The sequence below is a fragment of the Pinus tabuliformis genome, chromosome 9 (assembly GCF_031772625.1).
Source record: "Pinus tabuliformis cultivar Carrire ecotype Pingquan chromosome 9, CPIR1, whole genome shotgun sequence".
NCBI lineage: Eukaryota > Viridiplantae > Streptophyta > Pinopsida > Pinales > Pinaceae > Pinus > Pinus tabuliformis.
In genome coordinates this window covers 1,416,438,565-1,416,510,653 of record NC_142307.1, presented here as the reverse complement: position 1 = coordinate 1,416,510,653, position 72,089 = coordinate 1,416,438,565, and positions in this window count along the sequence as shown.

The following is a 72,089-nucleotide window of genomic DNA, read 5'->3' as shown; positions in this document are numbered from 1 at the left end:
ATTGCCATCATCATCATCCTGCACCAGAACCATGCCGATGGTGGTGTCAGCGGTAGCTAGATAGAGAGAATAATCACGGTGATAGTTCGGAGGTCTTAAGAGTGGAGCCAAGACAAGGAGGTCCTTGAGTCGCTCGAAAGACTCCTGGGCGATGGCATCCCAACGAAAGGGTGTGTCTCGCTTTAATAACCATGTGAAACCCTTAGCCACCTCAGCATAATTCGGAATGAATCGTCTAAGGAAATTCGCTTTGCCCTGCAGGCTCTGCAATTGCTGCAAAGAGGCAGGGGGAGGAAGATTCAGGATGGCCTCAACTTTGAGGGGATCCAGACGGATGCCTTCTTGGGAGATGATGAACCCGAGCAGTCGGCCAGATTCTACGCAGAAGACACACTTATGAGGATTAAGCCTAATGCGGTAGTGTCGACAGCGGAGAAAAATCTCGCGAAGATGAGATGGATGGTCCTGACGCTTAGCTGAATGAGCCGGAAGGTCATCCAGGTAAGGTTGTACAATGTAACGAATATCATGAAAGGCATAAGACATTGCACGTTGAAATGTAGCGCCGACATTTTTTAGGTCGAAAGGAAGCTTCTTATAGGCGAAGGTGCCCCAAGGACAAATAAAAGCCGTCTTATGCTGGTCTGTGGGTGCAATGTTCATCTGATTATAGCCAGAGAAGCCGTCCATAAATGAGTAAATTTCACTTCCGACGCACTCATCAATAAGCTGATCGATGAAGGGTGTAGGGAAGTTATCCTTCGGACAGGCACGATTGATATCACGATAGTCAACACAGACTCGGATAGTACCCTGCTTTTTGTTCACAGGGACTATATTAGACACCCAATCCATAAGGGGAATGGGGTAAATGAAACCAGCTTTAAGAAGCTTTTCGACTTCGGCCTTGATGGTTGCAGCCTTTCGGGGGTGCACAGGGCGTAAGCGCTGACGAACAGGCTTAGCACCTGGGTATGTAGGTATTTCGTGCACCACTATACTAGGATCGATGCCAGGCATTTCCTCATAGGACCATGCGAAGACATCACGAAATTCGCGAAATAAAGCAGTGTAGAGTTGAACTTCCTCTGGAGTGCAAGTGACTCCAATATGAATGTGCTCGACAATCCCTGGTTTGACAGAGATGTCGATCGGTTGGGTTTGCGTGATATTTCCCATATTTCCCTCTGAAGACACTTGATAAAGCTGAATGGGTGTTTGGAGGGGCAGGGATGGGACACATGAAGCAAACTGCTCGAGACATGCGGTCATTTCCGGATGGGGAGGGAGAAACGAAGAGCGATGGTGGTGATCTGACCAAGGGAGCTCTTCGAGAGACATGGTCTCTATGATGGCTTCGTTGGAAGGAAATATTTCCTTCAATGGATCCGAAGTAGCCTCATCTCCTAGCCAAGGGAAATGATCATATGAATCGGGAACACGGCTCGGGAGAGCAGGTTCATCAGGGGGAGCCGATGCAGCGACAATCTCGATGTAGTTGAGTTCGGCAGGACTCAATGGCATCATATCACCCCAAGAGTCTTCCTGATTAGCAGGAGGAAGAATCCACAGATCAGAGCGTACAGAGATCATGTCAATAGGAGCGAGATTCGGAGGTGGGAGGGGGAAGACTCCCATTAAAGTGGGATCTTTGAAAAGTCCGTCACCCACGCTCTCGAGTGACTTTGAGGTATGCTCCACGAATGGCACATTACCTTCAGAAGAAGAGGCGAAGAAGGAGAGCTGGTCCACCGTGACAATCTTCCCCTGGTGAGGGAAACGAATGACATGGAACAGGGAAGAAGCCACGGCTTGCATGGCGTATGTCCAGCTCCGTCCGAGGAGGAGGTTGTAAGTAAGATTGGCGTCAACAACTTCGACCTCCACTTCTACGGTATTTCCTTCCAAAGAGATGGGTAAGCGTTGGAGGATACCGTAAGGACGGGACTCTCTTCCATCGAAAACTTCTAACATCGTAGGGGACTGACTCAAAGCAGGGGAACCAATCGCCTTCCAGCAAGCAACGGACATGATGCAGGTTGAGGCACCTTCATCAATAACCGTACGGTGAATCGTTCTGCTATTGATGATGACCTGTATAAGGAAAGCGACTTGGTGAGGCAGTCTCTGTGTAAAACCCTCGAGATCGAAAGAAATCAAATCTGAATCTGCCGGGTCGATGCCACCAATCGCTGATAGCAAGGACTTCCTCTGAGAGGGGCAACTCTGGAGGACTTCTAAAGCGGACATAGCAGACGGAGCCTGAGCTAAGTCCTCAACAATGCTATAGTGCTGGGCAGCACGAGCATTAGGGTTGTAAGATGACTTCCTGAGTACACCTTTTGGAGGGAGTCGGGGGATTGTCTCAGCGCTGGGCCTTTCGATGTGGAGAGGACCAGAACTAGACGGAGGAGCGCTGGAGGGAACCTCCGGCTCTTCCCCGGCACGAGATGGATAATCTTTCACTCGAGTTGAAACATGGATGGGAATCGTTCCAGCCATGAACACTTGAGAACCGAACGAGGAAGAGGGTTGAGACGGGTCTGCCACCATTTGGGTCTACTGGGAAGGGAAAGGCTCTTTAAGCACGACAGGAGTCCCAGGAGCACCTTTCAATAACCGACTAACTTCGGACCGCCTTGGGCAGTCCTTAGTGTAGTGATCCTCATCACAGATGAGACAAGGATACTTAGGTTTTCGTTTAGTTCCTATCTCGGGTGGAGGCTTAGGGGCATCCTGTTTGGGCTGTCCAGATTTATCTTTAGCTTTCCCTTTCTTTTTCCCTTTTGAGGATTTATTCGCCACGGTGGACTGAACAGCGTTTACCTCGGAGGTACTTCCAGGATTAGATTGGCCCTGGGGAGCATTTCCATTAGAAGCGTTTTGTTTTTGCTTCCCAGGGTTCGCGACCGATTTCTTTGATGACGAATTAACAGAGCCAATGACTCCATCAACAGATGGTTTGGGCAGAGCCTTGGTCTGTCCAGGCCTCGGGGCGTCTGGCAAATAATCATATAGAGTACCCGACGAAGAGTATACTAAGTCTAGGTACTGAGCTCGCGCGATCGCTTGCTCTTCAGTTACACAAGCTCCCATGGCTATGTCTCGCGCAATCGCAGGGACAAAGGAAGTTGTGAACCAATCGGTCAGGAGTTGATCAGGAATCCAAAATTTGATCAAGCGACGACGCCTTCTCCACTCATGTATATGATCAGATATGTGGGTCGTCGTGTCCTGTTTGAGAGACGTGAGGAGATGTGTCCCCGTCTCGTACCGAATGGGTAACTGAAAATGAGTTAAGAATGCCATAGCCAGCGAGTTGAAATCTTGAAACGTGCCGCGATTCAGCTCAATGTACCACTTAGCGGCTAAGCCGGTGAGAGTTCTTTGGAAGAGGCGAAGTCAGATAGAGTCATCAAGCCATGAGTTCGATGAACACCAGAGGTGATAGGTCATGACATGTGCTTGAGGATCTTCACCAGCTTTGCCATCAAATTTTGGACAATCACCAGGTATTTTAGTTGGAACTGGTGGCCAATATGGATTATGCAAAATGGGATCATTCGTTAACTTGGACACATCCGGAAGTTCCAACGTCGCTAAGAATGGCAACTGAGGGTTAAAGGACATTTGTGGCTGTGGATTCGAGGCAGTATTAGGGTTCCAACCAGGTGGTGGTTGCCCCCATGGACTCTGTCCAGATGGACCTGGCCCAAAAGGGCCTGGCGCATAGGGACCTTGTCCGTAGGGGTTCTGCCCATATGGATTCTGTCCATATGCAGGCATTTGTCCCTGGGTCTGCCCCCCAGCACCCCATGTGTTAGCAACTTAACCCGCAGGTGCAGCATACTGATAATTTTGGTAAGGAGTGACCTGCATCTGTTGATAATTTTGATAAGGGGTAAATTGAGTTTTCCCCTGGGGTTGCTGGTAGCCATACATTTGCTGGGCTCTATACTGAGCCTGATAAGCAGGCTGCGTTGGGTAGGAAGGTTGGGGCTGTGGCCCGTCTTGCATTTGATAACCCATTTGAGTTTGAGGCCCAGAATAATGTCCTTGAACTGGCTGGGCTTGGATCATCTGGCCGGAAGTTTGGCCTGGTTGAATTTGGGATGGACCTGTTTGCCCAGAAGGACGTACTTGCTGGGTGCCAGGTTGTCCTTAAGCAACCAAGGGTTGTCCTTGCGGAACAGATGGCTGAGCTGGCTGGATGGCTGGTTGACCTTGCGGTTGGCTAGCCTGTCCAGATGGATGAGTAGGACGGACATTGGGTTGGCCTTGCTGTATAGAAGGCTGGCCTGCTTGTCCGGAGGGTTGTACCGGCTGAGTAGTGGGTTGGCCCTGCTGTACGTAGGACTCCCCCCTTGCCCAGAAGGTTGCATGGACTGAGCAGTGGGTTGGCCCTGCTGTACGTAGGGTTGCCCCCCTTGCCCAGGAGGATGCACGGGCTGAGCGGTGGATTGGCCCTGATGTACGTAGGGTTGCCCCCCTTGCCCAGAAAGAAGACTAGACTGAGCAGTGGGTTGGCCCTGCTGCACGTAGGGTTGCCCCCCCTACCCAGAAGGATACCCCTGCTGGACTACTGGTTGACCTTGAGGGTTATAATTTTGCCCAACTTGTCCAGCGGGATAACCTTGCTGGAAACCAGGTTGGCCTTGTTGGATGTAAGGCTGTCCTGGTTGCCCAGACATGTTACACTAAAAAATGTCACCATGACTACTTACAGTTAGTATGGCTCAAATCAACAGTCATGCTACCCTCTTAGGCAAGTCTTATGCCTCTGCTATCCATCTCAAACTCAAAGAAGAGAGAAAGTCTTGTAAAAAATGTGTTTATCTCTGGGGTCGCAGGTTCTCTCTAGCCTTACCTGCGGGGACGCTCACAATGTTCACAAAGACTGCGTCCTTGGACGCTCTGTATGTTAAGGGACAGGTGCGTCCTTCTGTAAAAGGCAAAATGCGCAAGTTTCATCTTAAAAAAGTTACTTGTGGTTACTTCTAGAACTTTCTAGAGGTCGGTTTGATGAAATGGATGCGCCTCCAGTTGGTTCATGTATCCCTATTAAGGAGGAACTTATCCCATCAATAAGGGAGCTATCCCACCCAAAAAGGGGGATTATCCCATTGATGGTGGACCTGAATAACCTCTTTACAGCACTATAAATAAAGGCATTGAGCCAGAGGGAGAGGAGGTTGAAGCTATACATTTTCTTTGGGTAAATGCTGCAGGAATTAGGACTCCCATTTAGAACCTTGTGAGGAGAGATTGTCTTTGCTTGATTCTACTTGGAAGTGGGTGAGCTTTGTCAAAGTAGAGGAAAAACCTTGATGGACCCTGGGAGGAACTTGCACAACACCAAGGCCAGGTTGTAAGAGTTTCTTTGTTTCGTTATTAATACAAACTGGTTTATTTTTCTCAATAGCTTGTGTTAATGAGTTATTTCATGTGTTCCTTGGTCTGCATGTTGAATATATGTTTTATTATATGAAATGCAAGTGCTTGGTAATTGTTTGATTGTTTGTGGTTGCAGGAATTGATGTGAAGGAGGAGCTCATCCGGATCGGCAAGGACGGACTACAACAACAGCGTTTTGGAATAAGGTAAGCCTAAACACTTGTAGTTTTCATGTTTTAAAAGGTATATTTAGAGAAAGATCACTCCATTTTGTCTTGTTTGTCGCTAGAGAGTTTAGACTCCTAGGGAGGTCAGTTGTGTCCGCACAAACGACTTTTTCCGCCACGACAAGATGGGTAGCCTTGCTGGGTACCCGGTTGCCCCGGATAACCAGAAGGTTGACTCTGATAGGAAAAAGATGGACCACCCATGGCCGAAGGTTGTCCCGGGTAGGGTTGTCCTTGTGGGCCCCCAGATTGTCCTGGGTAAGACTGGCCATAAAGTGGTTTCCCTTGGGGGGCTTGCACATAAGGTGGCTGGCCTAGATTAGGTGGTCCTTGAGGCTGTCCAGGAATTGCCTGGCCCCCGTGAAAAGAATGAGTACCGGGATCATAAGTAATGGATAATGGTACAGAGACTTCAACGAAAGGTTGAAGAGGCGCGGATTGAGCGAACTGGAGGTACTGACCGGTAGAATCATAATAAAAGAGTGGACCTTGGTAATTCGGGTCCACAATGGGTTGCCCATGGGCATCATACGGCCCCCCTCCTAGAACAGGACCAGAAGAGGGTTGAGCACTTTATGCAGGGTCGATGACTCCAGACGAAAGTCCTGGATGGCCATTACTCACTTGACCGTGAGAGGGACCAGCCCCAGGATTCGTAGATGAGGATGCTGTCACAGCACTGATGACTGGAGTTGAGTACGCTACACAAACAGTTGGAATCGTGGGAACTGAGGTAACAGGTGTATTAGGGGGTTACGAGAGAAAAGGGTCCGTGGTGGCAATGACACTAGGATCCCATATAGTTGTAGAAGGCATTCTAGCAGCTATTCTATCCCTCATCGACTGATATCGCGGGGGGAGAGGAGAAGTAGTCGGAATGGGAGATCCAATACTTGACACCACGGGTGTCTGACCTGCGCTGGGAGATGTCTCGTCCATGTGGGAAGTGGACATCGGAGACGACATACCGGGAGGAGTAACAGGAGTATCGTCCTCGTCAGGCTCCCAGATAGGGTTCCAATCTTCTTCGTAATCCGCGTCGCCTAGGGCACGTACGTTGATAGGTTGGATACTCAGGATAACCGGAAAAGTATCACTTACAACTGGTACCTCAGGAGCAACAGAAGATGGAGAACCTTGATCACTTGGACCGGGAGTTGACGGGTCAGCCAGGATGACAAACCCCACACAAAACCCTAAAGGAAACTAATGATAAAGACCCTACTCAAACTAACGCACACAAGATCTAACTAGGTAATGTTATCGTGGCCGAATAAATTTTTAAGACACAGGAACTGAACTTGACCTTTTCATGTTTCAAGAGTCGAGAAAAGGACGAAAAGATGACTCTAGTCTCCTTCGAATGTTTAATGAGCACGAAGTGACAAGAATCTCACTGGCACCTTTTCATTTAGGGAGTCCGAAAAAGGATCAAAAGTGACTGCTCTGGAGATTCTAGGCAAAGGGTTTACCAAGCAATCCATAAAACTACTTATACACCTTGGCAATCGTATGAGAACCAAGGACTTTCCGTACTGCAGTCAATCTTCCCGAATGCTGTGTTCGGTGCGTTACGACTCGCAGGGCGGCAGACTCGGCTTCCTATGGATCAAGGATAAAAGCCTAGTGGGGTCTCCCTATATACGCGACGGTACGTGGGAGCACAGTCCGTGTTAGACCACTATCGAGTCACAGAAGGAGGAATCACCTAACTGTAATGTGAAACAACAGTGACTATGTTTAAAGACGCCGGAACACGTCTCTAACCTAGACCTCTAGATGTTTGCGTTAAGTTCCAATGCATTTTTAGGTTTATTCAGTTTATTTTATGGTTGATCTTGAATTAAGTTTCGATTTCAGGCCTTATCGTGTGATCTCTCACAATTACCTAGATGCAAACTACATGCCAAAGAATACCATTTCGTTCGATGAATTCTAACTATGAGAAGGTTAAGAGTTTTCAATCAAACAAAATGAACTCAAACAATCAAACAATCTAATGCAGCTAATGACAAAGAAATGAAAATTTTCTTTTGAGAACACAAATCAATGAAATGCTCTTCTTTTCATTAACTATTGAATGCAAAAGACATTAGTTTGATTTCTTTTTCCATGGCACTGTGCACTTTAAAATGAACTTTGAGAGACAGCAACACCGAGCAAAAAGAAGTAAAATCACTCAATGACGAACACAACAAGCGTGAAAAGAGCTGATTGAACCCTAGCAACTGTGATCTGTGTCTTGGGTAGTGAAACAATCCGAGGATCGGTTCAATGACAATCACCTCAAACAAACAAGCAAAGAAAGCAAAAAGAGGAAGGTTTCCGCAATAGCAAAGGCAAGTAGCAACGAACTCTTTGTGAACGAGTGATGAAACAAGGTCAATCCAATGACAACGGGATGATGGCACTAGGTCACGGGACACAAAAACGAAATTCGTCCGACAAGACTTCGCAAGCAAGTGTTTCACAATTCAAACAACAAATACCAAGTCATAAACCAAGTAGAAAGAGCTGGAGATAGTCAAACCAACAGGCCCAGGAGGCAAAATTGAAACAAATTCAATTTTACAGGATCAGCGCGGGTAGCGCTCAGCAACAATGCGCTGACAAGAGGTCACGCGTAGCAACAATGCGCTGTCAGCGCGGAAGGACACGACTTAAGCGCGCTGGTTCGATTTCAGAACCGTCGCGACTGTTTTACGTACAAGCGCGATGACAATGGGGTCAAAGAGACAGCTATGCGCTGTCAGCGCGACTGTTTTGATATAAACCGCGCTGAGGCTAAAAAAGAGGCAAATTCAAGCCAAAAACTCCCAAACCAAGGCCAGAACTCTTTGAACAATTTATACACCTCCCAGACTGGACCAGGACGTCTAAAAGCAGAGAACTAATCCCCAATTTTGAAAAGAGAGTAACAATCAAACTCAAACACAAAAATGAAAAAAAAGAGACAAAGGCCAGCTCCCCAGCGGAGTCGCCAAATTGTTGGAGAGGTAAATCCCCTCTACGGATAGAGGCGATCCCTACTAGCCCAGAATGGGTCTAGCAACAATCAATCAATGCTACTGTGCAAGTTCCTAATTGCAAATAAAAGAGAGGCAATGAACACCTACTTGGATTCCAACGCTATTGTTTGATGAAGAGATGCTGCTCTCGCTCCTTCGCTCTGGCCGATCACGATCCTCCACGATCTCCGTGAATAGATACCTGCACACACGAAGAGAAAGACAAACACAAGCGTGAAATCTAATAAAAGCAATTATACATCAGTCAGAAAGGATGTAATTCACATTAACCATTATAAAGACAAATGAGAATGGAACCATAACAATAGTCATCTATTATTAATCAATAACAGAGAAAGGTACAACCAAAGTTCTGACGCTGAGTCCTTCTCTAGAGGGTCCAGCCAGCAAGTCTCTTAAGCATTCACCCTTGGAGGTAGATTCTCCCAAAACAAAGCTCTCTCTCACACAAGCAATACTCACAACCTTCCTTAAGCTTCCTCTAGCAAAACCACACTTGTCACACCAACTACCTACTAGCAGCAGCAGTCTAAGCACTATGAATTCCACACTATCCAAATTAGCTGCTCATGGCAATGGTGGAGGTTTAAATAGGAGAAGGAGTCTCCATGGATGGTGGGAGGATGAGCTTATCTTCAAGGAAGGTGGTTTCAAATGACGAACATACATGCCATAGAAGGGAGGGCGATACTCACAAGGCCAACAACCAAGCCTGGAACCATCTGGAAGACTGGTTGTTGGAACAAATTCGCCCAAACTGGATCAGCGCGGGTGTAACACTGAACTGGAGCGCTGACAGCGCATCATAATAACGGAGCAGGCTGTGTTAGCGCGGCTCAATACTTTCATAGGATGCGCTGGCTCATGAAATTTGACCAGCGCGGAAAACCCGTGTGCTTCCGCGCTGGCAGCGCACTAGTTACATTACCAGCCGCCAGTCAGCGCGGTTATTTTAATAACAGTCGCGCTGATGCAATAAACTTTGGCAAAGTGGGTCATTTGGCCAGTTTAGAGAGCATGAGCATGGTGCATTTGATTTCATGACACAGTAGGGAGACTGACAAGGAGACAGTGACTATTTACTGCGTAACACACACATATTCATTGTCCTTACTCTTCTCTGCTGCAGATGCTACTCGTGCTAAAATATGCAGGTTAAATTCATTTTGATAGGTTTCCTTGACCCTTATAATTTCCTCCTGGTAGTCCTGAATTTGAGCTTTCAAAAATTGAATTTCTTCCTGCAGAGCCGATATGGTGGGCTGAACTTGTGGAGTAGCAGGTTCCAGTGGAGGCAGAGGTTGTGCTTCATCATTGGTCTGATCCCTTATACCCTCAACAGGTGGTTCTTGTGTGTCACCTGGGGTAGTGGCTGTTCCTTGTGTTGCAGCGTCTTGGCCGATATTACCTTGGGTGTCGGTAGCTGGTTCTTGTGTGTCAGCTGCCTCAAAATATGATGTCACGAAACTGTGAACACTTTGCATCTCAGCCTCTGAGGGTGAGGGAGAGGAGTTTCGAGGACTGGTGGGAATGCGAGTTTTCAGGGTGATGGGCGGTGAACTGGGAGGGGTATGGCTAGGAGATGCAAATATTGCAGACGACCGAGTACTTTGCTTTGGTAGAGAGGCAGGGAATTCAGTCATTCTTCTTTTCCGGCTGGCTTTCTTAGGGATAGTGGCAGAAATAGCAACTGCTTTAGCCGAAGCCCTAGTTCTTGTTCTTTTTGGTGGGGTTTCTATTTTCCTCTGCATTTTTCGTTTGAGCAAGGTAATAGGGATGTTATCCTCCGAGTCATCGGTAGAAATACCAAGTATGGGAATGGATGGATTAGTTCTATCAGGGGATGGGGTTGTTTCTGCGGGTATTTCTACTGCTGATTGTTCATTTTCAGCAACTTGCGGGGGTGTTTGCTGGGGGACTTCTTTGGGAATTTGCTCTGGGATGTCGTCTGCGTGCTGAGGGGTTTCTTCAGGTGTTTTCTCGGGAATATTCTCTGTTTGCTGAGAGATTTCTTCGGGTACTTGCTCAGGAATGTCCTCTGTTTGGTGAGGGATTTCTTCATCTTGCTGAGGAATTTCATGTTCTGGCTGGGGAATTTCTGCCTCTTGATGGGGATTAATGGGAGGTGGAGGGTTATTTAAAGCAAGGCCTCTATTTATCAGCAATTGAGCTAGGCGGTGGTGTTTCAGGGAAAGAAGCGGACGCTTTGCATTAACAGTATAACGTGACATATTTTTAAGACATCCCAATAAATAATATGGCATGTTTATCAACTGACGATTTCTCAAATGATTCAACAAGACGAAATCGTGCTGGTAAATTACCTGGTACCGGCCTTCGCACGTCAGATATTGCTTTACAAATTCAGCGACTTTCGGCCATGGTTGAGGCAATGACTGAAGTGCTACACCTCTGCCCTTCGGTTCCACCTGCTCGCCAGGTTGAAGAAAATCCTGCTGCACATTAAGGATCAAGTGCTTTCTACTGAACCACCGTATGCCATTAGCTGGTAGCCCGGTAACTTGGGCTATGACTTCCTCCGTGACTGGGATTTGGACTCCTTGAACAACAGAGAATCCTTCTGTTAAATTGCATGCAAATTCGAGGACTTGCTGCTCGTCGAAGTCTGGAAGTCTCCGGAAGTAATCTATCCATCCCGCTTGCAGAAAGATCTGATAAACCTCGGGATAGAGCTCAAGAAGTGCTGTTGTGCCAGGTTCATGTGTAATGAGGTTTCCTCCCATAGCTGTTATCTCAGTGAATTTCACAGTTCAGAGCCGAGCTTCCGAATTCAGTTCAGAGTAAACCGTTGCAAATGGTAACATGCCGTGATAAGGTGACTTTTACATATTGCCGGGAGAGTTAAGGACGGCGGCAGTTGGCGTAGTATGTAATTATGAGAGCGCTTTGGTAATCCCCCCCCCCTACGCGTAAGTGATATGATTGGAAGTACAATTATTTGGTAGTCCTATCAGCTTCTCCGCATTAACTATTATTTAATGTCCATACATAATCATGCGTACCTTTATGTTTTACCTTTTTGGGTCGCTGTGTCAAAAAGTCTTGTCTTATCTTTTGTTGGATCATAATGATTACCACGGGTCTAGGAGCATGGGAATACCGACGATTTCTAATAATAATGACGGGAAGTGATAGTGAAGGATTGTAATCATCACAAAAAGTGGTGTATTTCATAAAAACTCATTTCTTGGGGGCTGAGGTGATAAGACTGGTGTTTTTGTAAATGAGAGGATTGCTAAAAAAAGGTATTACGGGATCGGGAAGTGGTGTTGCAGCAACGGGAATCGATGTTGCAGCCACTGGGAATCATGTTACGTCATCGTGAAAAGATGTTGTAGTAACGGGGATCGGTGTTGCAGCAACGGGGATTGGTGTTGCAGCAACAAGAAATGGTGTTGCAGCAACAGGAATTGGTGTTGCAGCAACGGGAATTCCAAATCCGCAAAGTTATTCCTTTAAAGCTTTCGTACTCAGCTATTTCCCACAGCTTCAAATCTGCAAAATACTAAAACATAATATGGTAACCCTTGGCAGGGATTATTAGTAATTAAATAAAAAGAATATCTAATCTAAAAAAAATGCATAATTAAACAAAGATTTAAGTGCTTTGAGGGACAACAAGTTCCCCCGGAAAAGAATACTGTTTAATTGCCATGCAAGTGGCTTTAAAATCTTCTTTAGAAACAGGCCTCTGATATAACCGAAGTCGATAGCCATTCACTAGTAGCGGTGTTCTGCTTCCATCAATTGTTAAAAGTCTAACTGTCCCATTTGGAAAAACAACATCCACTTCATAAGGCCCTAACCACCTTGTTCTTAACTTACCTTGGAAATTCTCAAAACGGGAATCATAGAGTAGAGCCCAGTCACCTTTCTGAAACTGCTTTTGCTTGATGGTTCTGTCATGCCACCTGCTCCTCTGTTGTTGTATCATGGTTGTCTGATGGATGGCATCCAATATTTTCTTGTCCAATTCCTGAAGTTGCTGGAACCTGGCTGTCTGTGCATCAGTCAAATCAAGGTTAACAGCTAAAGCAGTTCTTAAAGTTTTGATCTCAAACTCTAGAGGGAAAATAACATTCTTTCCAAAAACTAATTCATAGGGTGAAAAACCTGTGGTATTCCTCCAAGTAGTTCTATAGGCCCACAATGCCTCGGGCAACCTTTGAAACCAGTCCCTTCTATTTACCTTTATTGTTTTTGTTAAGATGGCTTCTATGACTTTATTGGTGCTTTCTACCTGCCCATTTTCTTGGGGGTGGTAAGGTGTAGTCATTTTGTGCTTAATATGATATTTCTGAAGCATATTTTTGAAGCCATGAGAGTTGAAAGGAGGTCCTCCATCTGTGACTAATTCTCTAGGCAGTCCAAATCTAACAAAGATTTCTTCAAATAAAAATGTTAGTACTGCTTCTTCATTAGCTTTAATGAGTGCCTTAGCTTCTACCCATTTAGTCATGTAATCTGTGCATACTAATATGTACACTCTTTGGTTGGATGGAGGATTAATGGGACCTATGAAGTCTAATGCCCATTTCTCAAAAGGTTCAAGAATTACCTGGGGATTGAGAGGTATTTCATCCCTGTGATTAGGCTGGCCCATTCTTTGACAGCTATCACAGGCCTTGACATATTCTCTAGCATCTTTAAAGAGTGATGGCCAATAATAACCCATTCTGAGTACCTTGTGTGCTGTTCTTTTGTCTGCAAAATGTCCTCCACAAGGGCCATCATGACAAGCTTTTAGTACATCATAAATTTCATCTTCAACAATGCACCTTCGGATTTCCTGATCAATTCCTGTATGGAAAAGACACCCGCTTATCCAGCTGTACCTAGCACTTTGTTGAATAATCTTTCTTCTTTCCCTGTGTGATAGGTGTGATGGTAATTTTCCTGCAACTAGATAATTGGCAATGTCTGCATACCAAGGTGAGTGAGCAGATACTGCAAATAAATATTCATCAGGAAAAGAATCATCTACTGGAGCATTTTCATCAGTTTTTAATCGAGAAAGGAAATCAGCAACTACATTTTCTTTTCCTGGCCTATCCACAATTGTGATGTCAAATTCTTGCAATAATAACAACCATCTGGTGACTCGGGCATTTGTAACTAATTTATTCATCAAATATTTAATGGCCGAGTGATCAGTATGCACAAAAGTAGTGTAGCCAGTAATATAGTGTCGAAATTTATTTATTGCATAAATAACTGCTAAGAATTCCTTCTCGGTGACTGTATAATTTAATTCAGCTGGTGTCATGTTCTTACTAATAAAATAAATGGCATAGGGAAGATTATTTTCTTCCTGACCCAAGATAGCTCCAATTGCAGTGTCTGAGGCATCAGAGGATATATGAAAGGGTAGTGCCCAATCAGGTCCTCTCAAAATGGGAGCTGCAGACAGTTGATGTTTAAGTTCATTAAACGCTTTTTCACAATCATCAGTCCACTTAAATTCAACATTCTTTATTAATAACACAAATAAAGGAGAAGCTATTTTGGAAAAATTCTTAATAAATCTTCTATAGTATCCAGCATGTCCTAAAAAGCTTCTTACATCAGTTTGTGTTTTGGGGATAGGGAGAGTCTGAATTACCTGTATTTTAGCTGGATCGACATGAATTCCAAGGAATGAGACAAAGTGACCCAATACAATACCTTGATTCATCATCATATGGCACTTTTCAGTGCTTAAAGCAAGGTGTGCTTCTATACACCGCTTAAGTACTTTTTCAAGATTCTGCAGTGCATCCTCAAAAGTCACTCCATAAGGAGTAAAGTCATCCATAAATATTTCTAATGAATCATTTAACATATCAGAAAAAATCCCTATCACTGCTCTTTGAAATGTTGTTGGAGCATTACATAGCCCAAATGGAAGTACCCTGTAAGCAAAGGTCCCCCAAGGGCTAGTAAACATGGTCTTGTCCTGGTCCTGGGGTGCAATCTTAATCTGATTATATCCACTAAACCCGTCCAAGAATGAAAAGAACTTCTTACCTGCCAGATTATCCAATACCTGATCGATGAATGGTAAAGGGAAATGGTCTTTCTGAGTGGCTTTATTCAGTGCTCTGTAATCCACACATACTCTCCATTTACCATTTTTCTTGGGTACAATTACAAGTGGGGGAACCCACTCACTGTCAGATATAGGGTATATAAATCCTACATTCAAGAGTTTCTGAAGTTCCTCCTTCACAATTTCCCTTAGATTGGGATTCATTCGCCACTGGGGTTGACAGACTGGCCGGGATCCTTCTTTAATATAAATCCGGTGAGTGCATAGCTAAGGAGAGATCCCTTTCATGTCTGTATAGTCCCATGCAAATGCTTCTTTATTTTCCTGGAGTAACTTTCTTAATTGTTGTTTTTCATTGTCACTTAAATTAGGATTTATATTTAATGTTTTACCAGGCTCAATTTCTATTGTTGTACTTTTGGAGGGGCTGCCTACTGTTGTCTGAAATAAATTCTTATTTTCCAAATTTTGCTGAGTTTCAGATTCCAGGATTGCAGAAAAATGACTGTACATTTCTGGGTTGACTGAAGAGGGTTCAGAAATGAAGCTGCTGATTAATTCATCCTCGGTAGAATCTTTGAAAGTTAAAGCTTGTCCGATAGTCAGTATAGGTTGGGTTTCTTCATCCTCATAATCCACCCATACAGATCTGTCATTATTAATCATGGGTGTAGCATGAGGATAAAGGGTAAGCTGTTTTGTTTCATGTCCGTTAAAGATGGTCATTGATCCTGATCTACAGCTAATGAAAGCATCTGCTGTAGCCAGCCAAGGTCTTCCTAGAATCAGCGGATGACCCCCCAATTTTGTTTTAGTCTGTAACACCACAAAGTCGGCTGGATAATTCCAGGATTCTACAGAAATTATTAAATCTTCAATGACCCCTTCAGGTTTAATTGTAGAGCGATCAGCCAGTTCTAGGATGGTTGGTGTTTCCCTAATAAAGGTTTTCAACTGAAGCAATTGTGTTGTTTCCAATGTCATAATATTTATTGCAGCTCCTAAATCTACTAGGACTTTAGAGACAAGAGTTTTTCCAACCTGCATTGTTACTGTAGGGTGACCAGGGTCACCATATTTCACAGGAGGATCTTTCTCTGTCATTAAAGCAGTCAGCTCTCCCATCACATGAACTGTGAGGGGGTCCTTAGCTTTTCTTCCAGGTTTTTTTATGCAGATATCTCTAACAGTCCTAGCATAAATGGGAACATCTCTTAGCACTTGCAACAATGGAATTTTAACGTATAAATTCTGCAGTTCACCTAAAAGGTTAAAAGCAGGTTGCTCTAGTGTTTTAGTGAGAGCCAATCGTTCAGGGAACGGTGGATCTGCTGTCTGATCAATGTTGTTAGATGTCGATTCGACTGTTTCAGCATTATTGTTAGTAGGTTTTTCTTTTCTAACTTCCTCTTTATCAGAGTCAGTGATGTCATCAATGATGGGTTCAACAATTCTCCCTGAACGAAGATGGATATCGTTACATTGCATGGGGAAGACAGGCTGATTTTGAATATCAATTACTTGCAAAGCTTTATTATTATTTGGGTTGGGGTTGGGTTGCACAGGCAGCTGCGGTCTAATTGCCTGGTTATTTGGAGGAGTATTAGATGGTAAGGAAAGAGACTGTTGTTGTTGAGGAAATGGCATCTGTTGGGCTGCCCAGCCTGGGTTCCATTGATTGAAATATGGTTGTTGGGGAGCCCAAGGATTCCATATAGTAGGATCAGGAAAAGGGAGATTTGGTTGTTGCATAGGTGGAAAACTCATTGTGTTAAAGGGTGGGTACTGCATCTGGTTCATGGGTGGGTAATTTGTTTGAAAAGGAGAATGATTATTCCAACGATTAAATGTTGTGTTAGAATTCATACCTTGTCTTTGTGGCCATTGCCTCCTCTGTGTCATCAGGTACACTGCTTCAGCCTCTTCTTCAGTTGACTGCAATGCTGCCTTAATTCCAGGCAGAGAGGGGCATTGCTGGGTCTCATGGTCCTTTTCGCAGATCGTGCAGATTGGTACCTTGTCAAGTGGGCATTCCCTGAGTGGGTGTTTTTCTCTGCATTTGGAACAAAAAATAGCTAGGGCAGCTTCTGCTTCTGCCTGTTTCTTCTTTACCTGCAGAGCATCAATTTGTGAAGCAAAAGAGCTTAACATCTCAGTTTTAAATTCTTCTAATAAATTACCTATTTCAGCCCTTGTTGCTCCTCCGCTTGCTGACTTCTGAACTCTTGAATATACATTGTCCCTGCTTTTTGATCTGCTTACTGCTCCTCCATAACATCTCATGCAGAGATTGATAATTTCATCAAATGGTTCTTTGGAAATGTCCCCTTTTCCCAGCATGTTTAACATGTCCAAGCAGTCATCTCGTACCCCTTTCAGCAATATAGTCTTCAGAATATCTTTACTCATGTTAGGATGGTCAGACCGCTGCAGATTATACTGCAATCTTTCCACAAAATCTTCTAGATTCTCGTCCTCCTTTTGAACCATTTTAAACAATTCTTCCTTCCTTTCTCTTGTCCGGTAGTAATCTTGATACTTAGCCAGAAAGCTTTCTTTCATCTAATCCCAGGTAGGGATTGCCTGAGCTCCTAAGCTCATAAACCATCTTAACGCATTCCCTTTCAGTGTTGCTGGAAACAGTTTTAGTTTCTGATTAGGGCTCACATAATCATAACTTCTACATAGTATGTCGAATTCAAAGAGGAATTCATCCGGGTCTTCAGAGGATAACCCATGAAAGTTGGGTAATGCTGAGAGTGGAATGTTTTTCATGGGAGTTGCTCCTCTCGAGAGCTCCCCAATAGGAAATTCCAGGGTAGAGAGCAAATTTTCCCCTCTTCCTTCTTTTCTGTTATCCTCCATTGGTCTTTTTCCTTAATCGCTTGCTTTATCTTCTGTGTCTTCTGTTTCTTCAGGTTCTTCTACCGGTTCCTCAGTGTATTCTGGTACTTCCAGCTTCCTTTCAGGTCCCAGTACTTCCTCTGTCTGTCGATCTGTTTGTGAGGAATACTGGATCTGAGGTCTCCGGGAACTTGTCCTCTGTGATGTTTCAGCCTTTGAGATGATTTCGTCAATATAAGTTTTTCTTCCTCCTCCGCCTTTGCTGCCTGTGAAATTAGGTTTCTTGCGTCCTCTCATGCACCTATTATTCTCAAAAAGAAATCATTAATGCCTTTAGAAATCTCTAGTTGCCTTCCCCGGCAACGGCGCCAAAATGTTGGCTAGTTGAATTGTTTATTAATTAACAATCAAGTACCACATTAAATTGTCAACCTGGGAAAGTCTTTTTATTTCAAAGGCCACTGCGTACTGTATGTACTTTAACTCTAAAAGCATTAAAAAGCTGTAGTATGCGTAATTCTCACGTTATGTCATAACAGTGTACTGTAAAGATAAAATAAAAGCAGTTAATAAATCCGAGAAGAAGAGTGATGGATGCTCTGTTATCAGAGGATCAGGACCCTATCCTCCAAGCAAGGACGTTCAACACCTGCCCCTGTAACCAGATTGCTAATACACACTGAAATTCTAATTCACTGGTGAAGTACAACTTCAAACGATTAACAAAACAGAGTGCCAGCAAAAAGGAAACTATCAAAGGTAGTGCTTACAGAATCCAAAACAGAGTACCAGCATAAAGAAATCATCAAACACACTTACACACTTGACAGAAAAGTAAATGGGTGAATCTTGTGAAGAAGGTGGGCCCAGTCCCTCTCACAAGATTCCCCAGAACACAACTATTGGATTAAGGACTCAGAATAATCTTCTATTCATCTACCAAAAGATTTAGTACAATAAAAGTTCAGACTTTGCTGTTGTCTTTGAAAATTCCCCTTAAAAAAAATTCCCCTCTCTAATGTAGATGTCTCCTCTTTATAGAGGAGACATCTATTACAATAGATTATCACGGTTCATTCAGTTAGCCAAAAATAAGAATTACATAATGTTGTTATAACAGTGCAACAGTGTATTCTTCCTTGAGTTTAATTCTGTTACACAGCTGGTGTCCGAACTTTGCCCGTGCTCTTGGGATCCTCATTTATCCTTCGTCGTTTCCCCATGGTTGCCGATTTAGAAAACCCGTGCTGTTCCTGATACTTTAGCAATCGTAACTGTGTTTTGCCCTTTTCGGGCAGTTGCTGATTATGTCGCGTCATCATGGAATTCTGGCAATCTCCAGATAGTTGCCGTTTGTTATTTTGCAAAAATAGCATTCTCCTGCTTTTAGATGGTTGCCGTTGCTGGCTGTAGCAACTGCGTAGTTGCTGCTTCTGGTGTTGCAGCAACTGCGTAGTTGCTGTTTCTGGTGTTACAGCAACTATAATTATAATTCCTGCAGTCTTTAAACAGTCCAACGATTATTTGGCAACTTAATTAACTTTTCCAAAGATAAATATAAAGATATTCATGAATATGCAATGAACAATTAAACATATAGATATGCGGAGAGTTACTTCGTACCTTGGGGTGATTAAGTCATTATACAATCAAAGCTTTCAACCTATGACTGAAAAAGGATAATATTATGGAAAAAATATAAGGTCAAAATTGGTCAATTCTGAGTCCTAACAGATTCCACATTCGTTTTTGTCTTGGTTTATCCCATGAGATCCCACATTCATGCTTGGAATATGGCACGACGGTGATTGGATGAAAGAGAGATTTGGTTCAGACCAATCTATGGTTGGGTGGCACGTGGAAGTCCCTAACTTGGTTGGATCTTATACATGTTAATATGAGTTATTTTCCTATTGTGATCAATGAGCATATGTACTGGTTAATATGTTTATTTGTCATGGTTTCTATTTTGGTTATATGTTGGTTATATGATGTGATTTTACTATAGATCTTGTTCATGATTTGATAATTTATTGAATGGTTGATGAATGCATGGGCTAAAAATTGTTGTTGTAGCTACTTGAGAGGGTGTTGGACCTTCTTGATGATTCACTGATGACGTTCTGAATTTTATGATGATATATGCATTCATAACCTGTAGCTTTTATGTTTATCATATATTTGAAAAAATGTCTATCATGTGTTAGGCATGTTTTGGGAAATATCTAGCCCTATTATTACTTATTTAGACTTTAATCATCTTAAAATTCATTCTATAAAGTTCTAGGGAATTCTGGGCAATGGTCTGCAGGCTATCCCTAAAAAAGTAGAACTAATCTCGCAATCGCATGCTCAGAAATGGAATATTTCGGTCATAACGGCATGTAGGAAGTCTTGTGGGTGTGGTTAAAGCCTCATAGCCACATGTAAAGTGTGTCATGGGTGTGTTAGGGGTGTCGATCCTATGAAAAATAAGTTACAACTCAGAGATTGATAATCAGGGGTGGTTATCAGACACCTAAGTGATGTGTGGTCCCTGAGGAATGGCAGTATGTTTCTAGTTAGTAGGACCAACTTCCACAAGTGGGCCTTGGATGTCAAGTCGTATCATAGTGACACTCATCTCATGTTTACCCTGGAGAGATTGTAAAATTGGGTAAACGTGGTAGGAGGCATTACAGATGAGCATGTTTAATGTGGTGGGGTGTAGTCGACAAATACTCTTGACTAAGTCTCTTTTTTTATCGCAGGTTTATTTCTTGGAAGTGTAGGTTGTTTGAGCAGGTTCAAAGGAGTGAGGATTTGGTGACATTTCACTCATTGAAAATTGATGTTGCAGAGCTTTATTTTTCCTTGATGCATTTGAAAGGATATGCGTCATGTGGGCATTTTGTAGTTTTAACTAAGAATTAAATTCGGTTCTCTTTTTTGTCATCCCTTAATCAAGGATCTCCCAAATTTTGTCTTTTATCCATATTCAAGCCTCATCCCTATTAATTATATCTCATTTAATCCTTGAAATTGTTTCTTCGTAACTTATAGAGGATCTATTGAATACATCTATTATTATTTCGGTGGTAATGGAGATATAGAGTGGTCGCCATGGAGGTTTGGGAAGACCATAGGCGAAGATTATTTTTGAAATTATTTTTCCTCAAATTTATCGTGATCATAGGGGCTTGGCTTGTAGATGTTTTTCATCATTGGTGTATCATCTATTCTCCTTTCTGGTTCAGTCTGATTTCCTCGTCCCTAGTGATTCATTTCTTCCACTATGCCTTTGGGAATATTTTTGAATTTCAAATTAGGCATATTAATTATTTGGGCTAATTGAATTTTTTTTTGTTGGTGGTGTCTACCTAATCACTATTTGATAATATTTGGGTTTGATGATCAATGAATGGAATCCATTGTTATTGGTGTGTTGTCGCTGCGACAATTCCCCTCCAAAAAATTTTCTTAACTCAATTTTGGAGCCCTCACGAATTGTCATTTCAATCCATCTTGTGTCACCTTGTTATTTTTTCATGTTCTAAAAGTTTCAATGATCCTTGCAATGTTTCTAAGTGTCACTTTTCCTCCTAAGTCAAATTTCCCTAAGTTTCATCATCCTAAATTTACAAGAACTTGTGTTATCTTCCTAATATAGAAAAGTGTTAGCATTCTTTGACTTAGTGATATCTTTTTTCACCTGACATGCGTAACACACAAAAGAAAGAAATCACAACTTTTCTTTAAGCAAATGTCAATTTCCTAACTTAGCAATTGAAAAAAGCCACTAATTATTAAAATTGCACCCCTCTCAAACAAAAGTGCACTCTTAACTCTCAAAAGAGTGCACTATTAACTCTCCATGAGGAGCACACTCCTTATTGTCAGTAATTGTGCCTTAGTGGTCCCATGTTGAGTGCACTCATTCATGCTAGTGATTGTGCCCTAGTGATCTAGCCAAGCACACTCCCTTTTCTCTATATTTTCTCCCTCTTTCCCTTCTTGCATGTGCTTTCTCTTGTTGCATGGTGAGTGCACTCCTAGAAAATAATATCCCAATCCACCTTAACGAACTAACTCACTCATCGATCGAAAAGTGGCAAGCATGCATGAACTTGTCTTACATGTAAAATCTTTTTATAACCAGGCAAGATAATCATTCATTCTCACAATCATTCTCAATTCTTGGCTAAGTGCACTTCTTCACATGAAGGAAATTTCTCTTCAGTCTTGATCATAAGTAAATTTAGCATGTTGTTATTCTTGATTTCTTTTGTTATTTTTTTGTCACTTTTGTTTTCCTTGTTGGTGTTTAACTTTGTTTCAATTTCTTTGGTGGCATTTTCATCCATTATTCCTGTTACAAGTGTCACCTTTCTTTTTCAAGCAGTGTTTCTTGTGACTCTTCACATTCCATGATCATTTACCTCCTCGTCATGATTGCGACAAAACTTTTAAATACTTGCAGACCGTTCCTCCCATTGTTATTGCAATCCATACTTGTTGTTGGTCTTTAACTAACAGATTTTGACCCACCTCTAGAAAGAGCACACTCCAGAGATTCAAGACCCCACTTCCTTAGAAAATTGTGCCTAGAAGACCAAGGTCCCTTTAGATTGCACTCCAGAGAAACAAGGGTCCCTTCCTCCTAAAAAATGTTCCCAACAAAGAAGCTCTCTCCCTATCTTAAGTACACAATATGTCAACAAGCATCAGTAAGCCTCATTATTCATTATTTGTACACCCTACACCCTCACTAGCCTCTCTTGAGTGCTTAGCACACTCACAAGTTTTAGTGTGTCTCCCTTGTGCCTTAAGACTGCACTCTGCACCCTTCTAGCCTCTCTTTCTCTCCTTTTGAGCACACTGTGTATCATCAAGCCTCAAGGAAGCCATCTCTGTCCATTGTTGTCTCGACATGCACCCTCCTCTTGTCATGATGCAGTTTTCACATACAGTGGCTAAATATGTCATCATGTCTCATCATCGATAAGCTCATGTGAACAAGTAGATCGGATCTCCCTTTTTTCATTGTCTGTTGAATAAAATGTTGTGTTAGATAGGGAATTTCTTGAAGCTAATTCTTGTTTCCACGAGTTCATTTCCACTTTCAAGTGTTCCAAATATAAGTTACATTACTCTCTCATCATCTATTGTAATGATGCCTCCCACTACCTATCGAGCTACCTCAAAAAAAAATTCACAAGCAAGTAGTAAGGAGACGATGGAAATTGTCAAGCCTACAGTTTCTATTCTTGTAGATACACAATGTTACATAGACAAATCCATTAATATCTCATGGAAGGACATCAAAGACACCTTCATGCAAAATTAGTTCCCAGAGAATTTGGAAGACAGGGAAGTTTATATTAACACCAAAAGGTCTAGAATCACAGGATTGCATGCAAATTCCTAGAGATGCCTTGTGCAGAGGCCATTGAATGGATCTCGGCTCACATGGATAATAGAAATTTGGTCCTATTGAGTGAGAGAGGTAATGATATTTCCACTTACCATCCTTGTGACATGCATTCTTACTATAAGATGGTAAGGCCTAGAGAGTATGCAAACACTCAATTTTATGTAATATGGGAAAGCATGAATACTAAGGAGATCATTAAGTCCTAGTGCCAAAAGCCTACTAGATTTTGACATAGACCGAGTGTAGTATACACGACAAGAACCTTGAGAATGTTGGGAATAATACTGAGAGGGGTGGGTGAATCAATATTTATCAAATCAATAACTTTTTATTTTCATACTCAAATCTATATACGCTACTTCCATGAAGGTAACTCGCGTGTACATGCAACTGTCTTTAAGGAAACTAGTGTATATCCAGTGATCTTATGATTCAGTTAATTCATCATATGTTGATCTTTAATCAATTCATCGGTACTTTATTAACCATATAAACAATAACCATGTGTAGCAATAACAGAATAAACCATCACACATAAGCAACACACATGAACACCAAGATTTAAGGTGGAAACCCAATGTGGGACAAAAACCACCTACTGTTTTCATCTCTATCTTCTTTTAATATATGAAAAACATGTTTACAATCTTGTACTGGTGCAGACTCATACCAGTACACAGGGACCCACCTGCAGAAGGCTACAACCTTCTCTTATTCTCCAGCTTCTACTGTAAGGGAGCTACAACCCCCTAGCTCTTGTACTAGCCGTTATGTTTACTAGTACGTAGGCATCTGCCTACTAAAGGCTCCAACCTTCACTCATTCTCCAGCTACTACTGGAAGGGAGCTCCAACCCCCTAGCTCTTGTAATGGCCGATATGTTTATCAGTACATAGGCACCGGCCTACAGAAGTCTACGACCTTCTCTCTTCCTCCAGGGACCATGTTTTATAAATTTTCAGACTGGATACTCCTGGTACACAACAACACAATCTGAAGGCCACGTTTCACCAAATTTTCATACTGGACCCATCAGCGACATTGAAGCTCAAAATCAATCACCACTGCAATACAACCAATCACTGAAAAACCCATCAACACTGAAGTAAATCACAATCAATCAATCTGATCATTTAGAACACTGTCACCAGCACACAGTCACCAATACACAGAGCAAAACCCAAAACTCTACATCAACAACTAGAGCCAACTGCAACTTTGAATCTCATATCTCATAATGTATATGCTAATTAGAAGTACCGAACCGGCGTGTATATGTGCCTTCACCAAGGCGAACCAGCGTATAGATCTGCAAACACTAACATAAAACTTCATAGCTATTCCAAACTTCAGTGATACCTAGATCATAACATTTACAAAATAAAACATGTGTAAGAAATCAAATCTAGACTATCCATGATCAGACCACATAATGATAATTCATTATAGGTCTTATGATCCTGATCCATCATTAGATATCATCCATCATCAACCACCTAGCTGCATCCTTAGTTCAGATCAAGCAAGGCACCAGAAACCCATAACATGCATATTTGCTTTTGATATAACTCTACATAAGATATCCTTACTTGCACTCATATCCCTTTGATCTTATCCTCCTTATATACTTAGATCCTTTGTCAATACCTCGGACCAAAACCTTGGATCAATACCTCGGACCAAAAACCTCACACCAAATACCTCACACCAAATACCTCGGACCAAAAACCTCGAACCAATACTTCGGACCAAAACCTTGATTTTCCAACCCATATGTGCTTTTCCTCTTGTGAAAGTGTGTGTATACATATACACTCTTTTTTTTCTGTGAGCCCGCATGTATATGCTACTTGGACAATGTGAACCAACGTATACCTCTTAAACCATTCTCTTTCTTCAATCTCTGGAGTCTGATTTGTAATCTTTTGATGTTAACATGTTGCACTGTGAACTGTCATCTATGTGAGTTTCCATCAATGAAAACACCTATGTCATAATGCAAACAATCGCCCCCTTTGGACTTGATGGCAACCACAACACCAAGATACTCTCCCCCTTTGACATCAAGGGAAAAGGGCGGACCAAGATATTCTCCCCCTTTGATATACCTTATGTTGTTCATGCTCCCCCTGAGTACATGCAGAGTCTACAGAGATATGTTTCAAAAGAATAACATGACTCTATAACTCAACTAAGTGAGTATGACCTCCCTAAGACCAATGACTCATACATACATCAATCTCCCAACCAAGTGGGGATACATCAAATTTAACTCATCCACCCAACCAAGTGGGGATATACCAATTATTTATACATGACTAAAATATAGGAATTATTACATCATCCTTCCCATGCATAGTGGGGTTACATCATAGGTCTTTACATGAGCTTTACATCAAATGATATACATGACATTTATAACAAGGATTAACAATCTAAACAAGACCATGATAGTCATCAGCAACTATCATACACCATATATGATATGCACCATAAGCATCTGTCAGCAGCATCAAGATCAACAGCCTGTGTATGTCCATCATCAGAAGAGTCATTTGAATCAAAGCATCTATCTGAATCAAGTAGCATAAGTATCGTCATGTACCAAGGTCTTCTATTATAATTCCAACAATGCATTATTAGAAGCATATGCTCCCCCTGAACTTGTGCCATTTGTTCACTATTAGAACTGATCATTGCATTTGTTAGTAAGCATCATCAAGGCATCACCATCAACTAGTTGTTCATCAAATTATTAACAACTTATGAGGCAAAACACACTTCCACATATCATCAGCACTTTGTAATCATCATCACTCAGAACAAAACAGATAATTGATAATTGACTGAACCGTATCAGGCCCCTTTTTTTTAGTTTGTCCCACTGCTTTTTCCTCAAACCAACATATACGTGATTGTGCAGCTTCGAACTCACGTATATACGTGACTTGTCTTCATGATAACTACATATGAGATTTAGAACACTGAAGTTTCACACATTCAACACCCCCTGAGTCTATTATGTCTATATATTTTGCTATGCCACATCTTTCTGGTTGTACTTCCTTCTTCTTCCATACCTTGGAGTGTGAGGATGTTTTCTCCTTTTGGTATGTTGGTCGAAATTTTCTCCTGCATTCTTTTGCTATATGCCCAAACTTGTTGCAAGCATAACATCTTATATCTTTCATATTCCCTCTATAGCATTCAATGGCTTTGTGACCAAACATATTGCAAGAAAAAAATATCCCTTAAAGTACCTGGAAGCTGATGATATTTCTGTGTGACTGTTATTTGCTTGAACCATTCTGCTTCTACATCTGCTTGCAACATTTCCAAAATTATGACATTTAAAACATTCAACATTATTCATCGGAGGAAATAACTGACTATCACTTCCATAGTTGTGAGTAAATGGTTTTCTTTGAAGACTTTCTTTCCTTGGTTGTTGATGGGGTTGACATCTTATCTCCTTGTTGATCATTTCAGAATTTGCATTAGAGTTCCTTGCCTCATCTTGTGAGATAGATTCACCTTCAATAGTTTCATGAAAACCAAGACTAGTTTGATGGTAGGAGACCTTTGACTACTAAGAATATTATCCAAAATCTTAGTACTATCTTGAAATCATAACAGTATATCCTTTTCTTCTAATTTACCTTTTAAGATATTTACCTCAACCTGACATTGCTCTTCCTTTTCTAGATATTGCTTCTTCATGATTTCTTCATCCTTTCTTCCTTCTTCCACTTGTTGCCTTAGTTTGAGAATATCGCTTTCTTGTTCTTCATCTGCTTGAGGTAGTTCATCATTTTCAGGATCTTCTTTTAGAGAGATGATCTTAGCTTGAAGACTTTCATAGTAACTAGATCTATCTTTAAGTCTCTTGATTGTTGTACTCTTTTCATTTACTTCATTTCTTAATGATGTCACTTCATCCTACAGCTTTTGACATTGATCATCCTTTTCCTTGTATTGCTTCCTTACTTTGTTTCCTTCCTCCAATTGAGCTCTTAATTTGGTAACTTCTTCTCTAAAGGCACTCTCCCTTTTTTCAAATAGATCTTGTTGATCTCTAATTTTATCTATGAGTCTTTTAACTTTTGCCTCTATGTTTCTTTCACTATCACTTTCAATATCTTCAACATTGCATGAACAGAGAAAAGTATCACCAGAAGACCAAAAATTTGTACCTAATACTTCTTTTGCTTGTTCATCTTCAATCTGCGATGATTCTGAATCTAAATACTTTCTTCCACCTGATGGCCAATTGTCTCTCCTATTGTCACTGTTCCTTTGAGATGTCTTCTTCTTCTGAGGTAGTTTCTTCTTTAGCTTCTTTCCCATTCTTTCTACGGATCTCCTTCAACCGATCTATTGGACACCTAATCCTCAATGGGTTAGTGTGGAAGTTGAATGGACAAAAGCAGTCCAAGAGACCTTGGGATGTGAATCCCAACGGTCACATAATGTACTATAGATGTAAATCTCTTGTTAATAAAATTGTATTGCATGTTTTATCTTTCGTATCTCTCTTGTTGTCCATGTGTGTTTAACATGGTATCAGAGCCATGATGTGTGGCCTGTGTAGTTTTCTTCCTCAGGGTTTATCCTTTAGTTAAAAATGAGATGTTGTTATTCCCTGAGCAACTGGCCTGAGTTGCCTTGAATAGTGTTGGCCTAGTCTTCATTACCTGTAACGCTCCATTAATTTTGCCTACCTGTTCTTCTGAATACAATAATCACTCTCTGACTGTCATATACGTTTAAAAAAAAGGAGCGTCATTACACCTATGCCTCTACTGCCTGACAATTCACCTGATTATTCTCACATGCGTTACTGAACGTGTTTGAATAGCCATTAAACTTGAACACCTCTGTCGTTCTGCCACACCTGCACTGCCCTGAATTGCACTCTGTTTGCACTGAAGAGCCTAGACGGTTAACGCACAAGCTGGGTGCCGTGGCGATCACATAATCATTCAATATATTTGCAGTTTGATTTCTATATATATGCAGTCGTCTGTATATTCATATGTGCAGGCGGTGTCAATTGACGAAGTTTAATGATTCTTAATTGTTGAAATGACGGTACGTGGGTCAAACTTGGGTTAAGAGTAGAACCCAGCAGTTTAATTGCCCATTTCCCCATGTATATCTGAAGAATAATCCATTCTGAAAGCATAATTAATCAGAGCTGAGATTTTGGCTTGAGAGCGAAGCAAGATCGATTTGTTCTTTCTCTTTTGTGTGAGCGCAATCGATGGAGTAATTTACATTTGTCTAGCTTGATAAGTGTTGTTTCAAAGCGTTGTTTTGTCAATTGCCAAAGCGCTGTTTTACACCAGTTTTAGAGTTGATTGGACAGAGGATGAATATGAGCACACGCAAGTAAGGATGCTTCTCATACAACGGGAAGCTGCACCAACGGTTTTGGTTTCCATAGCTAAAATTTTATGAACGCCAGAGTACTTCCAGTAGACTATATTTCTCTCGCCCTGATTTTTGGAGTGGTTTGAACAAGAGAATACTGAGGACTTGGTCTTTCACAACAAGGTCCCCTACTGTGACAGAATCTTGAGATAAGAATCTAGAGATTGCACCACTTCCATACTGAATATCACAGGATTTTCCATTCTTTGTGTAGGTGCTTGACTCGGATGCCTTGAATGGAAATAGCAAGCCAAAGAGAAGTAACATTTGGAAGACGGCACCCAAAGATTTAAGCTGCTGGTATCAAATATGACCGTAAAAGTCTGAGCTGGAGTTCCAATTCCAATCACTCTGAAGTACTGAGCGTCCAAGTAATTCTTCAAAGGAACATAAATGCCCTCTGCCAAAGCCTATATGTGCTCAACCGTTGCACAATTTCGAATTATGTTTCATTCATAGTCTTGACATAACAATCAGGCTGTAATTTTACCTACATTCTACACCCTGTCTGTGCTCATTTTCTTGGTCAATTTCAAGCCCTACTTGGTGACCTCTACTCAAATTTGCGCTCAAATACTTGTCAGATACACTTGTATGACCATCTATTGGAGTGTTCTCCTTTGCACAACCCTCACACAATTGATTCTCAATTGAATATAACATATTCTCTGTGGTTTATCCTCTCGCTCAATTGGTACCGCACAGGTTTTGACTCTCGCTCAAATGGTCATCGATTGATCTTGTCACAATATGATTGGGCACTTCCATATGGCATGATACGTCTCGTTGTATGGTATGGCTCGTATCTACGCTGCGATATATGCACATCGCAATGGCTAGTCGCACATTTTATATGCACCCTCTATCACTGGTCTATCTCGACTCTCTGTAAAGTATGCATCCTCTGCAATCACAATATTAGACTCACTACGATCTTGTTATAATGTTGTCTTGACTCTCAATATTTCTGCAAAATGGCACAATGGCTTCGATATAATAGTGGCACAATAGTCTCGGCATAATAGTGCCTCAGTAGTCTTGGAAGAGCTCAGTGGCAGAGTGTTCTCGGCTCTCAGTGCGTAAGTATAGTTATCAATCCTCTACCTCACCGTATTGTATAATGGAATCTCGGTAGGGATTTGTTTGCTGGTTAAAATGATGATTTTATGCTTTGAATATGAGTTGGAATACGGTGGTATGTTGTCTGCGAGTCCGTTTTGGTGTAGGTATGGTTACAATGTTATTTGAGCCATTTCTATGTGAATTGATATGGTATAATGTTGAACGTTTTATGGTGTTGCACATTGAAAAATAAAAATAAAAAATAGAGAAAGAGGAGCCTATCTCAAGAAGTTGAGTTGGTTGTAGCTTATCCAAAGAGGAAAAGTTGGTTTCAAAGCATCTTCAAATCAAGTTCTATCAGTTTGTGTTTGAGTTGTCCTTTGTTGGAAGATTTTATCACTGTCAAAGAGTCAAATCTCCTTAATAATTTGTTGCATATACATCTGAAGCAGGAGCAAGTATTCTCTAATCTCCTGGAGGTTTTCCTGAAACTGTGTGTAGTTGGAAGGCTCTTGAAAGGTCATGGTAAAATGCTATGGTATATATGACCAGCACCATACAGTTTGCTAAGTATTTAGACATGTAAGGAAGTCTATCACTGTTGTTTTAGCATGCTAGAGATTCATTCCAATTCCCATGACATGGTGTTATAATTATTGAAGTTTTGATAGTCATCATTTCTGATTTGAAAGTAAAGGAGTACTTGAAGGATCCAAGCAAGTTTGCAGTTGCTGCTGCCCCAATTGTGGCATTGTATTTAAAACCCATTATAGTTTCCATCTACATATATATGCATTGATTCCCTGATTCATTTGTTGCACATTTATACAAGATATTGTTGTGTACTGTAAGTGGATATTACTTTTCTGCATTAAGTAATAATTGTGATCAGTTTTTAAGGTGTAAATCTGACATTGAAGAAAAATGGTCAGAATCAGTGAAGTATTAGAGTTCATGAAAACTCTTATATAATCTACTGTTGATGACACATTACAAATCAGCAAAGGATCTCTCTCAGAAATTCAGACATGTCTACAAAATGCACAAGAAAAGATTTATTTTTTGCAGCTTGAATCACAGCTACAACAAGAAGAGCTACATCAAAATATACATCATTCTGAACCTGTTTTTGTTCAGAACATTGAGACAACCACCCATCAGCAACAAATCAATAATGTTACAGTTCATTCAAATACAGTAGTTGTACATGCAGATGCAGAAACTCAGTCTGCACTTCCCAAGCCCATCATCAGACCTTGGGAACAGCTTGTCCACAACAAGCATAGAACTGGTCTTGGATATGACAAGGACTTGTCCTTTCATATTCCAGACTATGCCAAGCCCATTCAGTTTCAGAGTGCTCGATTCATTCATGATAGTTCACCTGCTCTCATGACAGTTCAGCTTCAGCTGTTCCAGACTCTGCCCCTCTTCCATAGAAACAGTAACAACAACAACAACAACAACAGATCGTAAAATTCCAACACTGTGACCGAGTTGGCCATCCGAAAGATCACTGTTTGATCTTCATCCATGTAAGCACTATCATAAAACTAGCCATTCTTCACACAGATGCTTCAAAAACAAACGTCCTGCAAGAACAAAGATTCATCTTGGATGGATCGCTTCTTGGCAATGGGCATCAACAGCCAAGAAGATATTCCAAACACATGTCAGAACTTGTTCCAAAATATTGAACAGTCTTGCAGTTGAGTTTTCTCCATCTTCTCACCTTGTATCTGATAGGGGGGAAATGGTGGTCATCTACAAGCTTCAAAGCCACATCAAGCGAGCCTGAGCCACAACCTGCCACACCAGTTTCAGAGTTGTAGCCAGAGACTAAGATGCCCGTGAACATGCCTTCAGTTGGCAATCTGGGACACTTCCTCTAGCAGAAGACTTCAGCTTCTTGCCAGTTTTGGAAGAATTCCAGGAACGCAATTGAGAACACTTCCTCTAGCAGAAGACTCCAGCTTCTTGCCAGTTTTGGAAGAGTTCCAGGAATTGCATTAAGCATTCCAGAGTTGTTGGTCATCCTTAAACCATCACAGGTTGAGACTTCCCTTTTCAGGTTGAAGTTTTACCTTTTATGTGGGGTGAGACCTCCCTTTTATGGTTGAAGGTTTCCCTCTTTAAAACAATAGGATCACTTCCTCTAGCAGAAAACTTCAGTTTCTTGCCAGTTTTGGAAGAGTTCCGGGAACTGCACCAAGCGTTCCAGTGTTGGTGGTCATCCTTAAACCACTGCCCTTTATACCAACATTTCATAGAGCACATTCAGCCTAGTGTTGCCATGCATTTTTTGCACATTTTGTATTACAGCTCTCTTCTTGGACTCATACATAACCCTTCGGATTAAGGGGGGGAATTTTGGACACCTAATCCTCAATGGGTTAGTGTGGAAGTCGAATGGACAAAAGCAGTCCAAGAGACCTTGGGATGTGAATCCCAACGGTCACATAATGTACTATAAATGTAAATCTCTTGTTAATAAAATTGTATTGCATGTTTTATCTTTCATATCTCTCTTGTTGTCCATGTGTGTTTAACATGGTATCAGAGCCATGATGTGTGGCCTGTGTAGTTTTCTTCCTCAGGGTTTATCCTTTGGTTAAAAAATGAGATGTTGTTATTCCCTGAGCAACCGGCCTGAGCTGCCTTGAATAGTGCTGGCCTAGTCTTCATTACTTGTAACGCTCCATTAATTCTGCCTGCCTATTCTTCTAAATACAATAATCGCTCTCTGACTGTCATATACGTTTAAAAAAAGAGCGTCATTACACCTGTGCCTCTACTGCCTGACAATTCACCTGATTATTCTCACCTGCGTTACTGAATGTGTTTGAATAGCCATTAAACTTGAACACCTCTGTCGTTCTGCCACACCTGCGCTGCCCTGAATTGCACTCTGTCTGCCTTGAAGAGCCCAGACGGTTAACGCACAAGCTGGGTGCCGTGGCGATCACATAATCATTCAATATATTTGCAGTTTGATTTCTGTATATATGCAGTCGTCTGTATATTCATATGTGCAGGCGGTGTCAATTGACGAAGTTTAATGATTCTTAATTGTTGAAATGACGGTACGTGGGTCAAACTTGGGTTAAGAGTAGAACACAGCAGTTTAATTGCCCATGTCCCCATGTATATCTGAAGAATAATCCATTCTGAAAGCATAATTAATCAGAGCTGAGCTTTTGGCTTGAGAGCGAAGCAAGATCGATTTGTTCTTTCTCTTCTGTGTGAGTGCAATCGATGGAGTAATTTACATTTGTCTAGCTTGATAAGTGTTGTTTCAAAGCGTTGTTTTGTCAATTGCCAAAGCGCTGTTTTACACCAGTTTTAGAGTTGATTGGACAGAGGATGAATATGAGCGCACGCAAGTAAGGATGCTTCTCATACAACGAGTAGCTGCACCAACGGTTTGGGTTGCCATAGCTAAAATTTTATGAACGCCAGAGTACTTCCAGTAGACTATATTTCTCTCACCCTGATTTTTGGAGTGGTCTAAACAAGAGAATACTGAGGACCTGGTCTTTCACAACAAGGTGCTTGACTCGGATGCCTTGAATGGAAATAGCAAGCCAAAGAGAAGTAACATTTGGAAGACGGCACCCAAAGTTTTGAGCTGCCGGTATCAAATATGACCGTAAAAGTCTGAGCTGGAGTTCCAATTCCAATCTCTCCGAAGTACTGAGCGTCCAAGTAATTCTTCAAAGGAACATGAACGCCCTCTGCCAAAGCTTATATGTGCTCAACCGTTGCACAATTTCGAATTTTGTTTCATTCATAGTCTTGACATAAAAATCAGGCTGTAATTTTATCTACGTTCTACACCCTGTCTGTGCTCATTTTCTTGGTCAATTTCAGGCCCTACTTGGTGACCTCTACTCAAATTTGCGCTCAAATACTTGTCAGATACACTTGTATGACCATCTATTGGAGTGTTCTCCTCTGCAAAACCCTCACACAATTGATTCTCAATTGAATATAACATATTCTCTGTGGTTTATCCTCTCGCTCAATTGGTACCGCACAGGTTTTGACTCTCGCTCAAATGGTCATCGATTGATCTCGTCACAATATGATTGGGCACTTCCATATGGCATGATATGTCTCGTTGTATGGTATGGCTCGTATCTACGCTGCGATATATGCACATCGCAATGGCTAGTCGCACATTTTATATGCACCCTCTATCACTGGTCTGTCTCGACTCTCTGTAAAGTATGCATCCTCTGCAATCACAATATTAGACTCACTACAATCTTGTTATAATGTTGTCTTGACTCTCAATATTTCTGCAAAATGGCACAATGGCTTCGCTATAACAGTGGCACAATAGTCTCGGCATAATAGTGCCTCAGTAGTCTCGGAAGAGCTCAGTGGCAGAGTGTTCTCGGCTCTCAGTGCGTAAGTATAGTTATCAATCCTCTACATCACCGTATTGTATAATGGCATCTCGGTAGGGATTTGTTTGCTGGTTAAAATGATGATTTTATGCTTTGAATATGAGTTGGAATACGGTGGTATGTTGTCTGCGAGTCCGTTTTGGTGTAGGTATGGTTACAATGTTATTTGAGCCATTTCTTTGTGAATTGATATGGTATAATGTTGAACGTTTTATGGTGTTTCACATTGAAAAATAAAAAAATAAAAATAAAAAATAGAGAAAGAGGAGCCTATCTCAAGAAGTTGAGTTGGTTGTAGCTTATCCAAAGAGGAAAAGTTGGTTTCAAAGCATCTTCAAATCAAGTTCTATCAGTTTTTGTTCGAGTTGTCCTTTGTTGGCAGATTTTATCACTGTCAAAGAGTCAAATCTCCTTAATAATTTGCTGCATATACATCTGAAGCAGGAGCGAGTATTCTCTAATCTCCTGGAGGTTTTCCTGAAACTGTGTGTAATTGGAAGGCTTTTGAAAGGTCATGGTAAAATGCTATGGTATATATGACCAGCACCATACAGTTTGCTAAGTATTTGGACGTGTAAGGAAGTCTATCACTGCTTTTTTAGCATGCTAGAGATTCATTCCAATGCCCATGACATAGTGTTATAATTATTGAAGTTTTGATAGTCATCATTTCTGATTTGAAAGTAAAGGAGTACTTAAAGGATCCAAGCAAGTTTGTAGTTGCTGCTGCCCCAATTGTGGGATTGTATTTAAAACCCATTATAGTTTCCGTCTACATATATATGCATTGATTCCTTGATTCATTTGTTGCACATTTATACAAGATATTGCTGTGTACTGTAAGTGGATATTACTTTTCTGCATTAAGTAATAATTGTGATCAGTTTTTAAGGTCTAAATCTGATATTGAAGAAAAATGGCCAGAATCAGTGAAGTATTAGAGTTCATGAAAACTCTTATACAATCTACTGTTGATGACACATTACAAATCAGCAAAGGATCTCTCTCAGAAATTCAGACATGTCTACAAAATGCACAGGAAAAGATTGATTTTTTGCAGCTTGAATCACAGCTAGAGCAAGAAGAGCTACATCAAAATAGACATCATTCTGAACCTGTTTTTGTTCAGAACATTGAGACAACCACCCATCAGCAACAAGTCAATAATGTTACAGTTCATTCAAATAAAGCAGCAGTTGTACATGCAGATGTAGAAACTCAGTCTGCACTTCCCAAGCCCATCATCAGACCTTGGGAACAGCTTGTCCACAACAAGCACAGAATTGGTCTTGGATATGACAAGGACTTGTCCTTTCGTATTCCAAACTATGCCAAGCCCATTCAGTGTCAGAGTGTTGGATTCATTCATGACAGTTCAGCTTCAGCTGTTCCAGACTCTGCCCCTCTTCCACAGCAACAACAACAACAAAAACAACAACAACAGATCATAAAATGCCAACACTCTGACCGAGTTGGCCATCTGAAAGATCACTGTTTTGATCTTCATCCATGTAAGCACTATCATAAAACTAGCCATTCTTCACACAGATGCTTCAAAAACAAACGTCCTGCAAGAACAAAGATTCATCTTGGATGGATCGCTTCTTGGCAATGGGCATCAACAGCCAAGAATATATTCCAAACACATGTCAGAACTTGTTCCAGAATATTGAACAGTCTTGCAGTTGAGTTTTCTCCATCTTCTCACCTTGTATCTGACAGGGGGGGAAATGATGGTCATCTACAAGCTTCAAAGCCACATCAAGTGAGCCTGAGCCACAACCTGCCACACCAATTTCAGAGTTGTAGCCAGAGACTAAGATGCCCGTGAACATTCCTTCAGTTGGCAATCTGGGACACTTCCTCTAGCAGAAGACTTCAGCTTCTTGCCAGTTTTGGAAGAATTCCAGGAACACAATTGAGAACACTTCCTCTAGCAGAAGACTCCAGCTTCTTGCCAGTTTTGGAACAGTTCCAGGAATTGAATTAAGCATTCCAAAGTTGTTAGTCATCCTTAAACCATCACAGGTTGAGACTTCCCTTTTCAGGTTGAATTTTTACCTTTTATGCGAGGTGAGACCTCCCTTTTATGGTTGAAGGTTTCCCTCTTTAAAACAATAGGATCACTTCCTCTAGCAGAAAACTTCAGTTTCTTGCCAGTTTTGGAAGAGTTCCGGGAACTGCACTAAGCGTTCTAGTGTTGGTGGTCATCCTTAAACCACTGCCCTTTATACCAACATTTCATAGAGCACATTCAGCCTAGTGCTGCCATGCATTTTTTGCACATTTTGTATTACAGCTCTCTTCTTGGACTCATACATAACCCTTCGGATTAAGGGGGGGAATGTTGGACACCTAATCCTAAATGGGTTAGTGTGGAAGTCGAATGGACAAATGCAGTGCAAGAGACCTTGGGATGTGAATCCCAACGGTCACATAAATGTAAATCTCTTGTTAATAAAATTGTATTGCATGTTTTATCTTTCATATCTCTCTTGCTGTCCATGTGTGATTCATTTGTTGCACATTTATACAAGATATTGCTGTGTACTGTAAGTGGATATTACTTTTCTGCATTAAGTAATAATTGTGATCAGTTTTTAAGGTGTAAATCTGATATTGAAGAAAAATGGCCAGAACCAGTGAAGTATTAAAGTTCATGAAAACTCTTATACAATCTACTGTTGATGACACATTACAAATCAACAAAGGATCTCTCTCAGAAATTCAGACATGTCTACAAAATGCACAGGAAAAGATTGATTTTTTGCAGCTTGAATCACAGCTACAGCAAGAAGAGCTACATCAAAATAGACATCATTCTGAACTGTTTTTGTTCAGAACATTGAGACAACCACCCCTTAGCAGCAAGTCAATAATGTTACAGTTCATTCAAATAAAGCAGCAGTTGTACATGCAGATGCAGAAACTCAGTCTGCACTTCCCAAGCCCATCATCAGACCTTGGGAACAACTTGTCCACAACAAGCACAGAACTGGTCTTGGATATGACAAGGACTTGTCCTTTCATATTCCAGACTATGCCAAGCCCATTCAGTTTCAGAGTGCTGGATTCATTCATGACAGTTCAGCTTCAGCTGTTCCAAACTCTGCCCCTCTTCCACAGCAACAGCAACAACAACAACAACAGATCGTAAAATGCCAACACTGTGACCGAGTTGGCCATCTGAAAGATCACTGTTTTGATCTTCATCCATGTAAGCACTATCATAAAATTAGCCATTCTTCACACAGATGCTTCAAAAACAAACGTCCTGCAAGAACAAAGATTCATCTTGGATGGATCGCTTCTTGGCAATGGGCATCAACGGCCAAGAAGATATTCCAAACACATGTCAGAACTTGTTCCAGAATATTGAACAGTCTTGCAGTTGAGTTTTCTCCATCTTCTCACCTTGTATCTGACAGGGGGGGAAATGATGGTCATCTACAAGCTTCAAAGCCACATCAAGCGAGCCTGAGCCACAACCTGCCACACCAGTTTCAGAGTTGTAGCCAGAGACTAAGATGCCCATGAACATGCCTTCAGTTGGCAATCTGGGACACTTCCTCTAGCAGAAGACTTCAGCTTCTTGCCAGTTTTGGAAGAATTCCAGGAACACAATTGAGAACACTTCCTCTAGCAGAAGACTCCAGCTTCTTGCCAGTTTTGGAAGAGTTCCAGGAATTGCATTAAGCATTCCAGAGTTGTTGGTCATCCTTAAACCATCACAGGTTGAGACTTCCCTTTTCAGGTTGAAGTTTTACCTTTTATGCGGGGTGAGACCTCCCTTTTATGGTTGAAGGTTTCCCTCTTTAAAACAATAAGATCACTTCCTCTAGCAGAAAACTTCAGTTTCTTGCCAGTTTTGGAAGAGTTCCGGGAACTGCACTAAGCGTTCCAGTGTTGGTGGTCATCCTTAAACCACTGCCCTTTATACCAACATTTCATAGAGCACATTCAGCCTAGTGCTGCCATGCATATTTGCACATTTTGTATTACAGTTCTCTTCTTGGACTCATACATAACCCTTCGGATTAAGGGGGGGAATGTTGGACACCTAATCCTAAATGGGTTAGTGTGGAAGTCGAATGAACAAAAGCAGTCCAAGAGACCTTGGGATGTGAATCCCAACGGTCACATAATGTACTATAAATGTAAATCTCTTGTTAATAAAATTGTATTGCATGTTTTATCTTTCATATCTCTCTTGCTGATCAAGCTTCTACCAAAGGACCTGCTCTAATACCAATTGTTGGGAATAATACTGAGAGAGGGGAGGTGAATTAGTATTTATCAAATCAATAACTTTTTCTTTTCATACTCAAATTTATATACACTACTTCAGTGAAGGTAACTCGCGTGTACACGCAACTGCCTTTAAAGAAACCAATGTATATCCAATGATCTTATGATTCAATTAATTCATCATATGTTGATATTTAATCAATGCATCAGTACTATATTAACCATATAAATAGTAATCATGTGTATTAATAACAGAATAAACCATCACACACATGAACACCAAGATTTAAGGTGGAAACCCAATGCGGGACAAAAACCACTTGATGTTGTCGTCTTTGTCTGCTTTTAATATAGGAAAAATCGGTTTACAATATTGTAATGGTGCATACTCATACCAGTATGCAGGCAGCCACCTGCAGAAGGCTACAACCTTCTCTCGTTCTCCAGCTTCTACTGGAAGGGAGCTATAACCCCCTAGCTCTTGTACTAGCCGATATGTTTACTAGTACATAAGCACCGACCTACTGAAGGCTCCAACCTTCACTTGTTCTCTAGCTGCTACTCGAAGGGAGATCCAACCCCCTGGCTCTAGTACTAGCTGATATGTTTACCAGTACATGGGTGCCAACCTACAGAAGGCTACGACCTTCTCTCTTCCTCCAGGTACCACGTTGACTTGATACTCCTGGTACACAAAAACCCAATCTGAAGGCCACGTTTCATCAATTTTTCATACTAGACCCATCAGAAACATTGAAGCTCAAAATCAATCACCACTTCAATACAACCAATCACTGAAAAACCCATCAACACTGAAGCAAATGACTATCAATCAATCTGATCATTCAGAACACAGTCACCAATACACAGAGCAAAACCCAGAACTCTGTATCAACAACCAAAGCCAACTGCAACTTTGAATATCATATCTCATAATGTATATGCTACTTATAAGTACCGAACTAGTGTGTATGCATTCCTTCACCAAGGCGAACCAACGTATAGATATTCAAACACTAACTTAAAACTTCATAGGTATTCCAAACTTCATTTATACCCAAATCATAACATTTACAGAATAAAACATGCGTAAGTAATGAGATCTAGACTATCCATGATCAGACCACATAATGATAATTCATTTCAGGTCTTATGATCTTGATCCATCATTAGATCTCATCCATCATCAACTACTTAGGTGCATCCTTAGTTCAGATCAAGCAAGGCACCTGAAACCCATAACATGCATATTTTCTTTGATCTAACTCTACATAAGATATTCATTACTTGCAATTATAGCCCTTTTATCTTCTCCTCCTTACGTACTTAGATCCTTTGTCAATACCTCGGACCAAAACCTCGTATCAATAACTCGGACCAAATACCTCGGACCAATACCTCAAACCAAAAGCTTGATTTTCCAACCCATACACACTTTTCCTCTTGTGAAAGTTTGTGTATACGTATACGCTCTTTTTGTTCTCTGAGCCCATGTGTATACGCTACTTGGACAAAGTGAACCAGCATATACCACTTAAACCATTCTCTTTCTTCAATCTCTGGAGTCTGATTTGTAATCCTTTGTTGTTAACCTGTTGCACTATGAACTGTCATCTATGTGAGTTGCCATCAAGGAAAACACCTGTATCATAATTCCAATAGAGAAACGTCTATCAACATCTCATAACTATGTTTTGTAGGATGCATGGATAGAAAATTGTAGAAGTCTTTGAGGAGAATTGGATTTTCCTTCTCAACTTGGTTGTCACAAGGGGTATAGTTTTCTACTAGGAAGATATCCTTTCTTATGAACTGTAGTGTCATGTATGGTAGGCCAAGACAATTTGAAAGAAAAGCAAGCACCATAATTCTATATGTTTGCATACCTTCTCAATGGTATCTACACCTGGTATGCATTCGTGGGAATGAAAAGGAACTAGAATCCACAAGAAAAGAAACCCATTTATTTCCATTGCAGACTATTATTAGAGATTAGTTTCAGAGGATCTTATGATTATTTGGAGGAGCATTTATTTGCAACACTTTATCATATGATCTATGATATCAATCCTCATTTCCTGAATGATCAAGTAAAGGAGGCATTGTAGGACATTGCAGATTGGTTTGCCTCACCAAATGACACATACATCAAATGCTTCAGGTGCCAAACAACCCCTCATGTTATGCCACAGTATGTGACCAATAAGGTGGTCTTGCAAAAAGTCGCATATCATCTAAGTAACAGATTATTTTCACAACTCCATAGAAGGAAAATGGCTCCTTGGACTACTCTCCCTTTGCGAATTGGACTCTATGATCTGAAGAGCCTTAAGGCAGCAGAAACTGAAGTTAAATAGCTCAAGCGCCTTCATTTTGGATCTATAAGTTTTCATGTATATGATCATAGAAACGTGTGTAGACAACATTGTGACAAAATACAGTACACCTTGCCATATGTAACAATGACCACTTCAAAGGATGAAAATATTAAGAATTGGTACAATGCATTGAGCAAGAGCTACTTAGGGAATGAGACAAGACCCTCCAAAGTTCTGGATGTACAGATGCAAGAGGTAAAATAAGTAGCAACCACTCAAGTAAGCATCACAACACCCAAGAAGAGGATCAAGCATGATCTAATGGTGGAAAGCAGCAGAAAGTTTAAGGTGGATCCTATGAGGAAAGTTTTCACTGAGGCAGAACAACAAAAGAAATAAAAGGAGGAAAATAAAATGCTAGGAGAAAAGAAACAACAAGAAGAGGAGGAAAAGAGGAAGTGGATGACCTACTTAAAAAGAAGAAATAAGTAGAGGAAGAGATGAGGAAAGCAGTAGAAGAAAGTGAAGAATCGAAGAAAAACAACAACAAAGGTATTCATGGGAGGAAGAAGTCACACAGATGATGGAGGAAGAATATATGGTCCAAGGGATCGAGGCATAGTTGGAAGAAGAGGATGCAATTGAACCCATCGAAGATGAGCCATGCACTTCATGATAACCTCCTCTTACATGTGGCCATCTCCCATTCAGCGAAAAGGGAATTGTTCCTCCACCAGAAGACAAGGTCATGGATGTATGTAATATTACCTTCAATCAATTGAAGAAGAGGATCGTGTAGGAAAGATGAAGGTAGTTCCCAAATGATCCTGGACATCCAGTCTCCATATCCATTGAGAAGGTAATAGAAGTTAATACCAGTATAAAGCACTTAGCAATCATCACAACTAATGTTGCTTTCGCGACGACAACACAAGAGAACTCAAAATATATTATGAGTGAAAATGAACGATTGAGGAAAGATTTATCTGCGACAAACAAATAAGTAGATCCTCTCACTGCAGAGAATCAACAATTTCCTTCTAACAATCTTAGTATAGTGGAGTTCCAGTAAGCTATACTTTAAGAAATGGGACCCATGGAGCACATAATGAAACAATTATATGGTGAGATTATTCTCTTGCATTAGATGGTGGAACCCTTGAACGGAACACACAAGAAAGCTCAAGATATGTTAAACCTCCTAAAGGTTGCAAAGAGTGTTGTAGATTTGATATAGGAGTGGGGTGTCAAGTATCTAGATATTCGAGAACGGTTGGTCAAGAAAGAAAATTGTTGTTGATATGGATAGAGTACAGTTAAGACTCCATATTCAGAACTACGTCAGTCTCAATGAACAAGCGACCAGCACTATAGCTACTAATGATCCACTGCATAGAAGTTTGGAGTCTTTGGCACAAAAACATGGGATGACTTTTTTGGGTGCACTTGGAGAAGTAAGAGGCAAGGATATTATCATGCAGGACATAAAGTAGTTCATTAAGAAAATGAAGCAAGTGACATGTTAGGAAGGCTTGGATATCACCAAGGACATTATTCTACAGTATGAAATTGAACCAACTAAAGTTCACATGAAATTATCCTAACTGTGGAATAATGTATAATATGGCTCCAAATATATACTAACAAAAACATCAGAGCTAAAGATGTGGTACATTGTAGAACTGCTTGTCTAAGTCAAAGTTATTGTAATAGATTTCGGAGCATGACACTCATATATCACAAATGAAATCCATGTCAAAGCTATTGATTTTTCTCTCTCCCCTATGTAAAGACATTTTGTCTTATATAGCCACCATCTTATAAGTAATTTGTCTTTTGTAAATAATAACTCTAATGTAATGAAGTCCAAAAGACAGATGTGGAATATTAAAAGAAAAATGTGGAATGTAAAGAGTTACATGGAGAATGTGAAAAGCCATATGGAAGCCCACAGGTCATATAAGTTGAAGAGTCATGAGGAAACTCAAACGTCATTGTCAGTTTTTATAAATAGCTCCTCAAAAGTCAAACAAAGGGCTTGGGACTTTCAAATTTTTGGTCGTAGCTTCTCTAGTTGTGCATTGGAGAGAAAATCATTCTTTGAAGAAGCAAGTTGTAGCATCATGTTACACTATTGGAGCTATTGTTTCATCGATGTGACAATGTTCTTAGAATCTTTCATTAGTCATCAGAACCTATTTGTGTTGACACTCTTTCATGCATGTATCATGAATGTAGTAAGACTATTCTTTATATGCTTGTGTTATATGTTGATGTAGTACATACTAAAGTTAATGAACAATTTCTTTACTTTAGATATGGATCTTGTTTAACGGGTGTTGTTTATACTTCCATGATTATTGTTTATCTTGTGAATTAATTTTCAGGTTAATCAAAAAGTCTTTCTCCTTCGCTCATGTGTCTCTCTTAGGATAATACTATTAATTCCCTATTGGAGGATCATTTCTCTTTCATTCATATAAGTTCCTGTTACACTTCACATTTGGTGTCACACAAAGCTTACATACTTGTTACCACAAAGTTGTCTTTCTAATCTCTTGTGTATGTGTTGCGGCCAAGGCATCCCTCAAAATAACTCGCAATGGTGGTCGGACCATATAATCATATGGGACTCCTACACAAAATAGTGTGAGGTCTAATTGGGATTTAACATCAGGGAGCTTCATTGTATGTTGGCGGAATCTAGTGTCATAAACATCGTGGTGCTAGAAGGAGGGAGAGATGACAAGATGAACCCATAAATTTTGTTTGAGTCTCTTATCTAAAATGGCTTCATCCCAGATCATATTCCTGAGGTGTTTTTTAGAAGCTTTAGATATTTCAATCCCCGTAGAATTCTTACATAACTTGTCACATTTAAAGTTTTATGGAAGGGGTCTAACAACCATGCTTGATTATGTGATTGAATTTGTACAATTATGTTTTTCAAGTAGAGTCTATTATGAAGATATTCTTTCAAGTTTTTTTCCCCTTAAATTGGATGGTTGTGCCAAGCATTATTGTTATTCTTTACCTGTTGCTTCTATATTTTCTTTTAAAAAATTGGTTAATAGCTTCGATGAGTCTTTGGAAAGTATGGCTATAAAGATGTTATTAATAAAATTAATCAACTTAGGATGGGATCAAATGAATCTGAAAAGTTTCGATTCTTGGTCAAGATTTCAAGAAAAACTTTCGAATTATATCTTCTGCATGGTCCTTCTTAGGAAGAATTTCAATGTTCTGAGGAGGAATCTATTGTTCCTTTTGTTCCTTGTCTCCCTCCTTTTGATGTTCCACGTGTTGATCTTATTCACATTAGGAAACCAGAAATTCAAATCCATGAATCTCATTCGACAGTCATTCTTAATGTCGAGGAATTTTCTGATGGGAAAATAATTTTCCTTTCTTCTCTTTCTCTAGATTATGATCCTCCTTGTTCTATTAATAATTCGTCTCATAATCTTGATCATTCACTTGTCAATCTTGAACCCATTAATCAATTCAAATCATTTGTTAAACATTGTCATGATCATACTATTCCGTTTAACTGGCATGATGATGGTTGTCCAAGGTTTACGAAATAGTTTTTTTTTTGCAGGAAGATTTAGATATACAGAATTTACAAATGGATTCTGACCTATGTTGGCTTAAGGGGCTTGGACCCAGGTTCAAATTGTACCATGCACCAACAAAACCCTCAACCACTGGCCCTTTCAGCAACAACCTACAAAAAAATCACAATCTCACCCATAGCAATTATGGGAGGTTGCAAAACCAGATTTCTGCAACCAGGGAGGTGTACAAACTCCCTGGGGTATACATCCGGCTGAAAAAAGTACCTCTAAATAATCATGCTCCACACCCAACATAAAATCACATCGGATCCGCCTTGGGTTGCTTTCATAATCCCCACCATCGATCTGCTGGATCTCCGATCAACAGTAGATATACAATTTCGGGCAACTGAGGAGTACGGAGGTTACCAGCCCGAAAAGGTGGTTTTCCTCTCTCCTCCCCAGCCATGTGTCGACCAGTGTGTGGGCTCGGGCGGAGCCAGCCCAATACCACTTTTTGCCTAAGGCCCGCCCGAAATCCTGCCTTATCGAAACTCAAATTTTATATATCGTGCCTTTAATTCCCCTTCGGGACCGGTTGTATCGCTTTGGGGCTTTTTCCTTTGTATTTTGGTTTTAATGCCGAAACGCTCTTATACATGGGAAAGTCCCTTTTTCTGGAACTCAAATATTATGATGTCGGGTTTCTAAAACCCATCAGGTCCGGCGATGGCATGTGCATGTACTATCGTCCCTTTTATCACCATGATATGACATTGCGATGCGATATATCACAATCACTCGTCACATAGCCCTAGGGGTGCGTCCCTTGTCTTATGCCATCACCGATGTCGATCCGCTGATCTGCGATCGCAACGTTGCATCGGCCCGGGTCCTTCCCTCATGTTATATGCACCAATCTTCCTCCGACCTGATATGTCAGGGATTGACAAACGGGGGTGGCTTCCCCTCTTCACTTAAGTCCGCTTTTGGCCCTCTTCGATGTGATTTCCCTTTATAAGGGTTTTTTGCCCATTTTAGGGGATTTTGCCTCTTTTTCTAAAGAACAAAGGGCATCTTCTTCTACGATAACTTCTGCATCCTAAGTCCATTTTTTCCCATTCAAGTTGCAGTAGATTCAAAAGGAAAAGATCTCTGTAATGGGGCTATTTCAAGGAACTTCCTTGGACTTTCATTTTCCTTTGTGAGGAACACTTAGACTCAAGAGTCTATCCAAAATCCATTTTGGATCATAGATAAGGCATGCCAAGGAATATCAGGGCATGTCAAGAAGTGCTAGAGTGTGATAGTTAGTTATGAGGTGTGCTAACATGTGCCAAATAGTTCCAAGGCATGCCAGGGGATAATACATGCTAGGATGTGCAAGGTGCCAGAGTATACGAATATGCGTCAAGGAGTTTCAAGGAAATGAAAGGAATAACCAAGATAAAATGCAAGGAAATGAACACATAAGAGGGTTAATAAGTCAGGACTTTATCTTTTTCAAAAGGGGAATGCTAGGCACACTAATAATATGTCCAATACATGCCAAGTGCTAATGTATGTCAATTCAATATTATCCCAAGGTGTTCCAAGGCATGCCAACACATGCTAGGGGAGTGTTATTCTATTCTAGGGAATGCCAACATGTGATTGGGCGTCCTACTCATGGCAATATGTTCTAGGTACAAATATGTTCCATGTACAAAGATGTTCCAAGACATGCAAGGTGCCAAGGAATGTTAGTGTGTTCCAAAGCATGTTAAGGTGTGCCATGAGTGTTGAGGATTGCTAGGCCTCTCTCATTAATAGAATTGACAGAGCTTGATTATGTATTAAATAATATATTTCCTACACACACTAGTGGAACTTTATCTAAAGGGAATTTGCAAGATAATAAACCAAATAGAGATGAATCATGTGTTGACTAATAGGAAAACTATATTCTTATGACTTGAGGGATACACACTAATTACTTCTTAACAAATTGACTGACTCTAACCACTATGGCCTTGGACACATAATGAAAAGGACTCTAGAACAATGGTCTTAAATCGTTATCTTTTGACAAAAAATATAGTAACATGTACATAGCGTCATCAAAAACTCATTGGAATGATCAATGATGACAAACATTTTTTGACCGTCACCAAAAGTAACAAAAAAGAGCACTTGTGAGGGTCAATAAAATATCGTCACTAGAAGTGTCACCAAATAGAAAATTAGTGATGGACCTTTAACGACCCTCACCAAAAGTGTCACCAAAGAGAGAATTAGTGACAGCCCTTTAACGACCCTCACCAAAAGTGTCATTGAAAATGGCTTTGGTGACAAACCTTATGGGACAATCACTATATACACTTAAAACAACACTTTTTTAAGGACCGTCACCATATGCAACATTAGTGACAAACCTTAAAGGTCCGTCACAAGCATGACCCTCACTAATGACTTTTTTTCTTGTAGTGTTGGATGGTACTATTACCCCTCACTTAGAGGCTCACTTTATCGCCATTTTGTAGTAAGATAACCTTGACACAGTTACGTTGCACACTCACTAGGAACACTTACCTTTTTGTTTGAAGATACCATTGTATCACTCTCCCATCATGACAGCTAGAGCCAATGCATATCTCTAAGTATATGGAAATTGGGCCTTTATACCAGATGGGACTCCTACACCAAAAGGTGTGAGGTCTAGTTGGGACTTCATATCGGACAGATCCCCTTGGTTGATGGATTTCCAACACCATCAATATAATGGTAACTAATGTTTCTTTCATGACAACATCACAAGAAAACTCATAATATCTTATGAGTGAAAATTCATGGTTGAGGAAATATTTAATTGTTGTGAAGTGACAAGTAGATCATCTCACTGGAGAGAATCAATGGTTGTCTTCTAATAGTCTCAGTACAGTGGATTTCCAGTAAGCTATAATATAAGAAATGAGACCAATGGAGGACACAATGAAATAATTATATGGTGAGATGATTCTCCTGCATGAGATGGTGGCACCCCTGATCGAAATACAAAAGAAATATCAGGATATCTTAAAGCTCCTAAAGGTTGCAAACAGGGTTTTATATTTGATATAGGAGTGGGCTTCCAAGTATCCAGATGTTCCAGAACGGTAGGTCAAGAAGGACATAATTTTTGTTGAGATAGACAGAGTACATTTAAGACTCCATATTCAGAACTACTCCTGTCTCAGTGAACAAGTGACCAACACTATACTTGTATATGGTCAACTACATAGCTTTTTGGAGTCTTTAGCATATAAACATGGGATTCCTTCTATGGGTGCACTTGGAGAACTAAGAGGCAAGGATGTTATCATGGGGACATAAAGCAGCTCATTGAGAAAATGAAGCAACCAACAAGTCAGGAAAGCTTGGATATCACCAAGGAAATTATTCTACAGTATGCAATTGCATGGGCTAAAGTTCACATGAAATTATCCTAGTTGCGGAATAGTGTACAATATGGCTCCAAATTCATATTGATAGAAGCATTGGAGGTAAAGATGTGGTACATTGTATAACTTCATGTCCGAGTAAAATTTATCACAACAAATTTCAGAGCATGGCACTCATATATCACAAATGAACTCCATGTCGAAGTTAATGATTTGTCTCTCTCCCCTATGTGAAGTCATTTTGTCTTATAACATTTTTGTCTTATAGATACATCGTCTTATATGTAATTTATGTTTTGTAAATAATAACTCTAATATATTAAAGTCCAAGAGACACATGTGTAATGTAAATAGTTATATGTAGAATGTGAAAAGTCATATGGAAGCCCATAGGTCATAGAAGTTGAACAGTCATGAGGAAACTCAAGTGTCATTGTCCTTTGTTATAAATAGCTCCTCATAACTCAAACAAAGGGCTTGGGACTTTTATAGTTTCGGTCTTGGCTTCTCTAGTGGTTCATTGGAGAGAAATTCATTCTTTGGAGAAGCAATTTGTAGCTTCATGTTCCACTGTTGGAGCTAGTCTTTCATCAGTGTGACGGTGTTCTTGGAATATTTCAATAACCATTAGAAGCTCTTTGAGCCGAACTCTTTCATGCATGTATCATGAATGTAGTAATAATATTCTTTATATGTTTACAATATATCTTGATGTAATACATACTAAAGATAATGAACTATTTTGTTTCTTTAGATATGGATCTTATTGAATGCTTTCAATATTGTTGTTTATCTTGTGAATTAATTTGTAGGTTAATGAACATGTATTTCTCCTTCACTCTCGTGTCTCTCTGAGGATAGTACTATTACTTCCCTATTGGAGGCTCTTTTCTCTTTCATTTGTGGAAGTTCTCATTACACTTCACAATTGGCGCCACGTAAAGCATATATACTTGCTGCCCCAAAGTTGTTTTTATGATCTCTTGTGTATGTGTTGTAGCCAAGGAATACCTCTAAATCACTTGCAATGGTGGTCATACCATATATCCATATGGGACTCCTACACCAAACGGTCTGAGGACTAATTGGGACTTCATATCAGGAAGCTCCCCTGTATGTTGAAGGCATCCAACACCGTCAACATGGTAATATTTATTTCTTTTTCGCCTAGTGTCGATGTCATCCTTTATTGAGTTGTCCCTCACTTGGGATTTCATGGTCTTTGCATATACACTTGGCCATTTAAGTTTTGAATTATGAGATTTATGGGAGTCTATATTGGTATTTCCATCACACTTCATGGATATTCTAGAATTGGTTGTATTAAGTGTGATACTTATTTTTGTAGTTTTAGGGTTTTCATTATGAGGTATTTACTCCTTCATTTATGAGGTGTCATATCATTTGTTATCAGTATTATCCATGAGATTGAGGTTAATATATGATCTGATATCTTGGCGTTCTACTTTGATTGTGGAGATACATTTGTATATGACCATTGTCGATGGATATATTGAGGTGATATAGCTTGGATACTTAGGGTGATATTATCATTTGTTGGAGAGGTTACATATTATACAATTTTTTCTTTCTACAACTGGGTGGATCGTACACCCTGATGTCTCACCTTTTGGATATCTTTTGAAGTTGGTTAGATGGAACAATGGAAATATATGGTGTTTATTATGGTACATATATTTTATTATGTTTCATAATTAGAATTTTGACGCATCTTGTCTGGGTTTTGGCGGTGTTATAGGTACATGTTGGATGGCAACACTTGGCTTGGTGGAAGGTCGAGCGGATGTTTTTGGCATGCAACAGAATATCTCTAAGGTGGCTCTTATCCATATGGCCATGGAGGTGGAACATCAATTTTCTTGTCCACTATCAGGTGATCGAACTTTGGGGAATTCATTTATTGTGGTGACTCAACCTTCCATGCCTAATCATCCTAGTCATTTCGATGAACCAACTTCACTAGTTTCTCCCTCTTGGCCACCTTCTCGTCACACACACAAAACAAACATGTTAGAGTTGTGGGTGAAATTCATAAGATTTCTTTTAGCTCTAATGAATTTTGGGATCATTTTATCAACTTTCAATAGAGGGATTTAGTAGGTAGGTGGATCTATTCTAGGATGGATGGTAAACATTTGAAGGAGTGGGTTGACACACAGTGCAATTCAATCCTCAATTATATTCCTAAGATCAATATTCTATTCAATTACTGGTTTTTCTTTCATTTTTTTCATCTGAATGATGTGGTGAATACATTGGCTCTTCTCTAGGTGGTGGGTCATAGTTTCCTCTCCCTTTAGCCATGACCTGTGGGTTTCGACCCTTTTAAGGAGCCCGCCCCCCCCCCATAGTAACCTTATTTGGGTTAAGCTTTTGGGTTTTCCTCTTGAATTTTGGTCCCGATAGGCTCGAGAGGATATTCAAAATGCTATCAGGAACCTTTTATTTTTGGAAGAGCGTAGCTTGTGGGATATAGACAAAAAGATCACCTAGATCCTAGTGGAAGTCGGATTTGTTGGGGGGCTACCTGTTGCACTAGATTTATGTTGGGGTGGTAATGACATTCAACAATGCATATATTATTGGGGAATTCCTCTCATATGCCTAGGTTTCCATGAAACCGGGCATCTTTTGGCATCTTGTCCTAGTCGTTTTGTCTTAAATCCATGTTTTGGTCATAAGATGGCAGCTCCATCGATGTTTAATATGGGTCAAATAAATTCATTTGTTCATGCTTCTTTTGATGGTATTAGGGCCTCTCTAGTTCCTATATCATTAGGTACTTCTCTGATTTCACTTATTGTTCCTGAGAATTGTATTCATGTTGATTTCGAATTGGTTGTGGAGCCAATTAAGGACTCAGCATTTGCCCCTATTGTTTCTACTTTTCCTTATAATTCTAGATGCGATGAGGTTAATAAATCATTTTTTTTATTTCTTTTATGTCACATCAAATGGCTCATTGTCTCATTTCCTTCTGGTTTCTCATCTTTGGTTTTCACTATGGGTTATGGTCTTTCCTCGTGGGCTAAGGAGATATGTGAGCTCTATCTTTTGCCCAATTTTACAAATTCATGTATTCATTATGATTATGATGGAATTTCTTAATTTCTCTCCTCCTCCCCTCCACCTCCTATTCGACATTATATATCAGAGTATCCCATTCTGAAAGGGAAGTTGGACTCTCCTAATCAAGTGGGGGGGGAAGATACATTTCCTCTGCCATGTTTTTCAGTGATTCAATTTTGTTCCTTTTCAGGTCCCCTTTCACCCAACAACTTTGTGGGTAGTGATATTGAGCTTCTTTTCCTCAACCCGACTATTATCTTGGAACCATTGTTCATCCACTCTAAGTTATACCTATGGATGTTATTAATGTTAGACCTAGTTCTCGTCGTAACATGACTATAAGAAAGAAGAGGCCGACTAGAACGAAGGCATTTGGGACACCCGATATGGTGTCTTCTAGTATTTTGTACACTTCGAAGGTCCTTGTTGATCAATCTCTTCTCTGTTACTCTTCTCTTAATCGAGCTCATAGAAACACCCTGCCTGAGGAAAGGGTTCCCATATGAAGATAATTTATCTTAACATTAGGGGGTTGGGGGAAGCCTCGAAGTGTCTTCCCTTCAAACACTTGATTGAGACCCAATTACCCTTGATCATTTTTATGCAAGAAAATATATTGGAAACTCTTAAGACTCAACATATTTTATTAAATATATGCCCTTGTTGGCGGATTTATGCTCTGTATGCTTGTGGTTTGTCTCAGGGATTAGCTGTGATTTGGGATTCTCGTGTGGTTGATTTCTTAGCTTATATCTCATTTGCAAGCACATTTCTTTTGGGCTTCGCCAGGGGATCTAAGCATAGGTTCCATATATTAAATATATATTCTCCATATACTACAAAATAGATATTTTAGGTTCTTACTATGACTGCTTCAGAAATTTGGGGTGCTTGTTATAGAAAAGATCAACAGGAAAATTATTTGGTAGACATTGAGTTGGTGTGTCTCAGACCAACCTGGTGGAATAGTCGCACTTGACAGGACGACATTTCCAAGTAGCTAGATTAACTTTTCATCAATGATAATTTGTTGGAGTAGTTGGGAATATCTCGGTCTTGGGTTGTTGTGATGGGGTTTTTAGACCATGATGCCATTATCCTACATTAGTGTAGCGATGAGGAGTGGTATGGGCTTCCTTTCAAATTTAATCACAATTGGCTTAAAAACAAGGATTTTATGGATTTGGTGAGATCTAAATGGAAGTCTTTTGTTAGTTTGCAGAGTGGCACTCACATGGATTTAATGTGTCACAAACTAAGGAAGCTTAAGAGGGAAGTTAGACTATGGGATCGATCACATAAAAGGAAAAATATTGAAGAGATTAATAAGATTGAGGGCTTATTGGATTATTTGGTGGATCTGACACATCCAGATTATTTCTCCCTTTCTCACAGATATATTTCTATAGATTTAGAAGTACGCAAGAGGGATATGTTGAAGCTTCAAGAGGAGGAGAGGAAGCTCAAAAGTAGATCCATTTTGGCTTCTGGTGGGGACAGAAACACAAGGTTTTTTCACAACTTTGCATCCAACAGGAGGCATACAAATACTATCTTGGAGTTACATGATTCTAATGGAAATTATATTTCCTCGCTAAAATATCTTCATTTGGAGGTTGTTCGAAATTTTGGAAAACAATATAAGGCTAGGGAGGGGGTGGACTTTGTAAGACAATTGGAGGTCATTAATTCCTATCCAGTTATGTTTGATGTGGAGGCCAATTCAACATTGAAAATACCGATTTTGATGGAGGAAATGGTGGCTTTCTCAAGTTCTTTAATAGAGGAAAAAGCCTTGGACCAGAAGGCTCGTCTGTTGAAATATTTCTTCATTTCATTGACATTATGGGTTAGGATTTTGTTGTCACCACGACAATAAACCTCCAAATTTTTTGCCTATGTCGATTTTGGAGCCTATGCTAACTGTCGTTTCAAGCCCCCATGTGTTGTCATGTGGTTTGATTTGTTATTTGATTGTTTTATCCTAGTGTCACATCCTCCTAAGTCATTGTGTCTCAAGCATCATCACTTAACCATTAGAAATGTTTGTGTTAGTAAGTTTATAGTTAGGTGAAATAACGGTCTTTCTTGACTAGAAACTTCCCTTCCAACCATGCACACACTCAAAAATCACACAAAATCAGGAAAATAAAACAAAAAGCAAGAAAACCACTCACAAAATCCAAAAGTGCACTTAAAGATGACGAAGGTTTGCACTTAAAGAAATCATACTTCTTAAGACCGAAGGAATGTACCCTACTTAAGTGCACTCCTTCAATCTAAGCAAGTGCACCCTACCTTAGTGCACTCCTTCATGACAAAGACTTGCACCCTACCCAGTTGCATGCATGATCCAACTTATTTCATGAGGGCACACTCGTAGAAAATAGGAACCACCTTAACTCCTTCTTAATTGATCATTTCATCTAACAACAAGTGGAACTCATGCATGATTTAAGTTTTGTGTGTTTATCTATTTAAATAAACTTAGATAATAATTCCTTCATCAACAAGTGTAGAAAGTAAGTTTGCATGCTTAAATATTTACTATTTCTTATCATTTCACTTTCAAATCTTTCTTTGTCTATTTTCAATTTCTTGTTTTGCAGTGTGTTTGTTGGAATTTTAGCTGGATCTTCATCTTGCAAGTGTTCATTTACTGTCACATGCAAGAAACCTTTCACATTCCTGAAACTTTTCATCTTCCACCATGCATGCGAAAACAACTTATATAGCCTTGCAGATCATTCATCTCCTTATCTTAGAATCAACTTCTACTTTATGTACTTTTTTCTGGGCTCTTTTTAGGAAGAGTGCACTCCCAGAGCTCGAAGATCCTTCAGTCTCGAAAACTACACCCTGTTCAACCCATTTTTCTTCTTAGGCGCATGGGCACATCCTGAAGGCCCAAAGCTTTTCCCTTCAACCCTTCAGAGTGATACAGTGTGCCCTCTTTGCCTTAGGGCACATGGACACATCATGAAGGCATGAAACCTCATCACTTAGCCCTTCAACATGAGACAATGTGCCCTTATTTATCTTGAGTGCATAGGCACACTTTGAAGACCTGAAGCTCACTTTTCCTCACCCTTCTTCAATTCAGAATGTCACAATGTGCCCTCCTTGTCTCCCATAGTGCATTCCAGAAGCATATGGAAGACATGAAGGCATCTTTACTCATTCCTTCGACCCTTCAGGGTACTACAGGGTTCCCTGCCTTATTTTTTCCTATTTCTTAAGTGCACTAGTGCACTATCAAGCCTTGAATGACAATGCATGTCTCTTTGTGCTTCGAGAGTGCAGCATCCTAGTTTTCATGTGTATTTTTGCATGCATGCAAGTTATTTTTTGCTTTCATTCATAGTTTTGTATGCTCTATTCGTGGTGACTCTTTGAACATGATTTACAAATATTGTTGCCTAGTTAGTTGTTTTAAGTTGATCTTGTCGCTATGAGTGTGATTCCACAAACAAGTGTTAATGTTACAAGTGTTACCACTGTGTTGTCATCTATTGGAGATATTCCACTACGCAAATTAGCCTCTAAATAACTCTCAGGATCAAGCATTGATGAGCCTCTTGAAGTTACAAAGTCTAATATTCCTATATATGTAAACACTCAATGTTTTCTTGAAAAAACGATAAAGGTTGCCTGGAGCAAGATCTACAACATGTTCATGGAGGAGACCTTTCTTGAGGACTTAGAAGATGTGCATGCACATATAAACATTCACAAGTCCAATATATATAGGATTGCATGTAGATACTTGGTCATGCCATGCGCTGAAGTTATTGAATGGATAATTACACATATGGATGACTCACACCTTGTGCTACGTAGTGAAAGTGGTGAACATCTCTCCACCTATTGTGGTGAGGATATGAAGGCGTATTATAATATTCTCAAGCCCAACGAATATGAAAATGATGAATTTTACACAAGATGGGATAACCTCAACATGACCCATGTTATCACAAAATGGTGTCAAGAACCCACCAAGTTTCATCATCATCCAACAACAGTTTATCCAACAAATATCTTAAGAGACGTATGTTAGTATTTGATAACCATGTATTGTCGGATGTTTGGGCACAAGAACGTTGAGGTGTTCCAAGAGAACTGGATATATACATTTAATCTAGTGGTGAAAAGTGTAAGAGATTTTAATTAGGCAGATATATTATCATTTGAGTTGTAGCAATAGGTGAGGCGGGTCAGAGCATCTTTGCAAGCAAACCAAGCTCCATAATTTTACATGCCTTCATATCTATTAGACATTATTTGTGTGCGATATGCATTTCCAAAGCTATATTGGAACTGGAATATTAAAGAGAACTTCCCATTTTATGTCCACTACAAGGTGTTATCATAAGGAAACTTTAGAGGCACATACGACAAATTGGATGAACACTTATTTGCAAGCATATTTTACCTTAAATTTGACATCGATTTGTCATGTATGATAGATCAAGTGAAGGATCCACTTCAAGGTATTGTGGACTGGTTTGCAACTCCCATGGGAGCTTACATTAGATGCTCTAGATGTCAAAAAAACCCCTCATCTTATGCCTCAATATGTGACAAACAAGGTGGTCATGCAGGAGGTGAAAAATCAGTTGGACAAGGGACTGTTAGGAACCCTTAATAGGAGGAAGAAAGACCCTTGGCCCATATTTCCATTAAGGATAAAATTATAATAATTACAGAGTCATAGGACACTAGAAGCTGAAACTAAAGATTTCAACCGCCTACACTTCACCACCAAATATTTCCATGCATATGATCATACGCGAATTGTCAGAAATCATTGTGAAAAGATCGTCATAATACAAGGTATTCATCAATAGGTCAATCAGAGGATGAAAATATAAAGAAATAGTACAATGCAATATGAAAACACATCCAACCATGAACACTAGTGCACCTCACTGTACACCATCTTACGGCTTGAAGGAGAAAGAATAGGAAGAGGAGGAAACAATGCCGCGACTAAAAAAGTTAGCTCCCAGGAAAAGGATAAGGTATTCATCATGTGAGAGAAGCAGAAAATGGAAATTTGATCCTTTAAATATAGAATATACAAAAATAGAACCAGAGAGGAGACAGATAGAGGAAGAATAGTAGAAGTAGTCTCAGGAGGAGGAAGCAGCGCAGAGGCTGGAAGAAGAAAAGTTGACTCATGAACCGGAGGAGGAGAAGTATGGGGAAGAAGAAACCATCCAACCTATGGATGATGGACCCAGTACTCCAGGTGAACAACCAATCACAGGAGGACATCTTCCATTCAAAGAGATGGGGATTACACCTGCACCAGTAGACAAAGTCACATATGTTTGCAGCGTAACATTTGATCAACTAAAGAAGAGGATCATGTAGCAAAGGCATAGGTAATTTACCAATGATACTCGGAACCCAGTCTCAATAGAAAGAGAAAAGGTGATCACCTCCAGCACTAGAAGAAATTTACGGGAAGTTATGGCAGTGAATGTTGCATTCACTACAGCGGCACAGGATAACTCATATAATTTTCTAAATGAGAATGTCAGACTAAGGAGATAAATTGCTACGAAGAAGAAACAGGTAGAGCATCTTGTAGTGGAGAACCAGTGGTTGTTATCACAGAACTCAAATACATCAGAATGGCAGTCATCCATGCTAGATGAATTGGGACCAATGTAGGATACTATGGCACAACTATATGATTAAATGATACTTATACAACAGGTCATGGCTCCTCTCACTAGAATTCTGAAAAAATGCACAGGAAGTGGTGAAACTCCTAAAGATAGAAACTAGAGAAGTTGACCTGATGCAGGAGTGGATTGTCAAATATGGAAAATAAGGATAAGCTCTCCGCAAAAAATAGATAGAGTGCAATTGAGACTCCACCTACATAATTACTCACATTTGGGAGCACAGTCGTTTAACACTATGGATGCATATAACCAACTGGATAATGGATTTGAGGCTCTTACACATAAGCATATGATTTCCACCATCGGATCTATTGAAGCAATTAGAGGTAGGGAGGTCGTCTTTCAGGAGATTAGAGATTACAATGAACAAATAAAGAAGGTAAAAGAATAGGAACTCTTTGAAGTGACCAAAGATGTTATTCAATAGTATGTCTTTACACAATTCATAGTGCACATGAATCTTTCATGGTCGTGGAATAATGTTCAGTCGAGCTCCAAGAACATATTTTCAGAAGCATTGGAGCTGAGGGTATGCTATAAAGGATACTTGCCATACCGGATCGAAGCCATCACAAAGGAGTTCAAAGCATGGAACACTTATATCACAAATTAAATCCATGAAGAAGCACATGATCTATCCATTTGATGAGTTTTGTATTTTAGCAGTTTTGTCTTCATAGGCCACCGTATCATGTGTAAATTGTCTTATGTAATGAATTCCAAGGGACACAACTAGAATATGAATGGCCACATATTGGAATTTAATGAGTCATATTAGAATATGAATAGCCATAGAAGTCACAGAGTCATGAGAAGCTCAAGATTCATTGTATCTATTATAAATAGCTCCTCATAACTCAAGCAAAGGGCTTTTTGGGTAGGCTTAGCCTTGGCTTCTCTAGTACTACATAAGAGATAGATTATTCTTTAGAGAAGAAAGTTGTGGCTTTGTGTTCCACTATTGGATACAATGATTCACTCAAGTAATAGTGTACATGGGATCTCTCACTTATTATCATAAGCTCAATGAACTGACATTCCTTCATACACATATTGTGTATATAGTTGGACTATTGTGGTTATGTGTACGATATATGTTGCTTTATTTACATGTTAGGTTAAAGAAATATTTAGTTGCTTAGTTATGGTTTTTATTGAATGTATGTTGTTACATTTTAACGATTGTTTTTTATCATGTGGATTAATCTACAGGTACTCAACAAGTCCCTCTTTTTTTCTCGAGTCCCCCTTTAGGATAGTACTATTACTTTTCTAATCAGTGGCTCATTTCCCTCACCATTCATGGAAGTTTATCTCATACACCTTACATTGAGCATCTCACAAAGCTCACATTCTTGCTTCCCTAAAGAGGCATTGTATTCTCTTATGTCCTATTGTAACCAAGGCACTTCTTGGAAAACCATTTCAACAGTGGCTAGGTCGTATGACTGGATGGGACTCCTACACCAAATGGTGTGAGGTATAATTGGGACTTCACATAGGGGAGATACCCTTACAATGTTGGTAAAATACAACATCATCAACAAATCCATTATTGATGGTAGAAGAATCTAGAAATTCTAGGATGATATCTAGTGCGTTGAATTCCACTATTATTACCTTGATAGCCAAAGTATCTAAAGCCTCTAATGTTCTAGACTTCATGCCTATTTCATTGTGTAACATTGTTTACAAAATGATTTCTAAGATCATTGCAAACCAGATGAATTCCATTCTATCTAAACAGATTAGGGAGGAACAATTTTATTTTTTACAACATCGCTAGATACAATATGTGGTTGCTATAGCACAGGAATGTCTACACACTATCAAAACTAAGAAGAAAGAGGTAGTTATATTGAAGTTGGACTTGCATAAGGATTTTGAATATGTTGAATAGTCCTTTATGTGATTGATTTATATAATATTGGTATCTCGGCTCTAGTTGTAAACTGGATTATGGCCTATGTAATTTATGCAAATTTTTTGTTTCTTATCAATGGAGTGTCATCCACTTTCTTTAATGCCTCTTGGGGCCTTCGAAAGGGATATGAACTTTCACCTATTCTTTTACTTATTTTTATTGAGGACATGAACATATTTATTAAATATGCACATCATCTTAATAATTTATTGGGTGTGAGGATCACTAGAAATATCTATATCACTCATTTAATTTTTGTAGATGATGTAATTTTCTTTGGTAATTTATCAATGGCGGAATGGAATAATTTATATTAGATCATCGGATTATTTGGAAAATATAATGGGTTATTTATGACCTCTGCTATATCAATATTGATCTCCTCTCCCTAGGAATCTGCTTAATTTCTGGAGATTGTCGAAATTTTCCACGTGGAGTTTGCAACTCTTGATTAGGGATTTAAATACCTAGTATTTTTTCTAAAGCCTAATGATTACGAGATTAAGGATTGGTATTGTCTTATTGATAAATTCAATCACAAATTTCTTACTTGGTCTTATACATGGATTTCACTGGGCGGTCGATTCAAATTGGTTTAGGTATTCTTACAAGGTATTGCAATATATTTTCTTTCCAAATCCATTATCAACGGGATCAATTTGATTATTTCAAAGTTCATATGGGTGGGTACTTCAGATGTTCCAAAATTCCATTTGGATCACTTGGAGGTATTATCACTTCGAAAGGAAGATGGAGGTTGAGGAATCAAGGATCTAGAAAAGTTTGGCTAGGCATTATTGATGAAGAGTTTATGGAAGGCACTCTCTGGTGATGGCATCTAGCATCAGATTGCTGAGGAGAAATATATGCAGAATCAGACCATGGTGAATTGGATTAAAGGAGGCACAAAAACACCATGTGGATTTTCATATATTTGGAGGAGTTTGATGGTGGTCAGACAATGGTTATTAAGCAATATAAAGTGACAAGTTGGTGATGGCATTAGGATTGAAATTGGACTTGATCTTATTTGTGCTTTCACTAGAAATATTCTATTCTCGATATCTCTCATTCATCAACTACATAATATTGGGATTTGTACATTAAATCAGATATGTATTATTCCTGATACTACTCTTCTAGTCTGAACTAGATCATTAGCATTAGGCTTGGATAGTGAGATGGAAAATTATTGGGATAAATATCTTTTAAATATTTCCGAGCTCGCATTTTTCTTAGCGACAAATATGATATACTCTCATGGAGTAGTATTGAAAGTTGTGAACATCTCTCAGTTACAAAATCCTATTGGTATATCACTCCTTCTCCACCCAACTAGTTGACCTTCAAATAGTTCAACAACATTTGGGGTTGGTAGATCCCCTTAAAATTGAAATATTTTGGCTAGCTATCTTGGCGTAACAAGGTGTTAACGTGGGAAAATTTGTGTCATAGGGGTTTCTGCAATACAGGTAGGTGCATATTATGTGGTTGTGATTTGGACACTATGTTACACCTATTTTTGAAATTTTCTTTTACTCATGCCATCTGGTCAGTTCTTATTAATATCCTAGATATTAATTCCATTTGGAATTCTCTCTCTCTTTAAGCATGTCTGAAGGATTGGATCGCCAAACATAAGAGATTTTCTATTCTGCCATTATAGATTATGTGAGGAATTTGGAGATGTCAGAATTTATACATTTTTTGAAATTCACCCCTGAAAATTATTAGTACGTGTATATAGGTTGACGATTTTTTTAGGGAATCTGGCCTTATAATTTCCTAGGTCTCCATGAGGACTTTTCTTCCTGTTGACAATGGGGATAAATTTCCATTTGCCTATTTTGATGGTGCTACTAAAGCTAGGGTTTGTGGGTGTAGAGCCTGCAACATCATTTGTCCTTGAATTCAATATCAATTTAGCTAGAATGGGAGAACTAGTATAAATACATGTGTTGAAGTATTAGCTCTCTAGGACACTTTTTTCTATGTGAATTGGCTTTCCATTGATACAATATATGTATTTGGAGATTTGCAGGTGTTCATTGAGTGGATTTATAAGAGAACTTCCTTCAATCCTCCTTTGCTGACAAATTGGCTTCAAAGGATTCAATGGATGATTAATTTATTCCAGCTAGTGACATTCTCTCACATACATAGGGAATTAAACGGCTTGGTAGATACCTTTTCCAAAATTGTAATCAATCAGAGTTTTGGTGAAATACATTTTTCTAGATATCTTAATTTCAATCTCCAAACTTCTAGGTTGATTACATATACTTGATATTCTACATCCTGGGTTAGTTCTCTGGTTATTTGTGGCTATCGGCAGGGAGTATATCTTGCACTGAGTGTTATAGGTGCTCAGTGCTACATATGAAATAGCATCATAGTTATCGATGCTTTTTTATCATTTTTTCTCCACTACAGGATTGGACTTGTTTCTTCATATTAGAGAAGGATATATTTCTAGGCATATGATGGTATTTTTGTTTTTGACTAGGAATGGTTTTGTTTTAAATTAGCCTTATATTGATCATAGATAGATGGCCATCAATGGTATAGAATAACATATCTTAATTAATGGGGCCATTGTTGGGCCATTTGATTGTAATTGGTCTTTGAATATGTTGTAGCTGTTGCAACACCCTCCAAATTTTTGGCTTGAACTCAAATTTCGGAGCCTTCCTTGGTCTTTTCCTTGATTTTTGCAAACACTCAAGCTCATTCCATGATTTTTCTTGAAGTTCTTCGACCCCTTTTGCTTGGTGGATTAACTGCCATCTTCAGGCATGTTTGACTATTATGTAATGTTTGCGAGCCTCTTCTGGTGGTTTCAAAGGCCAGTATTTGAGTAAATGAGTTGTCCTAATCATGTAAACATCTAGCACACTCATACACAAAGTCTTGAAGGTTGTCGCACAAGTGTCATTACGGCCATCCCAAAGTCTATCTTAAGTGTCGCACTTGTTGCATCTTGTCATGAGACAGTCACATAGAGGGGAATTCTTTGTTTTTTTTTTTTTATGATCTATGTTTTCATTTCATCAAAGTATGCTGAGTGTGTGATCATAATTTAAGTTCATCACAAGTCCATCTCCCTCCCGCACCACCATTTTTGGAAAATCTTCCCGACCGTGCAACTTAGCTTCATCAAGCCCTTACTAAGCTACGCACTGTGTAATCTCAGCCCTCACTGATGTGACCTTGCTACTTAGAACTGCACAGTTTGTAGTCATTGTCCTCCAAGGTTGTGGTTCTACGTAATTCCAGAGTCCAACAGCCTCATTTGACCTCCAGAATTGCGCAGTTGTGCCTCCCAATCTTCCTTGAACTGCGCACTTCACATCTTCAACCCTCAAGATTTTCCCTTTCCTGTTGGAAATGCGCAATCCGAAAAGATCCTAGCCTCCCTTGGCCTCCAAAACTACACAGATGCTTCCTCCAATGCTCTTCCCTCACCCGAAGCTCACTTCCCCCAGAAACTGTGCAACTTTTCCCTTTAGGCCTCTCTATTGCCCAGTCCCCCCTTGCTTCTTGAAACTGCATAGTTTGTACTCCTAGGGTCCCATCCATAACAACCACTCCCTGATTGGGCTATGAATTTCTGACCCTTAGTGGGCACTTTGCAATTTTTATCCTTAGTAAGGACTATGTAGAAAAGTTCCTCAATTAAGGCTGAGTTGTGCTCTGCGTAGTCTCAGTGATCAAGCTCTCTACCTATCAGCTAGAACTACGTAATGCATTTTCATTGAGCCCTTCCTCCTAGTCGATGACTTGTCCGAGGCTCAGTTCATGGATAATAATGCATCATCTTAGACTAGGGATTTTTCGGATTGATGTCATTCCGTCATGAGTGAATTACAGGAATAGGTACACTATCAAGTCATGGCGAGATGATGAAGAAGGAGAAGGAGGGAAGCATGCCTAAAGACTCACTTATAGCTAAACTTACGAGTGGACCTATCAAGAGCAATAAAAGGGACACAATTTTGCAACCACCTTCCAAGACCGAAGATCATTCAAGACCCCGCATCACCGAGCTAGGCGGAGGAGAAGAGAAAGCATATCCAAGAACACATCTAGCACTGAGCAACAAAAATGACTTGAAATTGCCACATCATCAAGCCAATCCATGTTAGCAGTGTCGTGTCAATTCATGTCATGAGTTGTCATATGCCACATCACTATTATGGACCATGTATATTGTAATCAAATGTATTGTAAAGTGGAATTCTAAAGGACACACATGAATATGGAGAGTCATGTAAGTTGAAAATTCATAGGAAGTTGAGCAGTCATGAGGGTAGTCAAAGAGTCACAAAGGGAAAGCATCACCCTTTTTTTATATATACCCCCTCATTATATGAGCAAAATACTTTTCACCTTGGCTCCTTCCGCAAGGCATTAGAGAGATCAGTCGGTTCTTTAAGGAGCAAGGAGTGGCTCCAATGTCCCACTACTGGGGCTAGTGATGTATAATGTAAATATGTGTCTTGGAACTTTTTTTTAATAACAGAAGCCCTTTAATGCCGGCACATTCTTCATGCATGAATTGTGAATGTTTGTAAGACTATTATGTGGACGTTTGTATTTCATGTTTGCTTTCACATGTAATAAGATAGTTGAACTATTTTTTGTTATTTTAATGCTTATCTTGTTGATAACCTGTTGTAATGGTTGCTAACGTTGTCCCATCCTTGCGGACTATTCCGCAGGATACTAGACAGATATTTCCTTGTTTATTGGTTATAACAACCATCGCATCCACTGTGGACTATTCCACTAGATTTTTAGACGGATATTCCCTTGTTTGTTGGTTGTAATGACTATCACATCTGTTGTGGACTATTTCTATGGATATTGGAAAAGTCTTTCTGGTTCATGTGTGTCTCTTCCTAGGTGGCACTATTACCTCTCACTTAGAGGATCACGTTTCCCTTCCCCCATTTGCAGTAGAAAAACCTCAACACAGTTTCACTATAGACTCACCAGGCACACTCCCCTTACTTTTCGAAGATATCATTACATCACTTTCTTATGTTGACAATTAGAGCCAAGGAAAATCTTTAAGGATTTAAAAACCGAGCTTTATATTGGATGGGACTCCTACACCAAACGGTGTGAGATATGATTGAGACTTCATATCGGGGAGATCCCCTGAATGTTGGTGGGTCCAACACCGTCAACATTTCTGGCGCTAGAAGAAGGGAAACCAACATTTTATGGTTGATAGACACATCGACCCCACTAATCCATATTTTTGTCAAGGCAACAATTTTAACTACATATCCCCTACTCATACTTCTAGATTTGGTGACTCTTCCCAGCCAAGGCCTAAACGTGAAATCCTGTAAGATCAGCTTCAGGCCATCTGCTCCATCACTCGTCATTTTGCAAAAGAAGAACAAGACCACCTCCATAGGAGTAGTAGTCTCATCCATTGAAGAAATGGTCCTCGTCACTTTTGAATAATTAGCAGATGTAATGGAAAGGGAAGAAGAACCTCCACTCTTTCACAGAGACAACAACAACAACCCCTTACTCTCAGGTTCAAATTTTTGTGGGACGGACGGAGAAGAAGAGGAAGAGGAACCATTAGATTTATAAATGGAAGAGGAGGAGGACGAATATGAAGACATGGTAGAGAAAAATCTGGACTGGATGACTCAGGTCACACTGGTACTTCTGGGTGTTCTACACAAGATGTTGAGGCATGCAAAGAACCTCTTGATGAAGTATGGCCCTGACAAGATAGTGAAGGTTGAAGATCACTTAGACAACCTTTACCTACATCTGAAAACAATTGAGGTACATTACGATGACGTTGCATGCAGACTTTTTCCATGTACCTTGGATGGTAGAGAAACTATATGGTATCACATCCTTCCTCCAAACACCATCTAGAATTGGAGGGTATTCAAAAAGATATTTCTTGAAAATTTTGTTGAAGACAAGATCCCTACCATGTTATTAAAGGATTTGGGTAATCTAAAAATGGAGCAGAAGGAAAAAGTTAAAGATTTCAATCAGAGGTTCAATCACATCTTGAACAAATTTTTTGAAAACACAAAATCTCATGAATCCATCACCATAGATTACTACACTTCTACCTTGCCAACAAATATTGCACATTTTGTAAAGAAAACTATGAGACAAACATTGACAAAAAACTACGAAGAGGCTATCGCTATTGAGAAGGACTTGCGTGCTATTCGATTCATCACAAATGATGAATCAACAAAAGACTCCAAGGATATGGGTAAGAGGTCTCAAGCCTCTATGAGCAATGCTAAGGAGAAAGAACCAAATGATCTTGAACCTATTGGAATTTACCCGGAGGAATCGCCATTGTCAGTACCAGTATGCATGCATATATTGTTATGGATGATGTGAAAGATAATATTAACGAATATTGCATGCAATCTGTGTGAGTTGATGATCTCTCCTTGCCCCTGATATCTTGAACCACACTCATTGTCCATGATAGAAGTCAATAAATACTCTACTATGTTGGGCGGATTTCCAAATTCACTAAAGTTTTGAATACACTGCGATAATATTCCTGCACACAACTTTTGGAGTCTCAATTCCAATCCCACAATTTGAGCATTGCTCTAATTTCTCCCATAAATCACTTTTAGGATTTGCACCACCATTACACTTCACACCTATCTCCCATGTTTTAGGACAATTTTCAAACCTCTAAAATACAATCTTGTTTTTTTTTATGTATCAAATCTATTCACTTGTAACCTAAGGATTGTAAGAAAAATTGGTTTTATTACCATTTGTACTCAAGTCCTTTATGCACCATGACAAAGCTAGGATTGAGTGAGGAGGACCAGTTATTTGCAGACGACCTCTAGGATGTAAGGAGCACCAACTTAGAAGTTTGGATTCTAAGGAGAGAGCATTCAAACAATGACTACATAAAAGGAGGACTCTGTAGAGGCGAGAAACTTCATCAATGAATAAGAGACAGTGTGCAAGGAGGATTTCCCCTTATACTAGAACTATGAACTCCTCTCTAAATCCAGTAGTGGAGAATCAAACAATCTCCAAGAAAATAATAGAAGTTTTTTTTCGGCACCCATATATTTCTATCATCTAATAATTTGCAGCAACTACAAAATGGAGAAATATGTAGTTCACTAGGGAAGTAGGTGCCATTATGGTTGGAATTTTATCCCAGTTCACACATGTTTCTTCAACTATGAAATTGGAGCAAAAGAAGAGTGCAATTACCAAAGAACATAGATAGCAAGGAACAAGGAATTTGTGGAGTTGGGTCAAAGAGAAATGGTCAACAACACCTAGAAGAGGGTGTTTTTGTACTCCAAGGAGTGCTACAAAACCATGGCTCTCATGTGATCAAGAAGGGAAAAAACATGTTGCTCTAATACCATTGTTAGAGTCACAAAATTGAAGAACAAGGTTTGATAAGCATGAATTTGTCTTTTTTTAAGATGACGCATGTATAAATACAATGTTTATGACCCTTGGTTTCATCTTCCAAGAGGTATTTTGGAATCCTCATGATTCCTCACATTCACTTGTGGATTTTCGCCTTCCACACAAGAGAATATTCTAAATTTGCATAACCTCTAAGGATTACATTTCCAACAAAATTAATGAGGAAGATAACACAATTACTTTGTTGTTTCCATTTCCTAAATCATGGGATAATTTAGTCACTTACCTTGGCTTTAGCACCATTGATACTCTTAACTATGACTCTATTATTGGAGCATTGTTGTCTTAGGATGTGTGGAGGAAATCCAGTATTGAGGTCGGTCAATCGCTTGGTGGCTAGAGGTCAATACAAAGAGAAATGAGAGAATTCAAGGGGTACATCTAGATCAAAGTAAAAAATAAAGAAGGATAAAGTGAAATATTGGTATTGTAACAAATTGGGGCATTTCAAGCAAGTTTGTTGGAAGAGGCAAGAATCCAAGGAAACCTCCAAAATGGAAGCAAATCTAGTTAAATCATGTCCAATTATGATTGATGAAGTTTTATCTATTTGTAATATCCTTGAATACTATAAAGGATGTGTTGTCGTTGCAACAACCCCCATTTTTGGCTTGGTGTTTTAACAATAAATGGGGACTCTTCTTGTCTCTTTAATCAAATTCTAATTTAGTTTTGAGTTTGTTGTTGGTCTCGATCTTATTAATGTAAAGTGTTCGTTGTTCGTTGTTTATGATTCGCTTATTGCATAACGACACTTCATATTATCATTCTTTCCCATTGAACAACACTTGTGACACTGGATCACTTTACCCCTCTCTACACGGAGACGTTTTGACCATCTCACCCTTCACATTGAGATCACACATTCACTTGGTGCACCTGCATTAAGAGAAATAGATCATTCATTCATTATAATAAGGACCCTATTAAATAAGAACCATGATCTCCCTGAAAGGTGAAATGATTTTGTATTCTAACACATCATAAAGTGGTTAATTATTTTGTTAATTCGAACGCATCATGTATTTTGTTTTAACAAATGTTAAGTGGTCATCATGTGTTTTGTTTTAACACATGTTTTGTTAAATAAATAATGTTGTATATATGTATTATTTTTTTGTTTTTGTTTTTGTTTTTGAATGTTATAAATGTGGCTAAACAAATTGTTATTAATGTATTATTAGTCCCTGCCGGGGACTATAAGCGATCGATAGATCGCTGACTTTGGGTTGACCGCGGCGATATTTGGAAATATTTGCTGGTTTTCCTAAGTCGGATTAAGGTTTACGGGGCGGCAATGGTTGGGGGTCTTATTATGCGCTTCACATGGTTCGAGGCGAATGGCACGTGGCGCGCGTGAGGGGCACGTGGTTGCATGCGGTCTGGTGGTCTGATCGGCGGCCAGGTGTCCGTCCTCGAGATGCTGGAACGTCGGGGGTGTGTTTTACTGTCTTCGCGGCATTTGGGTTGGTATTGTTCTGTGCGATGTTTGGTCTGCAGTAGAGGTGCTGCGTGCCCGGGTATTGTTGCTTGCAGTCTGTGCGATTTTTCGTCTGTGGTGGAGTTCCTGCCTGCTCGGTGTGGGTTTGGTGAGTTCGGCTACTATGTGGCCTGCATGCAAAAGTCGATGGCATTCTGGTTGAATACTCAGGGTTTGTCTTCTGGTTAGATACTGAGGGTTTCTCTTACGTGCATGCAAGAGTCCATGGTTAGTTGAAGGTTATAAGTTAATGGCATTGTGGTTGAATACTGAGGGTTTGTCTTGGCTGTTGTCGGCATGCGGTATGGTGGTCTGATCGGCGGCCAGTTGTTCCTGCTCGACATGCTGGAAAGTTCGGCTTGGGTTTTACTGTCTTCGCGGCCTTTGGGTTGGTATTGTTACTTGCTTGTTTAGCTCTGCAATCTGTGCGATTTTTCGTCTGCGGTGAAGATCCTGCCTGCTCAGGTATTGTTAGTTGCTTGTTTAGCTCTGCAGTCTGTGTGATTTGTCATCTGCAGTGGGGTTCCTGTCTGCTCGGTGTGGCTTTGGTAAGTTCGGCTACTGTATGCCATTCTGGTTAAATATTCAGGGTTTGTGTTACTTGCATGCAAGAGTCCATTGCTATTTGGGTTTTACCCTGTTCGCGGCCTTTGGGTTATTATGATTACTTGGTTGTTTAGCTGTGCGGTCTGTGCGATTTTTCCTTTCTATTTGTTCTATTGTCTGCGGTGAAAACACAATGCGGTTCCTGCCTGTTGTGTTAGCTGCATGCAAGAGTCCATGGCTGTTTGAGCATTATAAGTTAATGGAATTATGGTTGAATACTGAGGTTTTGTCTTAGCTGCATGGGTTTTATGCAAATTTGGGTAAATGTCTGCGTGAAGCTATGATTGTTAGTTGTATTGTTTAGAGGTTAAGTTCGGCTACTGCATTATAAGTTAATGGCATTTGGATTATTATTGTGAATACTCAGGGTTTGTCTTCTGGTTGAATACTGGGGTTTTGTCTTACGTGCATGCAAGTGTCCATGGTTATTTGAGCATTTTAAGTTAATGGCATTCTGGTTCAATACTGAGGGTTTGTCCATGGGTTGACGGACGCGATTTTTGCAAACATTTGGCATATTTCCTAAGTCGAACTAAGGTTTACGGGGCGGAAAGGGTTAGGGGTCTTATTACGCGCTTCGCATGGTTCGAGGCGAATGGCACGTGGCGCGCGAGGGGCACGTGTTTGCATGCGGTCTGGTGGTCTGATCGGCGGCCAGGTGTCCGTCCTCGAGATGCTGGAATGTTCGGCTTGTGTTTTACTGTCTTCGCGGCATTCGGGTTGGTATTGTTACTTGCTTCTTTAGCTCTGCAGTCTGTGCGATGTTTGGTCTGCGGTAAATGTCTGCGTGAAGCTATGATTCTTAGTTGTATTGTTTAGAGGTTAAGTTTGGCTACTGCATTATAAGTTAATGGCATTTGGATTATTATTGTGAATACTGAGGGTTTGTCTTCTGGTTGAATACTGAGGTTTTGTCTTACGTGCATGCAAGTGTCCATGGTTATTTGAGCATTATAATTTAATGGCATTCTGGTTGAATAGTGAGGGTTTGTCTTAGCTGTGGTCGACATGCGCTGTGGTGGTCTCGTCGGCGGCCAGTTGTTGCTCGTCGACATGCTGGAAAGTTCGGCTTGGGTTTTAGTGTGTTCGCGGCCTTTGGGTTTTACTGTCTTCGCGGCCTTTGGATTGGTATTGTTAGTTGCTTGTTTAGCTTTGCACTCTGTGCGATTTTTCGTCTGCGCTGGAGTTGCTGCGTGCTCGGGTATTGTTCGTTGGTTGTTTAGCTCTGCAGTCTGTGCGATTTTTCGTCTGCGCTGGGGTTGCTGCCTGCTGGGTGTGCCTTTCGTAAGTTCTGCTACTCTATGGCAATCTGGTTAAATACTGAGCATTTCTGTTACGTGCATGCAACAGTTCATGGTTATTTGGCTTTTACCCTGTTCGCGACTTTGGGTTGTTATTGTTACTTGGTTCTTTAGCTCTGCGGTCTGTGCAATTTTTGTTTTGTATTTGTTGTATTGTCTGCGCTGAAAACATAATGCGGTTCCTGCCTGCTCTGAGGATTGTTGTTACCTGCATGCAAGAGTCCATGGTTATTTGAGCATTATAAGTTAATGGCATTCTGGTTGAATACTGAGGGCTTGTCTTAGCTGCATGGGTTTTATGGAAATTTCGGTAAATGTCTGCGTGAAGCTATGATTCTTAGTTGTATTGTTTACAGGTTAAGTTCGGCTACTGCATTATAAGTTAATGGCATTTGGATTATTATTGTTTCTTGGTTGTTTAGCTGTGCGGTCTCTGTGATTTTTCCTTTGTATTTGTTGTATTGTCTGCGGTCAAAACACAATGCGGTTCCTGGCTGTTCAGTTAACTCTGTCGCAAACGTTTGGTTGCAGTTGTGTTGTTCCAGATGCAGCTTCTATCGCTCGACTGTGTGCTGTCGCTTTGGTAAGTTCAGCTACTGCATTATAAGTTAATGGCATTCTGGTTAAATACTGAGGGTTTCTGTTACTTGGATGCAAGAGTGCATGGTTATTTCAGCATTATAAGTTAATGCAATTCTGGTTGAATACTGAGGGTTTGTCTTAGTTGCATGGGTTTTATGGAAATTTGGCTAAATGTCTGCGTGAAGCTGTGATTCTTGGTTGTATTGTTTAGAGGTTAAGTTCGGCTACTGCATTATAAGTTAATGGCATTCTAGTTAAATACTGAGAGTTTCTGTTACCTGCATGGAACAGTCCATGGTTATTTGAGCATTATAAGTTAATGGCATTCTGGTTAAATACTGAGAGTTTCTATTACCTGCATGGAACAGTCCATGGTTATTTGAGCATTATAAGTTAATGGCATTCTGGTTGAATACTGAGGGTTTTGTGTGCAGACTTCGTTAACCAATTACGTCATTTGCACATTTTCTCATGGTACTGGCATAGGTTGCGTTGTGCATGCATATGCTCTAGACAAGAAGGAATTCGAACGCTCGACTTCGTTGCAGGTACGGTGTTATCCTACTAATTGCATTTCGTCAATTTTTGTATTGCTTGCTTTTTGTCAATTTGTTAGTGTTTTAATTTTTGCGTTGTGTAGGTTTATGGTCCAGTTACTCTAGGTTTATAGTCCAGTTACTCCGTCATCCCTGCTGGGGACTATATGCGATTGATAGATCGCTGACTTTGGGTTGACCGATGCGATTGCTGGCTGCCGTGATACTGTGGGTTTCTGTTAGCTGCATAGGTTTTATGGAAAATTCTGTAAATGTGGGTTTCAGCCACGATGTCGCTTCGTTATCATTTGAACCGAGTGGACCTGGGCGAAGCTATGGTTCTTGGTACAGATTGAGTCGCAGTGTTTTGTAGTTTGAACTGTTTTTGCACATGAACATCTAAATAAATTGGGGATTTTGAACTGTTTGAAATGTTAAAATATTGAAGATTGCAGTCTGTTTTGTAACTGCACGGTTTCCTATCTTAGGCGTGTATTCAAGGTTTTTCGCTCGTATAATTTATGTATATGTTTGCTTTGGTCCTTAATGTTTGTTCAGGTTTGTAATTCTGTTATGGATGTATGAATATTCGACTCTGATATTACTCCTAGAACGCAAAGTTGCTTTGTTAACAACTTTGTTAAGTTCATTTAGTTAATGTTAAGTTCATTTGCTTTGTTAACAAGTGCTGAATTCAAGGTTTGCTATATTGGTACTAGATGTTGTTCGTTTGCTGTTGCTTATATATTGGATGAAATGTTTCGTTTGCAAAAATTATAAGCTTTTCTGTCATACTGAGGGTTTCTGTTACCTGCATGGGTTTTATGGAAATTCCCGTAAATGTCAGTTTCGAGCACCATGTGACTTCCTTGCCATTTGGGCCGAGATGGCCTAGGTGAAGCTGTGGTTCTTGGTACAGGCTCTGTTGTGCATGAATATGGTCTAGACGAGAAGCAATTTGAATAGTCGGCTTTGTTCCAGGTACGCCATTATTCGACTAATTGCTTTTTGTCAATTTTTGTATTAATTGCTTTTTGTGAATTTGTTAGGCTTTTAATTTTTGCATTGTGCAGGTTTATGGTTCAGTTACTCTAGATTTATAGTCGAGATACTCTGTGATTGTTTTAAAAAACATAGATATTTAAGCTGTATTCAGTCATTTAGATCTTTTCTGTCATTCAATTATATTGGAATTCAAATATGAAATTGTCATTGTTTATTTTGTGTTTACATTAATATTAATATTAATATTATCAATTGTTATAATCATAACAACAATATTATTTGAGATGATCCCAACAAGTAGAAGTTGAGTAATGCATGCAACTAGCGCCGTATAATGATGAATCAAGACATTTTGTCTATTTAAACCTTAGATTAAAATGTCATGTTAGCTAGTTATAACCAGATTGGTTCTCATATGATGTTCAACTACCTTATTCTGCTCAGACAGAAAAAATTATTTTATTATGAAAACAAAATTACATTTATTATATATGTTCCTGCATTTCACAGATATGCTTAAGCATAGGAAGTGATAAAAGTATTGCTGGGAACATATCTTGTTTCATAAAAAGTTTCCAAAAATGTCAATATGGCAGCCCTATCATAGTCATTCTAACATATATCGAAGCTTTGAAGCGAGTTTTATCTGATAACAGCCCTGTCATGGTCATTCTGACATACATCAGAGATTTGAAACCAGTTTTGTCTGATGAAGAATCAGGTCCTAGATATGTTCATAAACAGTGGCATAAAAAATTATACATAGATATTGGCATTTAAAAGACATTCCATTAGCTGTCCTTCCACTCTCTGTTGAATCAGCCAAGCTCATGCTACCAAGTGTAATCTTGCTTTTGACAGTCCATCAGTTTCCATGTTCCTGTCTTTGTGTAATCTTGCATTTGACAGTCCATCAGTTTGCATGTTCCTGTCTTTGTAAACATGTTCAAACATAATGTGTCAAATACTCTGTTTAATGAAGTCG